The sequence below is a fragment of the Pseudopodoces humilis genome, chromosome 3 (assembly GCF_049639895.1).
Source record: "Pseudopodoces humilis isolate 2021_Gansu_Grassland_sample_001 chromosome 3, ASM4963989v1, whole genome shotgun sequence".
In the NCBI taxonomy this organism is placed as follows: Eukaryota; Metazoa; Chordata; class Aves; order Passeriformes; family Paridae; genus Pseudopodoces; species Pseudopodoces humilis.
This window is the reverse complement of record NC_142202.1, coordinates 57,750,626-57,816,230: the sequence shown is the minus strand read 5'-3', so window position 1 is coordinate 57,816,230 and position 65,605 is coordinate 57,750,626. Positions and strand designations below refer to the sequence as shown.

Here is a 65,605-nt window from a genome sequence, read left to right as displayed (position 1 = left end):
TACTGTTAGTCATCTGTCCTAATTCAGGCACCTATTTAGGTGATACTTCTGGCAAGATTTAGTGCATTTTCCAGTCTTTGATGTGCCTAAATAATAAATCTTTTTTCATATTTACAGTTGAATACTAGGACTGTGTCATTACTACTAGGACTGTGTAAATACATTGTAAATATATATAGGAACTTGGACACTGATTCTGATGGTAACAGAAGCACTTTGTCATGGGATACGATTCTGCATCCTTGGCACACAGGTACCATCCTTCTCATTTCATCTGTCTGGGTCTGCTTTGGTGATCTGTATGTCTTTATTCTGTCATGTTTTCAAATGTAGTACCACTGGATATTTTTTATTTTCCTCTATCTTAACTTTGTAGACAAGTGCAATACTCCAAAGCTTTCTGAGTGCTAGAAAAGAATTCTTTTTTTTCAAGAAGGTATCTTACACAAGATGTCAGAAGACTGTTGGGTAATTTGTGACTAGGAAAGGTGTTGCAGTGTTTGAAAAACAAGTTCTGAAAAAGTTATTAAGATAATTCCAGTTGCTGACAGCATCATCTGTTTAAATTTTTACCCCACTTCCATTGACTTTGCACCCCACTGTTTGTGGTGACTCATATTTCTGCATTTTCTATGCCAAAAATACAGTCTTTGGGACACACAGCACATGTAAATGGCATATCTTATAGAAATTTACTTTGAATTAAAATATAATAGGAGCAAATGATAAAGCCGATCAGCAAATTTTGCATGATTTCTAATGCAAAATTTCCTGGTCTCAACTTTGGAGCTTACATAAGAGTCAGAAAAAAAGAACCAAGCAATTTTTCCAATGTTGTCTTCAGCAAATGCAAGCTGTGGAATATAATGACAAGATCTTTTTGCATAGGGACATAAAAATTATTAAAGAATGGAGGAACTTTGTACAACATCTATTGAACTGTCAAAAACACTTTTATTAACTGCTTGTAAAAAAAGATGTTATAGTAGGTTGTATTCACACACAAACACTCACACATATGTATGCCCACACACACATGCAATTTGTTAAAATATTAAGCTAAACCTGAAGGTAATATTCTCACTTTGCTGACATATTGTTGAAAATCTGACTCAAGTGTCTTGATCTGATCCCATTCCAAACAACCCTGAATGGAATATTAACATCATCCTTATCCTTTTAAGACTTACTTTTGATAAGATTAAACTGGTTAGAACATCCCTCTTTTATGCAAGTTAATGAGCCAAGAATGTGCATGGAAATAAACCTACATGTAAGCGACAAGCAGAAAATGCACTTGGAAATTTCAATATACACTTTGTATAAAAATGTAGACTACTTTTTTTGTACTTTTATACAAAGTGTACTGAATGTACACTTTGTATAAAAAGTGTAGAAAATGGAGGTGACTTGTCCCTCTTTTCTGAAACTGTCATAGATGTAAGGAACTATAAACATTTATCTTAATTCAATGACATTTCTAGACAGTTGATTTCATCACTAGCTGGAACCATCAGTTAGGAAAACACTTCAGCACTGATCATTATACAAAACTGCCTAAGTGTGTAGAAAAAGACCAGAATAGCACCTTACAAATAGCAGGCATTTGCAGGGGTCTTTGGAAACACTTGGACAGCTGTTTGGTAAAATGAAAAATTTCTCCACACAGTCTCTCCTCTGCTTTTCTAACCAGAAGTGGAATAATCGTTACACTTCTTTTCTTCATTTTCTCATCTACATTCTGCTGCCAAATTGCCCTTACCCTCATCCAAGGACTTCCCAGTAACTCTAAACATTTTGAAGAGGTGGTCAAAGGGTTAAGTTGCACCATGAGGTGTCAGAGGAAGGACTGATAAGAGTTCAACAACCCTCCCTCTGCATGGGCTCCAGAAGACAGCTCACAGCTGAGTCCTGTGACTTGGAACAGCAGAGACAGGAACTGCTCGCCTCCTAAACACGAAGAAGTGCAGAAATGACCTGGCATGCACCAGTCTTTGAGGAGCCTGAATACAAAAAGATTCTCACTTTCTTGCAGACTCTTCCAAGAGGAACAGAACTAAAAAGAAAATCAGACATATGTGTTGCATTTCAGGCCCTATTATGTGCTGCTTCTCTGTGTTTTGCAGCCCCATATGTAAAGAGTGGGTAGCACTCTTTAGGTAGGGTCATGACAGCAGTACAGCAGGAGAACAGCAAACTCAAAGGACAAGTTTGGGTGCAGGACAGGTGCTCCCCCTGACAGAAACGTGGAGCAGGCTACAGCACATCACCACAGCAGTTTTGCTGAACCGCTTCCCAAAGCAGTGCTAGTGCTGGATGTTACATGCTGGGATACTCAAGCAGGACTCAAAGCTGCACAAACCCTCTGCTGTCCACAATTCCTTAGCTTAGCTGTGGTTTCTCTGATGTTCTCTATCTAGGAAATGAAGAATGATTTTACCCTCTTTTCTAGCAGCAACATGATGCAGTTGTCCCTCATGTGCAAAGACTTGTAGCACACTGTGTGCTAAGTGCTGGCTGTGCTAAGTGATGGCTTTGATGCTCTCCACAGCTCTGTTAAATGCAGTTGCACGGTCCCTGTATTTCCAGATTCTTTTTCAGCAGTGCAGAAACCTCACTAATTAATTCTTTAGTTCTTTCTGCTATAAAGGTAACATTCAGTTTGCTCACTTCTAGATTCTCGTTTGTCTGACTTTGTTCTGCTGGTTTCTTACATTTGGCAGCAGCCAGAACAAATGCACAATTCAGAGACGGAGGCTTTCACTACTGGAAAAACATCCTCTCTGTATCTCTTTACTGTAATTTTCCTTACCTTGGATCCATTAGAATCTGTGGCCAGAAATCACAGAGATAAGTTCATCTACCAGATCTTCTGCCCTCTGTGTTCTTTCATCTGCAGAGCAAGGACAGAATTTATTTTTAACTTGGCTACCTTTCCTCCTCCTGAAGTCCTCCTCCCTACCTTACATTCAGCAGCACCTGTTGTTAGAAGCCATCTACATTATCCATCTGGGGCTGCTGCCCAAAGTTCCCTCTGGCTCTGTGGATCAGGGCTATATACATCTTACTCTTATACTTTTTCTGGTGATGTTTGAAAAGAAAGTAAAAATACCTTCCTTGTTTCCCAGCTGCTCATGGCTCTTTGTCATGGCATTAGTCTTTGGAGCAATTGCATGAACTCCTTTACTTCATGCTCATCCCAGTCTTGTGGATGTGCAATGCCTTAGAGATGCCTTTTGAAATTTTCCCTTCCTTTGAAGATATTTAAAGACAACTAAGTCTTTCCTTTGGTTCTTTCCTCTTAGCAAGTAAGTGATATCTCAAGTGTCTGTTTTCTGACATTTTCTGATTCTGAAATTTAGAGAATTTATGTTTAAGGAAATTTATTTTTAAAAATTGTGCTCTGTGTTCTGAACATTTTTTGCAATTTCTTTTTTGGGGGTATTTTTCTGAACTTACAGTACACCCAATTTCAAGGGTCATCTTCTATTTAAAAAGCCTCCTACTGTTGTTTATATTTTAACCATTGTGCTAACTAATGTACCCTGACTCTGAAATAAGATCTGATAAACTTCCACCTATGGGTGGGCCTCACAATGATCAAATAAATGAGAACAAACACCACAAGACCAGAACTGGGGAGAGATTTAGATACTGTGTGCATCTGTGAGGGAAAAGAGGAAAGAAGGAAAGGCACAAAAGGATAAATCAACAGTTTACAAGAGATCCTCTCAAACACAATGCCTTGACAGGTCACATCCTTGTCACAAGACAACAGTGAGGAGTGCCAGTGTGGCAGATGAAAGACACCTTTGTTTTGTTGTTTTCTTGTGGAAAACTTACAGAATGACTGTTTTTGACAGTTGACAATGCTGACAATATTCTCAAGTCCAGTTTTCCAGGATCGGATCCATTTAGACAGAAATGAATAAGATTTCTTCAAATCTGCATTGCCATCTTTGAATGAAATGGCAATATGGGTGTTCTTTTCTTTCTTCAGAGCATTCACACCAATGTAGGTGCATTTTAATCAGATTTGAGACAATGAGACTGGGAGAAGAACCAGAACCTAACCCTAAAGTGGCAACAACTATAGACTATAAAGAAGGAGTTTAGATTATGAGGGAGTATATATGGATCTTTAACATGAGGAAAGCCTACGAAAGAGTTTGTTTACCTGATGCATGCGGATTTTCCCAGACTATCCTGGACATGTGTTAACAAACTTTTGGCCACCAGAATTAGCTTCTTTGGTTTTGAAAACCAGTAGGAAAAGCAAATCTGATTAAAATCTCTAACACATAGTATTTAATGATGAGTTTTACAAACTCACTTAAGACTCACAGCCTTTCAAACCTCTCTGTGCATCAGAAACAGCTGCACTCACCCATTTATGCAGCTTTATTTCTTAGGCTCTTACCACCAGATGTGCACCACAACAGTTAACCCAATGACTACCTCTGTGGAAATGTGGGATACAGAAAAAGAGGGAAGGTGCCAAAGATGCTGGAGAGGGTAGGGCTGAGCAGAAAACAAATTTTGCATTGGAGTAAGGAAAAGACCCACTGTCTAGTAATATCTGACTGGAAGAAGGCACAGAGATTGGTGAGCAGATGCTGTTTGTAGCCAGGGAGTCAGGGGCTATAGAGCAGGAAAGACAGAAACCAGGATCTGGAGCTAGAATTGAAAATGAGGTTAAGATTGTTAAAAATGTGGAACCAAACCAGACTTGAATAGCCTGCTTGCTAGTAAAGCCTGCTTGGTGTTCTGTTCTTTTGTTTTACCCTCCTTTCCCAATGAGTAACTGTTCCTAAAACCTGATAAGCCTGATCCCACATATAATTGCGTTATATGCAAGCCATTCTCCCTGTCACCCTTCAAACATTTCCCTGAGCTGAGTCCAGCTCCAATTGGCTCCTCTCCTTGGCCCATCTGCTTTGTTTCTCTGGACAAACATCAGTGATATCCCAAGCCTCTACAGATATCCCATGCTTTGTTGTTGTCCACAAGTTGCATTAAAACAGATTCAAGCACAGAAAACAGGAGAAAAATAGCACAGAACCACAAGCAGGATCAGCTTTAAATTTTTCACTTTATTTTTTTTTATTGATTTAATAATCAATAAAATAGAAACTAATCTTGTTCTCATGTTAGAATGCTTCTCACATATTTACTCCTGCACCCCTAGCTTTATCCCAAGCCCTCAGTACAGTGTAACTTCTCCTTAAAGCAGGCAGAATGACGTAGAATTGGACAGCCTCATGAGTTTTTAGAAGCAAGGCATGATTCTGTAAACTTTTGGCCTTCAGTTGCAGAAACTTGAATTGCATGATCCAGCAATGTCCATTCAAGTCTGTTCTCCCCATCCAGTATTCATCCTGCTCCTGCCTCTGGTGAGTCACTAGCACAGTTGATTCAATAAATTGTTTGGAAGCAACACCAGAGAGTTAACTTTTCCAAGGTAAAGGCTGCTTGGGAAATGCAAAGTGAGCTGATGTTGAAATCAGGATAACACACAGATGAACAAAGTCTGACACCCTTGCTAGATGAGTTTGTGCATATGCAGTGTGAGGTGAAATGTCTGGTAAGGAAGAGCATTAAATTGCTACCTATGATTCTTAAACATAATTTAAGGTTTATAGTTTACCTCTTAAATCTAAAGTTTAAATGAAATTAAAATTAAGTCCAACTCCCAAATAGAAGAAAAAAAATAAAGAAAAACATAAAGAAAACTCTGGGTCAAGGAGACAGCAGAAAATAAATTCTTTAATAAAGAAGTAAAGTTAAACTATTTTACTGAGATAATATTATCTGAATCTTATAATCATGCTTACCATGAGATTAAATAGAAGTTGCTCCTTATAAATCAATACAGATAGGCATGGCTGAAATTACTATTGGGACTCTAATGTCAAGAGAAATTCAGATCCTGCCTGGACACATGATTTCCCATGCTTTCCAGCAATATTATTCCTGCCTTTTCTCTAGTAGAGAAAGACCTAACCATTTGAGAACAGAATATATCCTGCAAAACAAGAAAGTGCCTTTTCATTTAACAGCATCCAGTAGAAATGATTGAATCTGATTTGGTAATCCATCCAATTCAAGGTTGTTTGAACGGCCACACCACGACAAGGGGGGAGCAGCATGGGAGAATGATTAACTTAATCCTCCTGCCTTGTTTGTTTGATGCTGCCTCACTCCAGTGCGAGTCAATAAAACTTTGAGCACCGACACACACAACTTCCAGCACCCTCCAAGCTGGCCCAAAATGGGGATTAGCAAAGCTGCCTTTCTCCTTCTGTTCTTTCTCGGCTCAGGTAAGAGTCCTTTGCCTTCTGCTTGCCTTCCCTGGATGATGATGGATTTGGGGCTTAGTGGCCAGCAAGAGCTGCTGCTGAGTAAAATGAGAGCTGTTGTTGCTCCAGGGTTGTGTTCATTAGAGACACCAAAAAAGGAGCAGCTTTGGTGTCTGCATGGGCAACTGAAGGCTCCCAGGAAACATTTCCTATGGCCAGAGACAGGGACACCCTTGGGAAGCAGCCTGGTAGAGGCTTGTACAAAGGCATGGCTCCCTCTGGTTTCATCAACCTTTGGTCTTAGGTTTGGGGATTTCTTTTTCTGTGTTATTGACAGCTTCTGTGATCCTTATTCTGATTGCTTTAAAGTTTGTTCATGCTTGTGCAAAACAGAATCACAAAGGAAAGGAAAGCTTGTTCTACACAGTGCAGTTTCAGTCTTTTTCATAACCACATTCTTAACAGTGAATTTTTCATTCCATGTGATAGGAAGATGAAATCTCATCAGCATTAGTTGCTGCAATATTTTTGGTATGAAAAGATGTTTTTGTGGGAGGTGATACAAAAATTTTGGAGCGCACAAGAACTGAATTGTGTTCTTTAGATATACATATTTTGCATGTTTCATATACATGCATATTCTCTGTCCTGAAAACCTTAAACTCCAATGAACTGTCAGATTATGACCATACATCTTCTTGCAGGCATTTGTATAACCTCACAATATGTTGTGATTGTAGTAAAAAATACTGTTATGAGTGTGCTAATGCATATATAAATCTGCAATAAAATAAACAAACATTTTACATGTGCAGTTTTAAAACATAAGAAATGGTAACAGCTAGGAAAATATATAGAATTAGCTGGAAATTAGCTGGAAATATTAGAGACATGCCCCAGCATAAAAAAAAAAAAATAAATCTGTTATTTAATGCTAAGAATTTTTCTCTCAGTTTAAATTTTAGTTTCTAAGCTTTGTTTTTGAAAAAGAACAGCCTCAGTAAAATCAAATACCATTCACAATTAAGTAAGAATTTTATATGGGGGAGAAAAATATACAGTTTGGGTTTTTATCCAGTAATACTATACTTTGTTTTGCAAATCTTTTATCAAATGGTATTAAACATCTACATTTCTGAATAAGATAGTAATACATCCTTCTGAGACTGTAAAACACCATAGATATAGGGAAAATGGTAGCATGAAAATTTACTTATTTTTTATTCAGATTGCATATTTTCCTTTTTTTTTTTTCAAAGTATTATGCCCTGACATGTAACTATAACAGAAAAGGGGAAAATATTTTTATGACCCAAATCAATTATGACCCTGTCAATATTTTTAAAATCAAATGTTATAATAATGATAATGCAAAATGTCAAAACAGAACAGAATTAAGTTTGCATGGAAGCTGTACCATACTAGGAATTCTTTACTTGTTTTTCTTTTCCTTATGGAGAGCATTGCAGCATCCCTGTGATATTGTCTTAACCTAGTTTAATGTTTTGTCTCAAAACTCATTTCTTCTCAATGTTTTTGTTATGAAATAGCTAGCGGAAGTTTCATTGGACTCTTTTTCACTTTTTCTTTTGTTTTCCAGCAGCTATCCTTTTCTTCCATACTGTTAAAGTAACTGTCAACCCTTAGGGATGAGCTCTTCCCTTTTCTAAGTGCAGAAAAACCCCTGCAGTAACTTCTATGCTTTTGCAAGTGTATGAGAGGAAGCATAATTTGGCTTTTATCCCTGTTTTACCTGCTTCAACTTGTAGATGCAAAATGATCTTTAAGAAAATACCCGATTGCAGGCTGAGCTATTTCTCAGGTGAATGAATTTAATAGTAGGACACGTATGATCCTGCTTCCCACCAAAGAGTGTTACTCAGGAAAGGGAGCAGCTGTTGCCTTTCCCAGCTGGAAAGACATCACTGAACAACCCAATGGAGCTCCCGCTGACAGGCCGTGGGTCTGAGTGGGACAAGGAGGTTTTTGTCCCTCCTGCTGGCATTGGGCCATGGCTGAGACAGACAGGGGTCAGAGAAAGTGAAGAAGTTCCTCTCTGCAGCACGGCTGTTATTCCTGAGATTCCAGTCATGGTCTGGTTCATCCCTTGTCTGCCTTTTATTCAGCAATTTCGTAAGGCCAGGCACAAAAACACAGAGCAGGACTGAGATGTCCTGCAGTGACCAGGGGCCAGGGTGTCTGTTTGGGGTTGAAACCCTACATAACAGGTTCCTCACAGAGCCAAATGTTCGTCAGAAGAGTCATATGCTCCACTGATAAAGAAACTGTAAAAATCATAGGACTCATGCAAATCCATGACCCTGCAGCTGGAAGTCATGGAAGTCACTGTGCTATGCACTAATTCTGCGATTGCAGAGCCATAACAGGAAAATACTGAATGCCAAAGTCCTTTACAAGGAGAACTGTTCTTGAGCACTCTTTGAGTTTACCATTAAACATAGCTGTACATTTTGGTATTCTATGTATTTGACATGTAGCTGTAGCCAGGAGGTTGTTAGGTGAATTTATTTACCAGTTTAGTGTCTTGTGTTAATTCATTGCAATGAACTGCTACCTTGATTATTAAGTAAGTTCAGTACTGGGGTTATTACAAAAATGACAAAATGAACATCTGACAACCCCAGTGACTGAGGGCATTTTTTTTCTTTTAAGAGTAAGAGCCTTTGAAAGGAGGTGATTGATAAATTTGAAGTCATTCCATGTGACTAGATGGACAGCAATGGACAAATGTTTCACATCTTTCTTGAATACCATTTCTCTGCTTTGTCCAAAGTATGCATGGTCAATATTTTCTTTCTGAAACATCTCACTTTTTTTTTCTCCTTGGGTTGTCTTCTGTTTCTGTTTTTCTGTCTTCCATTGCTTTATATATGTATTTGTGTTATCACTGTTCAAGCCATTTCTCTGTCCTACCTGACACTGGGTTTTCAGTGATGCTACCTTTTAACATACCAGGGAGGCATTTTAGATTTACCTATATTTTGTCAACATTAACCCGATTATTCCAGCAATTAAATGGTGGTGTCACATGACTAGGTAACAAAGAATTTAACATGAGAGCTTGAAATAAATCAAATCATCCTTACCATTTTCACTCCTTTCTCTCTTTTTCCTTTTAGTGCAAGGAAGCATCCTAGATGGCTATGTGAGAACAGAGGGAGCTTGGTTGCTGAACCCAATGAAGCAAGTTTATAGAGCAAATAGTGAAGAAGAATGTGCAGAGAAATGTGAAAATGAAGATAAATTTGCTTGCAGGTAGTTTCCACTGGTTCCCACATATATATTTAATTTCAGGTGATGGAACAATATGCCTTTTTATCAGCAGTCTGAACTTTCAAGGGTTTCCTTTATGACTATGTGGGGGTTTGAGGTTTGCTGGAAAAACAATGTGTAGAAGCAGAATGCCTGGGACTTATAGATGAAGACAGAAGAAATAGAGAAATTAAGAATGTTATGTTGAATTTTTACTGAAAAACGTTATGATATCTTGATGCACAGCTTGACATGCTGCAAACCAACTTGACATGGTTTTACCAAGACTCTTGCACTCCTTCTGCAACAAGGAGTCATAATTAATTTCTTGGAAATTTAGGACAGCAATAATGGCATTGCTTTTTTCATTTCATTGGCTATCTTGCAGATAAATCCACTATCTGGAATTTTACTAGAATTTAGACTTAGGTAACTTCTATTTACTTTGAGAAAGAGATGGCCACCTAAACCTTACTGACTCTAAACTCTTCTTTCAGCCTTTCTTTCATTGCACTTTTCTTAACCAGGCTCGAGGGGCTAGAAAACATGAAAGGTGTTGATGAGCCTGTATCACTGTTCTTTGCTCAGCCTTCTGCCCCACTGGAGCCTGTTGCTCTGAGCCTAAGGCTTCTGGATCTCCTGTGCCAAAGCCTTGCAGCCCATTGAGCTCCAGCAGGAAAATGGGGCAGTGAGGAGGGATGTCCATTACTACAATGGGAGGCAGTCCACACTTGGGTTTTCTGTTCCAAACTACCACTTCTGCAGCACACCTTTTTGAACTCAACAGAGTGATTGTCTGCAGTGCTATTTCAAGCACTTGGTTCTCCTTACTGCATTTATTCAAGGCAGGGATTCACTGGAGCTTTTTAATTGTGTTTTGTAGCTTTGTGTTTTAACACAAAAGAGAAAATGAGACTTATTTTAAAAAGGTCTAACCCTGAAGGATGACAAGGGTCTGCTGACTGAATGAAATACCACCAATTTGTTTTGATCCAGCTTCACTCTGAAAAACACAAAGAGGGCAGAGCGGGAAAGTCTGTATATTCAGATTATATATTTACAGTTTGCAGGGAATTAATGCTCCCTTTTGAGGCATATTCAGACACAGTAACATTCCCTTGCTTCTGCCCCAGGGTCTAAGCCTGCCATCACTTGGAACTGGAATGACATCAGGTTAATGCCTCCTTAATTAATTATGTGAGATCTGTTACAATCAAGCAAGAACAGGTGCTATCTGGCAGGAAGTATTTGAGGAAAGAAAGATAAGTGTAAGTTACAGCTTAAGACCTGTCCACCACTGCAGCATCCTCACATTAATGCTTCAGACCAATCTGTTCAGATCAATACTTCAGACTTGCTATCCCACCTTAGAGGTGGATTGGGCCATGCTCCTTAGTTACTTCCCTTCTTAAATATTTAACATTTCTGACAGCTTTATTGGCTTAACTGGTATGGATCTACCCACTGAATGCCATGCTGCTATTGCTGTTTTTGGTTCAGAAAAGCCAGCTGTAGGAATTACTTAGCCTGTCAGAACGTTTCCTTAGATGCTGTCCTAAGGCTACACCATCTGCTTCAGTTTTGCAGTTTACAGCCTAGGCACTTGCTGAAAAGACAAAGGGCTATGACTTATAAGGTGTGTACTCTCAGAAGGGTTACCACCAGATAATTTAAGGTCCTGGACTGTGTTTTACCTGCTCCTCGGTAACTGCTGCTTGCTGTGGAATGTCTCACTCCTTGAATGACCGCTAATATTTTTGAAATAAGGTCAAGGTGTCTTGTGTATATATCCCCTTCAACATGGTCTCTTGAAGCTCTGGCAGGTTATAAACCTATCCCTTGTTATAATTTGTTCTTGTAGCTCCATTTCAACCTAAGTTTGGTATGAACACTTAGAAGTGAAAATCACCACTGAAAATGTGAGCTGCAATATTCAGTGATTTGAAAATATTTCTGTCTTAAGTATCACTGAACTGTAGTGTTTGATAAAATGACAACTGAATACTCAAAAGTGTTTTCAGGAAAATAAGCATATATTCACTATTGTTTCTTACATTGCTCTCTCCTTTTAATTTCAACAGGGCCTTCTTATTTACCAGTAAAGACCAACAGTGTTTAACATTGACTGAGAACACCAAAACAGCAATGATATTCAGAAGAGCTAATGCAGTCCTTTACGAAAAAAGAAGTATGTCTATATCTTTTTTTATTATTGGACTGTGGTTGAGATAAAAATTATATATTTTCATAGTATTTGTATATTGTTGTAAGATGTTCATACTCTTCAGTTAATTAATTTGGTGACATTTTTATCCTAATCTTATTTTTATAGTGTAATTCACTAACATGGTGAATTTTTGTGATCCCCTTTTGTACATATTTTATTTATGAATATTTTTGTTATAGGTGAGGACTATTTCACAGAAATAGTCTCTAATTCCTTCTGAAAATAGGAAGTGTGTCTCTGAGAAATGGCAGCTACCCAATGTTTTTATCCTGTCTCAAAAATTATCACTTTATGCCAGATGCAAGGAAACAATTGGGTTTTAAGACCATTTTTAAATTACATTATTGAGCATGGAGCTTTTGCTATATACAGGGAAGAAGGAATGTGGTTTATTTTTAATGAAGCATAAATTTCTTTGTGCTGTTCCCTGACTTTAGTAATACATAAGAGAGAAAAGATCTCCTAAGGATCATTCAGATATAAGATAATGTGGTAAACTCTGAATAGAATTATTTCTGTTCTGTATTAAATGACTTCATGAACATTGTATTTGACCATTTGCTTATTTGTAACTTTGAAAAAAATATTAATGCATTTGAAAATATTCAGAAATTGGAAGCTATATTATCTCAAGGCTTTGGTCTCCTCCAACAAAGAAAGGTTCAGCAAAAGCTAAAATGAACCAGGTTCTCAGCTGCTGAAAATCATAAAGTGGTTTTGATGGGCCAGTTTCTAAACAAAAGGCAATAATCTCAATGACTTGACAGTAAATACCTATGAGCTCCAGAGAACTGCATCTTCTCTGTTGAGCTGCCCTTATCCCTCTCTGTGGGATAAGACAATGCTGTTTGTATTGCAGCTACAGGGAGATTTTAGATAGTGGTTCAACAGTTTTAGCTGGATCGCAGCCAAACACCTAAATGAGATTTTGTTCAGGCACTGTGAATATAAGGAAATAATTTTTCACAGAAGGGTGAGTAAGTCCTGGGCCACATTGCCCAGAGAGGCTGTGGAGCCCTCACCCTTGAAGATATTGACTGGACACAATTCTGAGCAGCCTCACCCTCCTAAGAACCTGAATGTGCTGTTTCTGGGGCTATGGACCAAAGACAGCTGAGGGTCCTTTTCAACCTAATATTTTCTGAAGCTTTTGGCGAGCTGCATTTTTTCCATAGGTAATTCAATTTTTTAGAAGTTTGTCTCTTTCATTATAAACAGAAGCAGGTGGGAATTTCCATAAATCACAACTAAATAACGCTAAGAAACCTTCTGCAGTTCCTATTTAGAGGGAAAACTGAGTGGATCAATTAACAAGTAACAAAGCTTAATGACTGAATGAGTAAGTTATATATAAATAAACATATTGGTTTTGCTTACTGTGTTCATGAGCTAGATTGCGATTTTGGTTTATTTTTGAGACATCCCTTGGATTTACTGAGGTTAGAACCTGGTCCTGTAATACTCATTGGGGATTTGTTACTACATGTTTTGAGGCCATAGACATGTGTTTTAGTTTCTTGAAATAACAGAACCATACCACTAAAGGTGTAAAAATCTGTCATTTGACAAAACTAAAATTTCCAAAAATTTGCACTTCTGCCTGCAGAAACCAAAAGATGGACCTTGGTATCATAAATATCAAAAACACAACCTGCTGTGTATGTGTCAGATGGTGTCTGTGTTGCTCATCTTTTTATTTGCAGTATTTTTTTTAGTTGAAGCAATTACTTGATGAGACCTAGTTGCTATGTATCATTGTGTTCAATGCAAAGGATGACAATTACTATAAAACTGACACTTTCAGAAGTTGTTGTTTCTATAGTATGTGCTATAAAAGAGAAAGTTAATCTTCTCTGGCTTACAGTAAAAGTAACAAGAATTAGAGCTGCATTTGGGAATTGTTACCTACATATCTGTTTGTAAATAGTTAACCCAAGGGACATGGGTTGAGTTTGGGGATCAAAGTTAGTCATTTGTCATCAGAAAGGAAAAGCCCTAAAGGTTATATAAACGGTCAAAAGTTTACACAAACAAGAAGAGTCAGCATTTGACTGATTCAGTGTTCAGTAATTGAGGGGTTTAATGTTATTTTATTGCAAAATTGTTTGAGAGATCCAAAAGGCTTCCAGCTAAAGTTTCTAGAGTAAACTTACCTCTAACTATACATTGAAATAAAAGCATGACCAATGGTGCATCTATAAATTCAGGTCTAAACTATCAGCCCACTAAACTATCAGCCCTGAACCATACTTTGGATTCAAATATTAGTTCTTTTCACTTTGGGCAAGACAGGTCTGTGTAAAATGGCATTATTTCTCCAGATTTCTGTTAATCTTCTGCTTGTATGTCAGCTTTGTTACAACTTTGGTGCTGAGAAAAACTGTTGCAAAACTGGGTTTCTACAAATATTAGGTTTGGTCACTCACACTGAGACAAAAACAGGTCACAACCTAAAAGAGAGATTGCTTCCCTAGGGAAATGGTAAATTAGTTTCCTACTCAGTTTTCTGATCCAGAGGACATGTTTCTTGACAGTGACTCTCCCTACACTGCAGCTGTCTTGTCTTCAGCTGAATTCAGGTGATTGTCTTAAAAGATTTGATTTTAATTGCTGTGTTTCACTGTCATAATCTCATAGAATGTAAGAAAATGTGTGTCTATTTTGTTATAGTATCTATTTAAATAAAGCATATTTTGTTATTTAAATATACTAAGGCATGTTCTCAAAATACCTGGGTTGTTACACATTTCTCTGGAATTCTGGTATAGAACATTTTTTTGCTTTCACATACGTTTTTCAGTCTCAAGTCAACTTAGACATCAGCTGACTGGCAGGTTTTTACAATGTAAAATGTCTAGTTTAGAGAACATAATAAAGTCAAAATATGATCAAACATATTTAAGTGTGTTAGCTTGAAAATGGGTTTTGTATATGTTAGAATCGAATGGATATGTCATGATACTGATTAAACACATATCATTTCAGTTTATCTTCTAGAATGCAAGGAGGGAAAAGGAGTGAATTACAGAGGAACAGAAGCCAAAACTCAGAAGGGTGTGCGGTGCCAGAAGTGGGCTGATAATGCCCCACATAAACCAAAGTAAGGTCTTTTTGTATCTGTTTATATGTTATTCTGAAGTTTTGTCAAGCCATACATATATGCTAATTTGTCTTGTAAGCAATTTTTTTGGTGTTAGAAATTTCCTTATAAAATATTTTTCTATACCTATCAAGAATAATATAATTCTCTGAGTTGTTACTCAGAGACCTCTAAGTGGTGCTACATGATCAATACAGAGACACTGTCAGCTTTGGCAGTCCTGTTTAAGTTTTATGGTCTTTACATGAGCAAAACACTAGTCAGGGAAACATCTGGTTCTTCTGAAATCAGAATTTTTCAGTAATCTCACCAGAGCAAGAACTTCTTCTCTTGGCCAAAAGTAAAACATTTGGCAGATGAGATAGAGGTGCATCATTTTATCAGTGAATACACAATTAACAAGGCAGTAATTCTTGTATTTAATAAAAAAAAAAAATACCTAACTGAGTTTATTTAGTAGCCTTCTATTCAGAAGCTATAGCATTCAGGTTACAGAGGACCCTCACATTTCAGAAATACATTCTCATTGCATCTCCCAGGGAGCATAACCCAGAGGCAACAGTTCACTACATGCCACATGGTACCCTGACTGAACAATAATTGTTGGAAACCAATAGCTAAAGAAAATGAAAGTATTAAAGGCATAACTGGCCACAGAGGCACTGTATTTCCTAAAGTCTATCATTGTAGCACTTCTAATGCTTCAGCAGTGGCACACAGTAACAATTAGGGCTCTCTAAAGACCAACATCTACAAAATTGTCCTCAGTAACGATTTTATTTTTAGAGTCCTCAGCTGAATAATTGGGACACTGTGCTTATTCTATAACCCCATTTTATTCTGTTCCAGTTATACACCTGAAAAATATCCCAATGCAGGACTGGAGGAAAACTACTGCAGAAATCCAGATGAGGATGAAAAGGGACCCTGGTGTTATACAACAGATCCTGATACCAGATTTGACTACTGTAACATTCCCGAGTGTGAAGGTTAGGATACACATACTGACTTCTTTCCATTTTTTGCAAGATGTGTTCAAGAAAGTGAAGTTATTTAGATACTTTTATTTTCAATTGAGAATTTTTTTCAAACTTGAATTTAGTTCAACAGTAAGTTTTCCAAAACATTTTCAACATCAACAAGGAAGATATCAAAAGACCCTGAAAACAGCTATACAAAGTCTTTTTTCCCCCCTTAGATAAAAAAAGGCATATGGATGTATTCATATATCATAAAATTAGAATTTAACCAAATGACAGTTGCTAGTGCAAAACTCAATAAATGTGACAGTATCAAAGCACAGATTTTAAATTATATGTTAATAGATTCAATTTAATTATTTTAAAGCCTGTAGTCTGTAATGTCAGTTCGCAGGTTTTTTTTTTCATGGACTACTATAAATGTAATCAACTAGTTAAAGTCATCTTATCAAGCAAAATAAGCTTTTTTTTGGCAATTACTTTGCCAAAAAAATGACTGTACTTCAGCCTTGTGCTCTGGTCAGGCTCTTGTGCTTCGTGTGAGATGAGTGGGAATGTTTCTGGACCAGTTCAACCAGGGGCTTTCTGTCTCTCTTTGTCCTTATTCTGCCTTGTTCCTACAGTAGAGTGCATGCACTGCAGTGGAGAAAACTACCATGGAGTAGTTGCAACAACAGTGTCTGGGCTTGAGTGCCAGCGCTGGGACTCCCAGCAACCTCACTCTCATGGATACCTCCCGGAAAAGTGAGTCATCTTCTCTGATGGTCTTGTTATCATCAGTGGTGGGCTGAAGACCACCCTGCACCAGACAGGATAATTGTTACAGCTATTAGTGGCATATCTTAAAACCTAAAACTTAAAAATCTTATTTTTCTGGTTCAGTTTTCCAGAGAAGGATCTGAAGAACAATTATTGTCGTAATCCTGATGGAGAACCTCGGCCCTGGTGTTTCACTACCAGTCCAACTAAGCGCTGGGAATATTGTGACATTCCTCGTTGCAGTGAGTCTGACTTCTAGACTTCTTCCAGTCAGAGTGGTGCTAGGATCTAGAACAAGCAGAAGAGGTCCCAAAGATAAAGAAAAGTATAAAAGAGAGCTGAATTTTTTCTCCAAGGAAAAATTAATCATTTTAAAATGAACCTCTGATAGCTTTATTCAGGCTAGACATTTCTGTCCTAGGCATTTCTAGTGGTTTTGTCTGGAGCACATCTCCCTTCCTTGATGTGTTTTTCTATGACCAGGCATTTCTGGTGTTTCTTCTGATGCTCCTCTTTTGATACCAAGAAGTTTCACTCTTTCTGAAAATACTTTGCCTTTTGTTTTGCTCTTCCAAATCAATTCTCAACCTTTTCAGTTTTCACTAAAGGCCTGTCCTTGCCATTATACTTTTCCTTGGGGCTTCTCACTAGACCTCATCCTTGCTGTCAGAGTATTGTCTATTTTACATGTGCATCTGTCTGCATCACTGATGGGCCTGACACTTTCACCCCAGTTTTCTTCACAGTATTACCACTTGCTCACTTTCCAGCTCTGTTCTGACGAGGCTGCTAGTATTTTCATATCCTGACTTTTGTATCCTGGCTGCTGTAAAGGGGCAGATGCAAATGCCCTTCTGGTAGCCTGTCTGCTTGTGAAGAACTCAAAATGGGAGAAAGACAAGTTAAGAAAGATATCTTTAGTTCTTTTCTCTGCCTTTCAGATTTTTCAAGTATTTTAATATTTAGAACTTACCTGCAAAGAAATCTAAAAAGCCCACTTAATTATAAAGTTCAGAGAGTTTGTTGGTTTTTTACTATATCTAGAAGGCACTGATTAATTTAATTTCCTTTTTCTGTAACAGCAACACCCCCACCACCTCCTGCACCAGGACGTCAGTGTCTCTCAGGGAGAGGAGAAGACTATCGAGGCACAGTATCTGTTACTGAATATGGAAATACCTGTCAGCACTGGAGTTCTCAATCTCCCCACAGACACGCTCGCACTCCTGAAAACTATCCCTGCCAGTAAGTGAAACCCCTCTGTTATTTGGTGTCCTTGAGAAACACCAAGTCTCAAAATTACTTCCATTTTCTTCCTCTGTGTTGCAAAGTTCTTCAGTTACATGAGCATTCATCACCTGCTGGACTTCATATTTACAATTTTTCCATACATTCCTTTTTATTGACTTCTTTGTTCTTGAATACTGCTGTCTCCTCATCTGACTTTCAAGCTCTGCTTGTCTGACTTTCTCCCTCCTCATTTCATCCTTTTACGGTATGGTTGCTCAGATGAAACCATGCGGAGTAAGAGTGGTACAGTTATGATATTTGCTTGGGGCTAGATTCTTTCACCCTAGATTCTTTCTGCTGTGCTACTCTTGACCTCAAAGTACTACAGTCTCTTAATTCATCCAACAGTCAAGCAGGTGTCTGGTTTAGCACATCCAAAACACCAGTGAATTGCAAATATTCATGTAACAGACAGCATCAGTAAATGAGAGCAGCAGTTACACACCAGTAAATATAGCAGTAAACTAGGCAGCAAGAGATTCTACTTTTGTTCATAACCTTTAAAAGATTTCCATGAGATACTTTATCAGTCAAGTTTTCTGTTTTAGGAGCCTAGATGAAAACTACTGCCGAAATCCCGATGGTGAGCAGAGGCCATGGTGTTACACCACCAACACAACTGCCCGGTGGGAATATTGCAACATCCCCTCCTGTGACAGTGCCAAGCCAGAGGACCCTGGTAAGAGCAGGAGACAAGTGGAAATGAAGGGTCATCATGCTGTATTTTCAAAAATCCTGTGTGACTCTGCTCAGTGGTATTGTTGCTGTCACTGTTGGCCTTGCCATGACTAGTTGAACTCCTGTGTCTGATGTGGAGCCCAGGCTGGTGTGTTCAGTCTGGCCACTAAGTGCAGAAGGTTTGAAGTCAGCTACTGATTGGGATCAGGAAATATTGTTGTAACAGAAGTTTTTTCACTTTGTCCAGTGGTGGTTACTGATATATTTTTAAATGTTCCATGGAAAAGTTAGTTAGCTTTACATGCAAGTTCCTTAAAATCTGAACCTGAATCTGTAGCAAAACCTAAGATAATTTAGGAGCAGTGAACCAAGACTCCATAGAAAATTTATAGAAAATATTGAGAAGGAAACTCTTGTTACACAAGGTAGTCTTATTCCACACACACGTCTATGGCAAATACACAGACAACCTCCATCCTGAAAAAGAATTTGATCCATATGTTAACTATTTGGCTTATCTGAAATAAATCCCCATGTGTGACAGTAAAATTGTGTACAAGTGCTTTTAATCTAGCATATCATGAAAGTTTTGCAAACATCTTTTGAAATCTTCCTTTTGATCTACTGTCTGAGAAGGATTCTGTTACAGAGAGCATGCTGTGGTGGTCAATGAAACACTCTGGCTTGTTTTCTGCTGTCTTTCTGTGCTCAAGTATAAATGTCAAAGTATTAAGATGCAAGAGATTGGTTTCTGTTGTTCACTACAGCTGTTGATGAGCCTGAGCAGGCTGAAGTTACTGAGGAGTGCTATCAGGGCAATGGAGTGACTTACCGTGGTACAGCTTCTTTCACTGTCACGGGGAAGAAATGTCAAGCCTGGAGCTCAATGTCGCCTCACCGGCACAACAAAACTGCAGAGAACTTCCCAAATGCGTATGTGGATTTCCCATTTCCAGGTTTCATTGGACAGTGGTTATTCATTAATGTTTTTTGATTTGCATCATCATTGCATGACAATGATTATAAAGGGAAGGGAGTGTACTTGATAAAAATGATCCCTTCCTTTTCTTCTTTTTTTATCATGGAAACATTGTTTATTAACCTCATCTTGAAAGAAACCACAATTGCCACTATTATACTTTAGACTAATTAACTGTGTTTCTACATTGCTTCTAAGGTGATTAATAGTTATTATAAATTTTCCCTTATGCTGAAATGAACAGTTTCTATGCATTAATTTATTCATGAATTAAAGTCTTTTCTTCCCAGTCTGCAAGTCATTAAAACTCTGAGGAAGGGATAGATTGTTTCCTTATTCCTAATATTTATCACTTATTTTTTTCCAAAATGCAAAAAACTATTCCTTTTTAGAAGCTATTTTTTTGAAAAAAAATTTAAAAATTATATCCTTGCTATACATGTATGCATTTACTTATCTGGATTTTTAAATTATATTCTACTATAAGTGTTAGCCAGTGAATAACTATTTGGCATATTTAAATGTTCCATATATGTGTCCTGATTTCTTTCTGCTGCAAAAACAATTTCAAGTGGCCATGAATGTACATGATAAATGACATGTGCTAACTCTGTAATAGATCTGCTTTCTAAAATATATTTTTGAGCCCTCCCCAGGGCAGTGGCATGGATAGGAATATAATATATATATAATATAATATGTTTGCATTTGTAGGGGCCTGAGCCAAAATTACTGCAGAAACCCAGACGCCGACAGCCGTCCATGGTGCTACACCACCGACCCCAGTGTGAGGTGGGAGTATTGTGACCTGAAGAAGTGTGATGGCCAAGGGCTACAGACTGTGCCTAAGCCTCCTCAGACAACACTGGAAACAAACCCTGGTGAGAATACTTTCAGCTTCCCCAGAAATGATCATAGCTAGGAAGCTGTTTTTTATGGAAGCATCTTCAAGAATTTAATGAGGATGAAATACAGGGAACTAATTAAATACAGAATTTAATATAGTATTATATCAACTCTCTTAATTTTCTGAGCATTTTTGTAGAATTTTATAGCAGGGTTTCTGCATTAAATTTTAGACTAACATCACATCTTTTACCTGCTACATCTGGCAATATTGGAAACATGAGGAAGCAGATGGCTACTAGTCTCCACACTACTGTGAAAGGGCAACTAACAATGACAGAAAATGGAGCAGTGATGGGATTTTGCTGGCACCTGCTCCAAAAAGTCTTTTCCTGTGCCATGCTTTCACATTTCTATGGTTCCATTTACCATCAGAGGATAGCTGGCTTTGTTTTTAATTCAGTTCAGATGCAACTCTGTTATGCAGTAGATGGTTAGAGTGCTGCAGCTTTCTTTTTTAATTTTTTTTTTTTTTTTTTGCTATGACACGTTTCACTGGTTAGAAGGTTAATAATTTTGGCTGAATATGTGTTACTTCATTTTACCTGCTGTAAAATGTGGCATTGGACAGATACCAGTGTCTGCAAGAAAAATACTTTATGAGTGCATGGCCTTTGTAGTCCTGATTTATGGGGTCATGAAGGGTTGACTGAGTGTAAGTTTCTTTGACTTACGACTTTTGTGATCATGAAGAAAACTTTTGAGATGCAAGGAAATTAAAATATCGATGTTAGTCATTCTTGACACTATGTAGCACTTCTTTCCTCATCTACATAATATGTAGGATGTGTAAATTTTAGTAGTATTTCCTCAAATTTATCTCTGCTTCACCATAATCAAGTATGGCTGTGGCCCAAAAGCTCAGATCTAACAACTATTTCCTTTTTTTCCATTTTTCACAGACTGCATTATTGAAAATGGTGTAGACTACCGTGGCACAGTGGCAAAAACTGCAAGAGGCAGGACTTGTCAAGAGTGGAGTTCTCAGAAACCTCATAGCCATGACTATTTCACTCCCAGAACTCATCCAAGAGCGGGCCTGGAAAAAAATGTAAACAACTGTTCATTTAATTTTTGTTGTCACTGAGCTTTGCCTGACTTTTTCACGGTCCCACAGCAAGCATTTGGTGACAGGTCTTTGTTAATTTCTTTTCCTCAGTTCAATCCAAAATATGATCGTGATAATGATCATGATAATTCTTGCTGACATGACCAGTGTGGTCATTGTGGGGCACAGAGATGCCCAGAAGCTCTACTGAATGCTTCTGCAGCACATCCAAGGGGCTTCAGGTGGGCACTTGCCTTCTCCTCACTGCTGAGGACTAACCAGAGTTGGTCTGTGGGCAGTGCCTCTGACTCCTCTGACAGAAAGAACACCTGGAGTCATAGATTTCAGTAGTACCAGGGGCAGGTAAGATGGTGATGAATCCAGTGTTCAGTGCAAGTTCCTTGAGATATATAGCTGATGGATTGTAGCCCCCCCATGCCCCAGTAATTCCCCTTCAGCCCTCCAGCTTCTGTCACAGCCCATTATTCAGGGCTATACGTGCACCTGACCATCCTGGAAGGCAATCTCCCTTTCTAACATTCATCTCCCTAGTCCTGACAAATGTACTCATCACCAGTTCTTTAGACTTGTAACATCCCATTTACAGTACTTGCCTAATTTGTGACAAGCTCTGCATCTGATATAAAGAGCTTGCTTGATGCTGACAGCTTGAACTATTTTTTTACCAGGTAGATGACTTTAGAACTTGCTTTAGTCAATTCTTTGATGGCATCACATACCCTGTGTTGAATTCCAGCTTGGACTGGGGAAACTGCTTCTGAAAAGCTGCCTGTCACAAATTCTTGGTTCTTGCATTTGTCAGGGGCTTTTATTAGCAAATATTTTCTCCTTTTTTCTAAGACATGGAATATATTTCCCATAGACATGGGATAGGGAAGGGAACTAGAAAAGATGCCTGGTATCATGCAGTTGTGTGAGGTGGCTGTGCTGAGCAGAGATCAGTCAGTATGCCCAGGAAAAACTTAGAGAGTGATTCAGCTAACCAGCACCTGCATAAGGGTGAGCACTGCAGCCCTGCATCACCACAGGCATCATCAGGTTGAGCAAGAACAGCTTACACAACACTCACTTGTCCCTGATGCAGCCAGAGTGGATGTGAAAAGACCTCAGGAATGATCCTACTGCTCCTATTAACTGCAGGGAAAGAAGGAGTAGATATTTTCTGTGATTTGGAAAGTTTCATCCAAAGTCAAGATCTCCTCATTTTTGAGGTCTCAGAGATCTGAGGTTGCCCTAGTGAGGCTTACTGTCTGAAGACAGTTGAAGAAGTCTGATTTTTATTATCCTTTTCCAAGCTCACAGAGCAAATGGAAAAAATGAAAGAAATTTTGACAAATTGAATTGGAAATCACTTATAAGAATGGAAATAAAAAAAATATTTCTCAAATTTTATTTTATTTTATTTTGAAACCTTAATTGGTTGGCCTTTTTATTCCCTGGTTAATAGCTGGTGCCTTTTTCCTTTGTTACAGTATTGCAGGAATCCTGATGGAGATGTGAATGGACCTTGGTGCTACACAACAGACCCGAGAAAAGCCTGGGAGTACTGTGACATTCCCAAGTGCCGTAATTATTCCTTTAAAGACTAGTGTCTCCCTTTCCTGTACCTTTTTATAACAGCTGGAGAATACTCAGTGATTAGTCTGAAAGACTGATCTAAGTGCAATAGATTTAGATTAGAAATGAAGGCTCATGGGAAGTGATGTTCAAGGTCTGTGACTGAAGACTTAAGATTGGTTTTCCTTGAAAGCCCCAAATGCACCACAAGATTTGGAGGCCACTGAAGACCACATGGGGTTTTTCCATGTGTTTTAAAATGGGCTATTCCAGCAGAAATTTTCCCTACCCCAGCCTAAACTCCTGGAATAACTCTGTGTTTGGCCTTGCTGAACAAGGCATGCTCTTAGACCAGCAAAATTTTTGCACTCCCTACTCATGTGGCTCTGTTTCTGTTCTGAATGACAACCAGATTGTCCCTTCTCTGATATTGTGCCATATCTGATGTCTGCAAAATGCAGATCCTAAATATTTAACCAAATGCCCTTTGTCTTTGTCAGTGGTAATCAAGCTCTGAATGAGGTAGTGCAAAAAAAGTGTACAATGGTAAAGTTTTATAACATTTTGGTTTCCAGTCCTTTCATGTCTCTCAACAACAAAAACTATGCTAGGAAGAGACGTAGCTCTCAAAAGAAGAGTGACTTTCTTGCTACTTTATCCTCTCAGCAGTGAACAGAAGAAAATGTGCTCAGATCAAAACCCAAAAATGGAGCAAACAAGAGAAAGAAAGTTGTATACACACTGGTGCTGTGAAAGTAGTACTGCAGTGAACATGTTGGGCTGGGACTCTTAAGGAAAAACATCACATTTTCACATGACTGTTGTATTCTATTCTGATGATCCCTTTCTTCTTTAAATTAATACTGTCTTTTTGTTGAGATGGTAATCTAAAGAACAGAAGAAACATGGCTCTAGCCTTTAATTTAATTTGTTAGCTCTTTTTGCTGATAAAATTCTAAATTCCATGTTGATGAGTCAGTTCACCAAGGCCAAATAAGAACTATTTTTTTTAATAACTCAGAGACATCTGAAGTGCCAAATAATCCTAAGATAAGAGTTGACAAAATTTTGTTCCTCAGAGACAGCATTAGAATTTCACATGCTCTGCCACCAAGATTAGTTTAAAACATCTGTCAGTGCAACTTCTGCACTGCTGACATCCATGAGAGTCCATTTAAGAATGTTGGGAGAATTTATTTCTTCTTTCTCTCGCTTTTCTTCTCCTTCCCCCTCTGTTTTTGTTTGGGGTTTGGGTTTTTTTTCTATCAGACTGTAGATCTACTCATGTGTAATTTGCTGGCCACTGAAAACTGATGTGAAAAAAAAAAATTACCTGACATTTTAGGTGTTCCAGATGAAGGTAACAAAATATATGTGATGTATAGTATAGAATTACTTGAGGAGAATCGGAAGCTGAAGTGACAAATGTAACAGGTTCACCTTCTAGTTTACTGAGTTCATAGTGAATGCATAGCAAATTGCTAAAGTTCCTTATGGTGATGTTTTTTCCTTATTCTGAAGCTCCTCCTCAGTATGAATGTGGAAAATCCAAGTTCAGACCAAAACTGTGTGCTCAAAGGATTGTCGCAGGCTGTGTTTCACATCCACACTCCTGGCCCTGGCAGATCAGTCTCCGTACCAGGTATGGTTGTTCCCCATTGCTTTAGACTCTCCCACATGCAAAGAAACTTTGCCTCTCATACAGTGTTACAGTAAGTGGTTTAAGCATTGTAAACTTGATTTTAATTTAAAAATAGCTCAAGGCTAAACACTGTGTGTGCTATTCTTAAAGAAGGTCATGTAGACAACCAAGAATGCTCCATTCTGTGACAAATAGCAAGACAGTCAATTGTTAATTGTTAATTTCAAAATCATTTTCAGTAGAAGGCAGAATGACTTTAAATCTGTCGCTATATTCAACAATAGAATCAGTTTCCAATGAATACAGGCAACAGTATGACTAGTACACCTCTTGATCAGTCCTTCCATGTAAGTATTTGATCCTACTGGCAAAATTATTAATAAAACTGTGAGTCAAGGCCAGTTGCAGAGCTTTATGACTGAGATTAGAGCTAGAAAAAGTCAGTCTCTAAAATGGTGAACCTCACTGCACACAGGGTTTTCCAGTAATAGCAATGTTGACTAAGAATGAAGATCTAAGTGTTTTCATACAAGGCCTCCTAAAAATGTCCACAGAACCCTACTGTCATTGTAAGAAACATTATTCAAGGAAACCAAAACATATTTTAATGAAATTGTGGAATAAAGTCTTCCGTTTGTAAAGGCACATGTTAGAAATATTACCTGAAAAATTACAGTAGGATTAACTTCCCCATCTTAAACCACTCTTTTCATGACTTTTTGCTCTATTACAGTTATGGCATGCATTTCTGTGGGGGAACTCTGATAGATCCTCAATGGGTTCTTACTGCTGCTCACTGCTTAGAAAAGTAAGTATCTGTTATAGTCTGCACCAGCAACTTCTTACACGAGATAGAAAATAACAGGAAAACAAGAGACCCGGTAACCAACCCAAGCTGGTTGCAAACAGCTTGCCAGCTGTTGAGAATTGAGCCAAGTCGGTTTGTCATTCATTAAAGCTGAATTTTGACTGTGAAACAGTGACAGTGATAACTTCTGCCAAGTTTGGTTTCATGTGCCATTATAAGGGATCAAGTTTACTCCAAAGCTGGCTATCTGGCTTTGCTAGAGCAAGGTGCTCAATAACATTCTAAGAGGTCTCTGTTCTGGGTGTGAATTCATCAGCTCACCATGTTCAATTCTTTCCAACAGGTCCTCACGACCAGCTGCATATAAAGTATACCTTGGATTACACAAAGAGGTAGCAACAGAGCCATCAGTACAAATACGTGACGTAGAGAGGTTGATCAAGGAGCCGCGCAGAGCAGATATTGCTCTGCTCAAACTGAGCAGGTACCTTTTTACCTGAAGCACTCCTTTGTTCTGACGGGACAAGATGACTAAAATGCGGTTGCTGGTGTTGTAGAAATGAGTGTTTCTGTCAACACTGTCTTCAATTAGCGATTTGAGACCCCCTCTTTCTTCCCTTTCTGCAGAAGCTCCAGGGTTTCAGAAAGGGAAAGGCTGCCTTTCAGATACCTGTACCTTGATAAGATAATGATGATTGAAACCTACAATGTTAGCAGGATACCACTCTATGCTGTTTCCATACTGTGGTGGGGAGATTTCCTCTTCCAGCAGGGCTGGCCAGTGGTCAGGCAAAGGGTTTGATGGAATGCCCAGTATGGCCCTTCTTGCATCTGCCTTCATTCATTGGAAATGCTCTCTGGAACTGTGCAATCAAAAAGAATTTGTCCATGCAGCTGCAAGCAGATGTGAACGTGTAGTGCTTGGGCTTTCATTGCTGTGGCTGCAGTGCATGTCCAAAACAGATGCAGGGACAACTTAAAAAGGTGGTCTTCTAAATGAGCTTTAGCTGTACCCAAGGCAAGTCAGATGGACTTAGGTTTTGCTGTGTGCTAAGTATCCCGATAGAAAGCAATTTAAAATCAGACTGGATGCAGAAAAAGCAAGCTAACACCTAGGTTTTAAATGCCACTATATTATACCCTTTGTAATAGTTTTTTGTTTAGGTTCTGTTGGCTATGCATTAGCCCAAGTGAAAGCATTCTCCTGGACTACTGTTGGTTATTTTTATGTCATTCTCCATTTCAGACTTTTCTCTTTTGTGTATCACTTTCTGTGGGTTTAGAGCCTAAAAAGCAATTTTGCATGTCAGAAAAAATCCTTGACTGAATCTAAGGATTTAAATGATAAAAGGCTAAATATATATATAATCTTTTTAGAAACCTGAAGGTAGTATTAAGTATAATTGTGCTAATGATTGTTCCTCTTCATTTCAGACCAGCAGTCATTAATAATCATGTAATCCCAGTTTGTTTACCAAAAGAAAACTCTGTGTTAGGAGGAAGAGAGGAGTGCTATGTGACAGGCTGGGGGGATACAAGAGGTGAGACAGCATTAACACGTTTAAAAGCTCCATATTTGCAGACTGGTACATACTTGTACCCAAAGTGTGCCCTCTCTTGTGCTCCACACAAGCTATTGATAAAAAAGTTATTTCATCAAAATTCATCAGGTGCTGCCAAACTTTCCACTTTCTCTCTCTGACACTGATTCTCCTAAATCATTCAATGCCAAGTAAACTGAAAGCCTCTAAATAGAAGAGGAGAAGCAGAGATAAGGAGTCAATTCTCTCTCAGTCCATGTGCTTTTCCCCAAAGTGGGCTTTTACCCGATGGGATGGAGAGTTTTTCTAGATTTAGGTTATTTCTGAATCACATAAATGTGAGTTTGCTCATTCTCTTGAGTGATTCTTCCTGTCAAGCAAGCCAGTTTGCTTCTCACACAAATAAAACCTTCATTTTCAACACTTCCCGCTCTGTCTTAGTTGAGAAGTGCATTGGTACCTTCTCTGTCTCCTTGCCCATCATGCCATTTTCAACTGTTTGCTTCCTACTTAATTTCTTCCACAGAAAATTCAGATATAGAGAAATAAAATGGCTTGGAAATTACTCCCACAAGTGTCTGTGGGTACTGAATCCACAGGGATGTACTGTGAGAACAGGAAGGTCAGTGGCGGGTGGTAGAGGTAATTATGATAATTGCCTTTGTCATTCATTCTTTTTTGGTTTCATTTCTATTTACAAAGGTACTCGTGGTGATGGCTACTTAAAGGAAACTGGCTTTCCTGTAATCGAGAATAAAATATGCAACCGCCCTGAATTTTTGAACGGTAGAGTTAAAAACCACGAGCTCTGTGCTGGGAATATTCATGGTGGCACAGATACCTGCCAGGTAAGAAAGTCTTTGAGCATCAGAGTCAGTTGTAAGCACATTCAAATCAAACAGGGCATTGTTTTTTGGGCTTTAGAGGCCCAGTATTATCCTGGGGATGTTACCACACCACGTGGTATCTGAGCTGAAAAATGCCCATGTATTCTGTTTTTTCCTTGCTCCTTTGTCTGCTGCTGGGAAGTGGGGCAATTTTCCAGATAAGCCTGAACTCCAGAGCACATGGTAACACACAGTTGCACAAGTCAGGTGTATAGAAGCCAACTTAGGATGACAAAAGGTCATCTTTCTTTCCCCAGACCCCCTTGCTAGCCCCAAAGAGATTACCTCCAATGTCCAAGCTAGCTCAGTTAACAGCATCTCAGTTAACAGTCAAGGAAGGATGCAGTGGAGCCTGCCATGCAGGCAAAACAAGGGCCAAAGGAGCTATGAATTTCCAAGTATCAGTTCCACTGGATGATCTACTAACAACAGGAACCCATGAAGACCTCAGAAAAGAGGCTGAGGGAGGAAGCACAGTCTAAGTTAGCAAGAGCAAAGAGCTTCTTTCTCAATAAAACCCCTTCAAAAATAAATGTAATGCCTGGGTGACATGTAGACAACACTTTACAAAAGTGTTCAACAACATGCATAGAGAACTCTTGCCTTGTTAGAATTCCAGTGTTTCTTATAATTACTGTGTCCTTCACATGTAGAAGGTACTTCTATTTTGGTGCCTCCTGGGGGAAGGCCATGTGGGTCTGTCCAAGAAGGAATCATCCTGTTCTTTTGCTGTTTAGGGGGACAGTGGAGGACCTCTAGTCTGTCTGGACCAAGATAAATTTGTCCAACATGGAGTCACCTCTTGGGGCCTTGGCTGTGCTCAACCCATGAAACCTGGTGTTTATGTTCGAGTCTCCAACTATATTCCTTGGATTAAAAGTGTGATGGAAAGCAACTGATCCTGGGTATGGACTGCCCTCTCCTGGAAAGCAGCAGGCACGCCAGAAATACAAGATTCCAAGTGCAATATTAAAGCTACAATCATTCATAAGAAAGCAAAATAAATATGATCATCCATTTTAAATTGCTATAAATTAATAGTCATTGCCAAGAAGCCCAGCTGACAGTCCCTCTTTCTATATTTTCTATGGTTTGTTTGCTATGTCTGACAATAGACTTACCCACCTCTGAAATATGTGTTGAAAATCCCAGCCTTAACTGTAACTGGACACCTTCATTTTAATTTTTTATTAGCTCTACAATGACATTTTCTTTTAAGTTTATCATTTTACAGATGTTGTGCTTCTAACATATGAAGAAATGAGAATACTTTTTATTTTCTAAGAGTTGTCTGAACCTATTGCCAATTTGATGCTACAAAACAGAAGAATCTCACAGTACATGTCTTACATGCCTGTGAAGTTTTATTAGATATATTTAATAGCATTAAATACATGGGATGGGGAAAAAAAGAAGCAAACACATTTGGTTTGTGTTTTTGTATTTTTTATCATCATCAAAATACATGTGTCAGCAAAAGTATAAATGCTGCATCAATGATATAAAACAGTGATTAAAAAAACCAGCCTCACCCTGAAGTTAGTCTCTAGTAAAGACAAGAAAATAGCTATCAACAGCTACCACAAATAGTGACAAGGCATCTATACATCTACATATTATAAAATTGTGTTGTCCATAGTCCCATTTATTTCTTTGTATAACATTATCTGACTACATAATTGTTAAATGTACATTTTTCTCCTCTAAAAGAAGGTTGTGTACATAGGTGGTTATAAGGAGTGCAAGCTTAAACTTTTTGAAATATTTCCCAGGGAAAGCTTGACTCATGCTTGCCGAAGTGAAACAATTGCTGACTATAAACTCCTGCTCACATCCTGCTTCTCTGGCATATAAGCCAGGAAGCTCCCCACAGGCGTCTGGAGACCCCCAGCTCTGCATGGGGTCCTTCTGGCATCCCCAGGGTGTGCTGACTCTATTCCAAGTAACTCAGCTACTTCCTGGGATTTGTCTTGTCCATTTTCCTCACTCCCAGACAAGCCAAGCTGCACGACATTTTAAAATTGTCTTTAATTTTTTTGTATGCTTGCACATGCAGAAAGGATGTGTTGCATCCTAGGAATTCTGGTTTGTTTTTTTTCTCCCATTGCCTTAAAGAGAGATGAGAACTAGTAAGCATAGTTAGGTGGCAGGGTGATCTCTGAAGCTTCTACATCTGGAGTCTGATTCTGGGAGATGAAATAATCTCAGGGCATTGCTTTCCTGGGCAGGAGCAGCTCTGATAAAGCAAACATCACCCATCTGGTCAGAGGGATTCACTGAGCACAAATACCCTCCTGCATATTTTCTTTATATATCACCTTTGATCATTTAGCCAGCCAAGAGATTTGTACAATGCTTCCCTGACAACAGGAATTCTGTGCCGCAGCTTGAACTTCGATTTGCTAAGCTCTTCTGATGTGACCTCCTGAAGTCATGATTAATACCTGGCTTGGAGCTAGAGAAACCATTGGCCCTGCTCTCCTTGCCAAACTGGCTAGAAATGCCTGGATATGCCTGAGTGGCCACAAAAGTCCCACCTCATAACCCTTCAAACAGTGCCAGTTGTGATCTTTTCCTTCTGCAAGACTGTCAGTGGCAATAAAAATTGCCACTTTTTGTGGTAACCATTTGCACACACTGGATAAAGTAACCTAGCCCATGTGGTGCCAGTGGCACATTTGACCCAAAATAGCATTTTCATCTGTTTGTTGGTCCAAGAAACCTCTTTGCCAGCAGCAAAAAACACAGCTGGGTTTCTGAGGTCACATTGTTCATGTGCCTTTGGTGATGGTACAGTGACCCTTTGTCTCTTGTGTACCTCACATTTCTTACTGTGCCTCTGGAGGATGCACGTGCAGGAAAATAGTAGCTGACAGAGTTCAGACCCTCACTGAAGAGGTGCCTCTCACCGAGTGGGCTGGTGTCAACACATGCATCTTAAGAGAACACTGCTGTGGCTCCTGAGAAGCTTGTGGGATGTCCCTGTAAGTATTAAGGGGTTTGAGGCACATACGAATTTAGAATAACTCTTTTTTAAAACAAACAGCCTGTCCTGTGGCCTGCATGCCCAGGTGCATCCCTCTCCATGCAGATGGTCTAGCCTGGGGTTCTCCCTCGCTGAAGCTCTTCGTCTGGTACCACCACCTCATCTGTCCCACAAGTGTGTAACCCCACCATTGCCAAAATGCTGGTCAGACACTGCACTACACACCCACCACACCTCCAGGAGGCAACACAAAGTCTCACAGAGACAGAAGAATTTATCAACTTACAAAGTCCCTGTTAGGGATAAGAGTTGGCACAGGAGCAATTACCAAATACAAACTCCACCTGAAGCTGCTAAGCACTTCTAGATTAGAAGTCAAAACACATGCATAGGCTTTTTTCTGCTGTCCTTTATAAAACAAATGTTTAAGAATTAATATATTCAAACTTCTGACACTGCCCCAAGCCATTTTACCTACCAAAATTTATCACTTACATTGTCTTTTGAGCAACACATAATGCTATGCAAATCAAAGCATAATCTAAAAGGAGGAGACAAGTCTTTGCATCTCTCATTTCTCAACATGTTTTAGTTGTCCACAAACTGAGGAAGCTGTAAAAAGTTAGTCACATTTATTTGGAAAGCCGTAGCTTTAAAATATCTCTGCAGTCTTTCTCAAGCTGCTAAAGTGTTTAAGACACCAATTAAAAAAAAAAATCAAACAAAGAAGAAACACTAAATGGAAGAGGGTGGTTCAGCTCATCCAGCATTACATGAGATCACCCTGGTTCTCCAAGGTGCCTTCAGAAGGGGCTGGCTGGGCTGAGTTTTGTGGCTGGGGGCCTGCGCTTTCCACCCTGCAGTGACACACATCTGGCCAGTGCAAGCCCAGAGCTCCCAGTTCAGGGCTGGTCTCTGCCAGCCAGCCTTGCACTATCACATTCAGCTATCCACAGAAAATTGTATTGGTCTAGGAGTTTTCTCCTTGTAGCAGTAGCTCCAGTTTTGTGTGGTGTCTTCTAGTTTAGCTGTCTATATTGTGAGATGTTCATTTAGATTCGTATCTCTAAGTCATTACTGACTTTTGCTAAGCATACCTTTGACCTTTACCATGCCTCAGAGTAAGTTAGAAATAGCCTTGAAAGACAGGCCTTTATCACTAACTGCCTACAGTGTGCAAACATTAGGCTGGGATTATTGTTAAAGGTCCAGTTTTCCTCCAGAAGGGCTGCTGATAAGAGCAGTTGCTGGGAAAAGGCAGGGAAATTTGGGAATTGTTGGAAAGCACAGTATATTCGTCACCATAGGAAATCTTCCTGTGCTCATAGGGTGGTGAGACTGGAGTGGTCATTCATTTTCACTGACTGTACTATAGTGCTACTGATTTGTGGTATGAACCTTCCAAACTCAGTCCTGTATTTGCTGGTGTCAAACACGTCTTTTTTGTGACCTTATAAGGCCCTTTACAACATCTCACTGACTTTCTTTTATGTATTTCTCTGTTGGTAACAGGATACCTTTTGAATGCCACATCTTCTCAGAAGTGTATTGTTCACCAGTCAGTGGCCAGGACACAATTCTTCACAAGGGTCATACAGGAGAAAGGAAAGGCACTCTGTCCTTGGAAGCTGCTTGCAGAGCCAGAGAGTTATTCTGTTATGTGTCAGCTTCAAAGGACCAACTAACACTTCCCTCCATAACCAAAGCCCCTGGCTCATCCCTGCCCAAGACATCTTGGCATCTCTGTCAACAACCCCCAGAAAATATCCCCAAGACAGAAAGATGACAGTGATAACGAACAGAAGACAGAAAGTGAAGATCATCTTGGAAGTGGTGAGGGTGAAGGAATTCTGCTCATATGGGTGGGCAAAGAGCATGGCTTACAAAGGAAAAAATCAGTATGCTCCTGAAAGAGGTGTTTGGAAAAGCATTCAGGAGAGGAGAGCAGGCAGAAGCCCTTCCCTTGGAGATATGAGGGGTCACATGAACCCCAGCTGTGTCTGGGGAAAGGCACTACAGGGCAGCAGGACAACCTGTCCTGCAGAGCTAATGCCCTGTGCAGGCTATGACACCTACATAAAGCCCTGGAAAGGTGAGGAAGACTGCTTCCACATTTCAGAAAGCCATTGAACAAGGAGGGAACAGGGCTTTTTTGAAAAGGGTCCCCGTGGATGACAATCAGACCAGAGAGAGGTTCTCCTGATGCACACTGCTGATTTCCATTCCTCTCAACCAGGGAAAGAGTCACCTGATCAGTACCCAACTTCTTTAGCCATCATAACTTCTGCTGGTCCAGATACTCCAGGGGCAAAGGAGGACAGGTTAAAATAGTCATCCTCTCCCCCTCAAGGTCATCTAAATCTTAAAAAAGTACTACCATTGAAATCCTTCCCACACAAATGTAAATCCTAACAAAACAATAAACAAATGTCTCAAATAGATACAGAAATAAATACAAGGTCACTGGACTGGACATTCCATACTTTTAAAGCTGTTCTGTTCTCTATGAAGAATCATAGTCTCTTCTTGCAAACAGTGTACTCAGAAAAAAAAGTATTTATTCCACATTCATAGAAAAATACACTACTTGTATTAAATGTCCTTGTGCTTAGAAGAAGGAGAACATGAAGTTTAATCCATATTCTGCAGCAAATTTTGGAATGGTGGCAGGTAGAGAACAAATTCCCAGTATGGGAACAAAGCTGTTAGCTCAGTGCTGTCCTTCAAAAGTCAAATATAAGAGTTGGTGTCCCGGTGTTTCCCTTTCTTGCCACATTTCCCAAAATGACTGTTAAAACAGAAGAGGAGTATAAGTGTGAAAAAACAGGAAAATACATAGTTCAAGTTGTAGACCAAGCTGCAGTACTGAAACATTATTTTTTTTAATAGAAAATTTCCTTTCTTTAGTTTTTACATTGAATCAGGCAAAAGTTGCTAATGTAACATCCAAAGCCTCCCTTTGAAACATTAATGTGTAGCACTAGATCCTCAAATTATTTTGCCAAGGTGTAAATATTCCCCACATATCTGCAGGGCAATGAAGAGTCTGGTTTGCTGTGTGTCAGGAGTGGGAAAGCTGTGCCTATAACTCTTCAGCTATAAATCCATCTCATATGTGACTTTTAAATGACTTCACAAATTGTGGGATTGCATCCATGATAAGGGGCCCTTCTTCACAGGATGCCTTGGCTGAGATAATGACTGATTTCCTCGAGCAGAGAGTCGCAGGCTATGCTTTGCAGCACCTCTTGTCCACTATCGCTTTCTGCTCCCAGATATGCATAGGAAAACTTTGTGTGTCTATGAGAAAAATACACACTTTATCCCCATACATTTTTTTTTAATAGCCTTCCATAGTGATACTGCAAAGTTCAGGTTTCTATTGAGGAAAAGACCACCTGCTCATAGCATCAGGCTAATTGGGAATTTACTTGGACACTGGAAAACGTCAATACTTTATGACAGTTGGTAAAGTGGGAGGAAAATATCCCCAGGAAACCTCACCCAAGTATAAGTAAGAAAATGTATCTCATACCTTGGAAGCTGCTCCACATCCTCCACTGTCTCTGGTAATGAGATTCCCTTTGTCTCTGGTAAAAGCAATACTAGGAGGCCACAGACAGCTGCAAGAATACCTACGAAAGATATTGAGGAAATACAAAATAAATAAGAGCATTGTTTATTTATTTTCAGCATTTATCCACTGAGCAAAGTTTATTCAGATTGAGTTTTAAGTGAGATGTTTTAAGTGCATCAGCTAGCTCTGATTAACTTACTCGAATCAAACACCTCTGTGTTACATTAATTTAGCCTGTTACAAAATCACTTGGGGGCTAGGACCTCATTTGCAGCCTGATCTCCCCAAAGGGAGATCTCAGAAGTCAAAAACCTGAGATAAGTTCACATGGGCAAATATATAAAGAACAGCACAGGAACCAGGGTGGTATTTCTTATGTAGAACAAATCTGCCTTTTCTCAAAAGGCTTCATCATGTAGATGCATTTGTATTTCCTGAAACTACTGAGATTTTCCTGAAATACTTTCTTCCTTTATCCATGGCCAAATTAAATTATGTGATTCAGGATAAAAACTCCTCCTTGAGGAACAGCATTCAGATACAATCTGAATTAGGAATGGATATTTTGGAATAATTTCCTGCGTAGGTATAATTTACATAATGTATTAAGTCAAAAGTAGAAGGGCTGGAGCAAAAAAATCAGATGTTCCCTGACTGTTGCACAGTTCACTCTGATCCTCTCTGATTTTGTAGCTGTTTACTTAAGACAAAGGGAATTCATATGTCCCTCAGAAGCAGCAGAATTTAATAATTAGATAATGTGAACACTAATTCTATCTATATCTTTTCTTGAAATAATTCTAATCTTTTAAGATGTCTTTTGTCTTTCCAGTTTTGTTGTCAGCTAAAGTTGTCATGGGTGCAAATTTCCCTTCTTATTCTATCCTTTTCATTTTGATTTTTTTCCAGTCATGTCTACCTCCTAGAAGTCTGGCATAGCCACAGACTCACATGCAATTACAGAACCTAGCTGTAAGGTTTCTTAGTCTTAAAGCACCTCACATAGTTTCTTTTCTGCTCCTTCAGCAGTTACCTAAGCAGACCTGAGCATTTCCACATTGCACAGAGAAATCACATTTCACCATTTGCCATTCAGCCTCTTGCTCTGGGCATAAAGGTGGAAAAGCGCTGGTCTGAGGGGGAGATAAGGCCACATACTACTTTTACCCCAAAAGAAAACTCTGTTACGATATTTAAACCAAAAGTATATTGTAAATTAAATCTTACTGAAAATAATTAGAGGTAGCTCCAACCAAATGGCTGCTAGTCGGAAAAGCAGGAATGGGGCTATGATCCCACCAAGATCACACAGACTTGAACACAGGGAAACACCAAAATTCCTGCAAAAGACAAAAAGTACCAGATATTAGAGAGGTGCTACCAAACAGAACAACCAGCAGTTTAAGGAGTAGAATGTAGACATAGCTCCAAAATTATCTCTTCAGTATGTGGCACCCACATTAAGCAGTGGCTATTCAGCTGGGGAACTCTGGAAAAACCAAGTTTAACTAAAGGACAGTGAAAGAGGAAATGGGGGAAAGCACAGGGATCAGCAGGAAGATCCCTGGGAGCTTTTGACATACCTGAGTGTTGTAGGATACAATTCACTGTTCACTAGGTAGACAACTTCAAAAGCTATTGTGATGCTCAGTCTCCCCAGCGTGGCGACTGTTGTTTTGAGCCATGGGATATCTGTTCATGCAAAAAGAAACACTTCTGTGTGAAGTGCTGCCACACCTGCAGAGTATTTCTGAGTGCCCCAGGCCCTGCCAGCAGAAACTGTACCACAGGAACACTGCAAATCAGACTGAAAGACCACTGCTGTAGGTATCAATCTATGCTGGCATTTATTGCTTATGAACATCATGTGAGGCTGCTTTGGAGAATTAGAAATCACTAGAGTTGATTGATTCAAGATGCTGGTAGGGCATAACAGCATGGATGGGAGAATAACCATCATAAGCTTCCATGACCACATCCAAACTGTGCTCCAGAAAGGAGTATTTTTCTATACAGGAGAGTTATGCTGTAAGAAAGTGTTGAGTCACCTCCAAAAGCCTTCTGACCACAAGGAAGGTACCTCTAAAGCTCCATAGAATCATAGAATCACTTAGGTTTTTAAACCACTGAATCCAACTGTTAACCCAACCCTGCTACTCCACCACTAAGCCACATCCTTAAGTGCCACATTTACACATCTCATCCAAACCTCCAGAAGGCTGTAGTAAAATAATTCTCCCTAGAGCAGTCCACCCACCCTTTGTAATTTTTCTAGCCACTGCACATTAAACACCCTCGTAATTATGCTACTCCTCATCATCCTCCCCTCCCTTTCCATCACACCTGGCACAACTGGCACAGGCTGTACCTGACCCTGCCCCACTGGCTCTGCCCAGCTCTCCCAGCTCCACTCAAGCCCTGGTGAGCAGCCACTGCCCTGAATCCATCATTGGGAAGCCCTGGTACATCAGCAGGGGTGTGGTGCTCACCCACACACAGCAGGACAGAGCTGCCCCTGTGGTTGTGAGCAGCCCCTCTCTGGAGAGCTGGTGCTCTCTGGAAGTGCATCACAAGGAAGGTGACAAGCACTGTCATGCTCTTGGGAGCGGACAGTCTCCTGCATGGTCTAACCATGACCAGGCACACAGGGAGGCAAGTGAAACAACAAGCCTGAACTTGGCACCAAGGGGAGCTCTGCCACTGGAGAGGGCCCTGGCAGTGATTGTGTGTTTTCAAATCTTCAGTGGAAGAACAAGAAAACATTTCAGTTTTCTCTGAACCGAAAATGAGACACTTGGGTTTATTTCTCTTCCAAAACAACCAAACAAACCGCCATCAAACTTCATCCCATGTTGCAAGACACTGCTTTTGCCCTGCAGAGTTCTGTTTTCAAAAACATATAAGAAAAACAAAGACTGGAAAGAACAAAACAAATCCACATCATCTCCATGGCACCCCTTCAGTCCATCAGACTCCCAAGGTGATGGTGACGTCCATGTGGATCCTCCCTCTGCCAGGGGACTCAAACTGTGAGCAACACAGTGTGATGGGGCTCACAGCTGAGAGCTGCCGTTTTTTCCATCTGTATAAACAGATTTCTTTAAAGCAGGACTTGGACCTCAAGTGTCCAATCTGCAAGTATCTTAATCCCAAGGCTGTCCTCTCCTACTGAGAGAAGGCTGTTGGCAGCCCCTGATATACCTTGAGAAACTAAAACCTATTTGGATGGCCAGGACTGTCCCTCCCTTTGGTAGGAACAGTTCTGGGGAGGAATAAGCCTTTCTCATGTCCACTGAACTGCTGGTCCCCAGCTATGGTAAGGCAAAGCATAATCTTATGGTTATATACAATTCAAAGCACCTCCAAATGCCCCCTTAGGGATAAAAAAACCCAAAACACAAACTCAAACCCAAACCAAAAAACAATAAAAAACCAACAAAACAATCCCAAAAACACATGGTAGGGAAAACAATTTAAAGAAAGGAGAGAAGTGCTGGGAAGCCTTTGCACAATATGAGACCTTTTAGCTGTCCTTGAAACCAGATAAGAATGGCTTAATCAAAAGACGTATCTTTCTCCCAGCCTCTTAGCATTGTCCAAATCCCTGGAAGAGAGAGCAAGGCAACAATCTCTGTGATGCCTACCACAGCCCCTACATTGTGTTGTGGTTTGCATTGTTTTATTTGTAAAGGAAAAGACTACCAAGATGACTTGCCAAAATCACTGATTTCTTAAATCACTAAGAGTGTTCCATGTCAGGGAATGCATATTCCCGTTATGTTTGTGTATTCTTCCCTTGCATTTGCCTTTAAAGAGAGTGCAGGGCCTTCATATACCTTTTCTCTAAGACTACTCCCAGTAGTTATGTTGTTCATAACCTATTACAGATATGGCTATTCCACGTCCCAGGGCCATCTATGTGCAAATAAGGTGTGTTGTTCCATGACACTTGGGTGCTGCTTGTATCACCAGATGCTTTCACTTTTATCTGCAATTCTGTGTGTCTGGCTATCCTTGCTCAGGGGGTGTCAGGGGGAAGCCATTGACCTGCAGAGCCTGACACAGGGAAGGGAATCACCTTCTGGCAGGAAGGCAGTGATGAGACATGTGATGCTGGCCACGATGTTGCTCATGGCGAAAGGCAGGCGCCGGCCAATGCGATCAATTGTCACTATGATTAGGAAAGCAGCGGGCAGCTCCACAGCTCCTGAGATGAAGAAGTCTAGGTAGAGGTTTCCTCCAATAATTCCCAGGCGCATGACAAGCCCTTGGTAGATAAGGGCACTTGTGAACCTAAACAGCAAAGGGGGAAAAGTGTTGAGAGGCAAACAAATGATTGCAAGCAGCTGGAGAGTCACAAGGGAATCTTTCCTCAAAACCCACCTCCCAGGTAGCAAGTTGGACTGACATGGGCACTCACCAGGCATACATCAGGATGAGTGTGCTCCTCCTCATCTGGGGAGTCCTCACCAGGTCGAGAAAGGAGGGGTTGCTGACCTCTTCATTGCTGATAGAGATCTGAGGAGACAAGTGAGCAGTAGTCAGCTGCCAGGAGTCAGACACACACTGGGACAGAGTTTCTGGGTAAATACAGTGATCAGCAATATTCCAGTCCAGTGAGCAGAGGTGCTGACAAGCCAGTTTGCTGCTCACAGCAGTCCGGAGCAGTGCACAGGTGTTGGAACAGCAAATAACTGGATATGGCTGTGAGCTTTCCTTAATGTTGATTGAGAAAAAGTCGATTAAAAAATCCCCAATCTTAACTTGTGAATGGAAAATTTTTTTTCCTCCTTGCTGGCTTGGATTTTCTTGGAAGATAATAAGCAGTCGTTGTCACATCAGGGCCACTGGGCAGAATTGTCTTCTGCCAGGGGTGGCAGAGAGGAAGAGACAGGGCAAAGCAGTGGGCTGAGGGGAGCAGGGACAGAGGGGCTGAGCAGCAAGCAGTGGGCTTGGGAACATCACTGGTGGCACAGCTGGGCAGCAGGAAGGAAAGGGGAGTAGAAGAAAGAGCAGATATGTGACAGTGCTTGGGTGCTACAAAATATTCAACCAATGAAATTCAGAGGGTCCTAAAATACACATGCACTGTGCTGAACATGGCTTTCACTCTGAAAAAAATTAACCTGCCAAGTATGAGTTAATGATCCCCATACTGCCTACAAAGTATAAAAAAATCTGTTCTCAGCTGCCTCCAAAACAATCACAATGAGACATTCAATGAAATTACTGGCTAGACTAACAGAAAAGAGCAGAATTTCACACAGTTCTGTGTTTACCCACTGAAGTTCATTGCTGTAGATATTAGAGAGCCAGAATACTAGCAGGGCCAAAAAGGGATTAGTTACATTGAACATTAGGCTGTTTTTAACTCTGGCCAGCAGTTTTTAACCATGCTGTCCAAGCCAGGTGGAAACCCTGTGTTCATGTGGTCATTTGGCAAACAAAGAAGACACAAGGAAGATAATGCAGAGGCAGTTTTAGGCAGGGACCAACCATGATACTGCCCAAGAACTGGCAGCCACATCTGGGATTGCTATGAGCTCTCAAAGCAGCTGTGGGGAACATGGGGTTAAACATGCTGTGCCATTTTTAGGAGGATTTTAGGCAGCCTTGCTGCTTTAACTCTCCATTATTGACCCCTCCTGAGAGGGGAGGCCTAAAAGGGCAAAGAGGGGAGCAAACCCCTCTTTATTACCCCAGCACCTTCTGCTCACACAGGTGCAGGGGCCCAGGCCAGAGGGGAGACAGGAGTGAAAAGACAGAGAAGCTCGAGGTAACATGCAGATCCATGATGAGAACACAGGTAAAGCCAAAGGCATTGCCTGAGGGTCTCATCAGCTCAGCCAGGGCTGAGCCCAAAGCTTTCATCCTCCATTTGTTTTATCATATCATAAGGCAGCACGGCTGCTTTTAGGTGAGATTTCGCTGGATGTATTTACACATGACTTTTTCATATCTGACTGACACAAAGTCAGTCTTACTTACTTTGTAAGACAGAGAAGCCCCACAATTGTTTGAACTCCTTTATACTCCCTCTCCCTTTTCTTCTGTAACCAATGCCAAAGGTTTTCTTCAAAGCACTGCCACTTGTGCTGCGTGCCAGAGTCCTGAGCGAGGCAGGCTGAGGTTGCTGGGTTTCTGCACTGCTCTTGGACTCTCTCATAGTATGGTTATAAAGCTGCCATGTCTGTTGTTTATAAGAACAGGCTGCCAGCCATCAGTTGTGACTTTGTGCAAATATGGTTTTAGATTTCCAGAGGACTAAAGATAAATTCAGCACAACTGCCACTTGTATTTTTATGTCTTAATAAAGTCAAAATAACCCCAAGCATTGCTGAGCACCTTTTTATAGATGGAGAAAAAAAGCACTATGGAGAGTCAACACTTTGCAGGGCAAAAAAATCCTCTTTTTGTCTTTTGAAGTCAAGGAGAGCTTTGCTATTCACACCAGTGCAGTCAGGAATTCAATGACAGGGCCCATGTTTCCAAAGATACACTAATTGAAAACCCTGGATGAAGTTTTATAACTTCTCCCATATTTTCATGTTCCAGAAAAATTCCATATGTTTTCCCACAATTATTTTTATGTATTTAGTCCTATGCATGCTAATTCTCCATGGACCATGCAGGTTTATACCTACATGGATGTATATAACATTTGCATATGTAAGTTAATGTATGCAAGAAATACATATGTCTAGATAAGTTTTATAGGGTAGGAAAAAATCTGTAGATAAAGGGACAGGTTTTGATCCAAAATTCTCTTAAGAAGCAGCTCCTAATCAGAGAGTTGCAGTTCATTCTGGACAGAGACTAAAAATTAGAAAATTAGTTTGAAAAAACTCCATGATAGGATAAATATGAGCAACTGGAAAAAAAAAAAGGTTTATAATTTACAATTAATTTAATGAGTTCTGGTTTGGGTTGACCTATGCCAGTGTTGTAATTCACAAAGCATAAGCAGCAAATGTTTATCCTTTTTCATATAAAGGTCATCTATCGTTTCTGCATGCCAGCAAAAACCCAAAGCTGCAACATCCAGAGCTGTATAAGGGACTTGGCCAGTGAAATTGATGCAGACATACTGGAAAATCTGAGCCCAAGTGCATTGAGGGATAATGCCTCTCACGTCTCCCTGAGCCTCCACACCTACAGCACTTAGCCTGAAATTCTGGAGCTGCTTCATGAAAGAGAAGTTTGATATCAGTTAATGTGAGAAATACCCTTGATCCATTACCCATGCACTTCCTGGAGATGCTCTCTTTCCTATGTGTGTAACACAGCACAAAGGATGACAGAGATTTTATATTAGAAAGGTCCTGGGAACAGATCCAGCACAAATCTGGATGTGTGGAGGTTAATCTGTTGCAGCTGTGAGTGGCTTAAGGTCATGAGCATGGATACTTTTGGAAAAAATAAAAATACAACTCAAAATAAAAAGCAAGGAAAGACACATCTTTCTGACATGATGCTTTGAAAATGCCGATGTCTGGAGAGAAAGTGGGTGTAGGAATGCAGGGCTGAATGTGGATGGGAAACTGCAGCAGCACAAACTTCCTGCTACATGACTTGGGGAGCAGTGGGCACTGCATAATTCTGACCTGGATGTGGGAATCACGCTGGAGTAAATGCCTCAGCAAAAGACAATAATTCATAGAATCCTAGAAGGTTTGGGCTGGAAGGGGCAATAAAATTCCTCTAGTTCCAGCTCCCTTGCCATGGCCAGGGACACTGTCTACTAGGCCAGGTTGCTCTAAGCCTTGTCCAGCCTGGCCTTGAACACTGTCCAGGATGGGGCATTTACAGCTTCTCTGGGAAATGTGTTCCAGTGCCTCATCACTCTCACAGTGAAGATTTTCTTCTTAATATCTAATCTAAAACTGCCCTCTTTCAGTTTGAAGCTATTCCTTCTTCTGCTCCTTCACACCCCTGACCGAAGTACCTCTCCAGCTCTCTTGTAACTCCCCTTTAGGTACTGGAAGGCAGCTCTAAGGTCTCCCTGGAAACTTCATTTCTCTGGGCTGAGTGAGCCCAGCTCTCTCAGCCTTTCCTCATATGAGAGGTGCTCCTGCCCTCTGGTCATTTCACAGCCCTCCTCTGGACTTACTCCAGCAGCTCCATGTCCTTTTGTAATCTCATGAGGTTTAACAAGAGGTTTAACAGCGTCCTGCACCTGGATCCAGGCAACCCCTGGTATCAACACAGGCTGGGAACGCACACACCAAGAGCAGCCGTGCCCAGAAGGACTGGGAGGTTCTGGTGGATGAGAGATGGACATGGCCCAGCAATGTGCACTTGGATCCCAGAGAGCAAATTTTATCCTGGGCTGCATCCAAAGCAGTGTGGGCAGACGGGTGAGGGAGGGGATTCTGCACCTCTGCTTTGTCCTGTGAGACCCCACCTGGAGTGCTGCCTCCAGCTCTGGGGTCCCAGCACAGGAATCATGGAATGTTTTGGGTTGAAAAGGATCTTAATTATCACTCCAGTTAACCACAGCTGTTCTCACTGAACCGTAAGTCCAATGCTGCAGTAATCATGGTCTGAGAGCCAGACACTTGCTACCAGCACAGAACAAGCCAAACGCTGCAATGTCACAACAGCACTATTTGAAATGCATCAGTCCTTTCAAGTTCTGTCACGACCACTGGCCAAAGGACTGTAACACATATCATCCTACTTTGTAAATAGTGATCTCAGACAGACCTTCATCAGTTGTGAACTTTGCAGTGCATTTTCTCCCTGTTGGGATGAAAGCAAATTCGTACTCAAAATCCAATTCCTTTTTCTCTTAGAGTTGTGAAAGGAACTTGTAGAAGAGCCAGGAAAGTGGATCCTGCTATCTCCACTCGCTCTGTCAGATAAAATGGCAACTTCTATGAAATACCATTGCCCCTCAGGTCAGTTTCCGATATTTCCCACAAGTTTTTCAAGTTACAGTGTTACAAAAGGAAGACCTAATTCCTTATTTCAGCCCCTATATTTCCAGCCAGTTCACTTTTCCCATCTTGCAATTAACAAAGTAGTGGTGTGTCTTGACAACAAACTGTTCTGCTATGACTCTTCAAGTGTGCCATCCATTCCTTAAAGAGAAGATATTTTAACACCACTGAACCTTCCAAAGCCCAAGAAAGCTTAGAAAAAGCTTCTAGCTCAAACATATGACTGTACCTCTGAGTAATGTGGTGAGAGAAATTTCCCATTGTGTTTTGCAATATTGCGCATGATTTTTAATGCCTTCTCTCCCTTTTTGCGTGTCAGGAGCCAACGTGGAGATTCAGGAACCACCCTGTAAGAGCAGAAGTTTTAAATAAGGCTTTTACCTTGTAACATCAGAAGTCAACCTAAGTTTTTTGTCTTTTACCCTGTGTTAACACAAAGCAGAGATCTTTCAGACTTTGGGCTACAAAAACTCTTTGAGGACTGCTTTTCCAGTCAGCCTTCTGTAAATTATTTGATTGTAGTGGGCAAGAAAGAAGAAAATAGACTACATCAATACCCTCCAAAGTTGAAAAATCAGAAATCTAACTGTTGTATCTGCACAATGGTTATCAAAAGCATGACCAACAAGCAAAGAAGGTTCCTGTAGAACAGCAGCAATTAAAGCCAACACTAAACACGTAGATTAACACATACAGGCAGATCAGGGAGCTTCTGGCTGCATCACTGTAAGATACACACACATAAATGTATACCTCTTTTATAAACTGAACACAAAGCACTGATGGGTGTTTCAGTTTCTGCTAGCCTAGAGTTAAGATCATTCACTATTTTAAGGCTCACAGCAGACAGTGTTTAAGGAAACAATGTTCAGGAGGAGGCTCTGTAGGTTTGTCTCTTTGGATCCATTCTGCAGGACGGCTGCACTGAGACAGGTATTTACCATGGCTTGGAGCTCTGCTTTCTCATCAGCTGTACTGCCCAGCTCAGGGGGCCTGAGGGCAAGGTCAGACTTTAACTAAGTACATAATGGGAGGCAGAAGTGGGGTCTCATGGCTGATGGGAAAAACAAACCTCGGTCAAGTTAACCTTATAAACAGAGCAGAGTTCTGTGAAGGGCCAGTTGTGGCTGATCAGAGAGGCAAACTGTGGGCAGAAAAACTGAAGTAATGTATGTTTGTGATTCACTAAAAGGGAATTACAAATTACAAAGTCGACAATATGCAAATATCTTCTCCCTAACCTACAACTGGAGACTTGGAGCCACAGCAGGACTCTCAAGGTGCTCAAATAGCAGTAGCAATAATGACAATGACTGCAACATTACCAATAGTAGAGCAGGAAGAGGAAGTTGGGCAGTGAAATGGCCAGCTGGATCCCCTGCCATGTGGGAATCAAGTATGCAATTCCAGGGAGAATTATAATTCCCAGGGTAAAGAATATCTGAATCACAATTCCAACAATCCGCTGATCGGAACCAACGATCTCCGTCACTGAGCAGAAACAAAGCCAAAATAAATAACACAGAAAGAAGCCAAATTTGAAAAAAAACTATTAGAGGCGAAATGTAAGGAAGGCTATGATGTATCAGGCCACAGGTCTGTCTAGCTCAGCATGCTGTCTTCAGCAGTGCAGGCATGTAAGTGAGGCTGTCCAGGGCAAACACAAGTGGCACCTCCTCATCAACTCACCCACCCTTCTTCAGCCAGGGGGGTTTCTGACCGCAGAACTCAGTTTGCTACTGAGTCCCACAGGGCCACAAGAGGGGCTTGAGACTGCATCATGATCATGCTTGGTGGGAAATCCTTAGCACTCTCCCTGGTGCAGTTTTGGCACATGCCCCAGCCAAGGGGATCCTTCAGGCAGAGGCTTCTCCCAGCAGATAATATGGACAAGGTATCTGCGGGGAAGAGAGTTTAACCATATCATGCTGGTTGCTCTGTATGCTTGTAAGGTATGATCCAGTCTGGTTTGTTTGTTTATTTATTAGGAAAGTCTTAGCTTTTGTTGTTTGGGTTTTTTTTAATCATTTGGTGGATTTTTTTTTATTTTGTGAATGTGTCCAATAGCTCTGAAACCTATGCTCGTTTTTCAGGCAATATCCCATGGCCATGACATCCACAACTGAGGTGATCAATGCATGAAAAAGTGTCTCCTGTTTGTTCCAAAACTGTCTCCACTACAACACCTTCAGAGTAAAAGCAGAGAGTTTTAACCTGCTTTTTGCAACACACAGAAAACATTTTATTTTAAATTTATTTATTTATTTATTTATTTTGCTAAAGCAGGCACAAATTTACAAATAACAATAGTTTCTTTTGGCTGGCAATGCAGAGAGATATGATAATATGACCATTTTTATTGACTATCCATCATGTCTGGATAGCTCAGGGGAAACCCTGTTGCCTGAAGATAGCTGATTAGCACTGCCCTCAAAAGAGCTGGATTGTATGTAGAAGCAAAGGGAGGTTATTGGGGCAGCCTGAAGCACACATCAAGAGCTTTGGAAATGTATTAATAGCAACCAACCTCCTGGTGCAAGCAAGCCTTTGATCTGTACATGTTTCTCAAAAGATGTTAGGCTGGAAAATACTCTGGGCGATTTCAGGAGATAAGAGTCAATCCCTGAAGAGATTTGAAAGGAATCACTCTTCCCAAGAGTTAGGCACCTTGCTTAGGTCTGCAGTAATACAGTGTACCTGAGGATCTCTGAATCTTTTCCCAAAGTCAGGCAGCCTGATCTGAGCATTGAAAAGCATTCCTTTCTGTTAAAGCTTGGACATTTTAAGCAAGCCATGGGTCTGTCATAAAACATTGCTAGTTAGAGCACTTGCCAAAGTTTCAAGGTAAGATCTCAGTTTAAAATTAAGCCGTGTGCATGGAAGTAAGAGGAAAAGCAGCTTCTGGTCCTTTCACTGGATCTTGGACAGGAGCTGCTCAGCAGTGTAACAACCCAGAAAAACAAGGTTCTTCTTGGCTTTAGATGCTAAGAGGGCTAGACTGGTGTGTTTGCACATTCATCACCACAGTACTCCCGGGTCCCCTTGTAAGTGTTGTATGTAAGTGTTGTAAGTGTTTATGTCTGGTTGCAATTCACTCCCATTCATCTAAATTCCACTAGGAATTTTAAACACTTGTCACAGGCCTCATAGACAACAGCAGTGATACAAGCTTTTGCCCTATATAACGATATTATCACTATGTTTTGGTTTATAACAGTAGATCACCAAATGGCTGGTTTTATTTTTAAGTAAATCTGACATCTCGTCTCTTGCAGGATGCCTTCCTCAATGTATGGCCTTTTCATTTTTTATTACTGCCTTACTGAACCTGGCAGTCATTCAAGACACCACAACAATATCCCCTCCTTGTCAGGAGGAAGCTTGCTATGCAGGGAGCTTCATTGCTATAGACTATAGACTGATAAATTATAATCTACCAAAGATTCTGTATCCCTGCTGTTTTGATGCTATTTATAACAAAGCTTGCCTTTCTTTTCCCTTTTCAGGAAAATATTAATCCTAATATGGACCCTGGTGCCCAGCCTGACACTATGTAAAGTGTCCCAGCTAAAGAATGAAAGCAGCCAGCCAAGCTGTCCTCCCAGTGGTGAGAAGCAGCTAACTCCTCTGAGCATCTGTGGAAGACATTCAGACTCTGCCAAAATAAACCACCTCCCTGTTTCTGTATCCAGTTTATTTGGGGCTTGCTCTGTAGATTTTTATCATCCTGGTGATCTTCTACGTAATAACAAAGCCTTTATATATGAATGATCCATTCCTTCACCTCTTAGTCATTGGAACACAAATGCATTAACTAGGATGGACTTGGGTTTTCTTTGTTTGCTGACTCCAGTGCTTTGTTCCCAAGAAAAAATTTTATGACAAGTAGATGCAGCCAGAGCCTTTGTCCTCCAAAAATCCCTCACTTTCCCTAACCAAGAAAAAAAGAAGGTAACAGCTCTCACCAATCACGTAGCATGTCATCCAGGTTCCCTTGCCAAACATGCCTTGGAGAAAACGGAAGATCAAAAATACAGTAAAATTTGGTGAAAATGCCACTATGACACCACATATCCCAACCCCAAGGCAGGAGAGCAGGTAGATGAGGATTCTGCCATATCTGTTGAAAAAGGAAAAGAAAGTGGAAATCATGAAAAGACACAAAGACTTTTCTTTTTCCCCCAACATTTCATTTTAATGCTAGATCTGACAGTGCCTTTTTGAGATCAGCTTTTTTTCAAAAGGTGGCTCTCTGAAACTTTGTAGTATTGGCCCTTGGGATGCAGAACTCTTTTCCTTGTGGTAGGTATCACTGTCTTTACATCACTAATTTAAAAACTTGTGATATACTCACCAACCCCCATTTTGTTTTGTACCTAAACTATGGCCCATATGTTCCAGCTCAGGTCTTTAATTTGATCAGGTTTTTGATAAGGGTAATTTTTGCTGGGAATTTCTGTTTCCACAAATTAGTGTTTTAATAATAATTTCAGCCAGTTCTGTGAAAGTAATTTCTGCTTGAATTACTCTATGTGTTTTTATTATTTATTATAGGCTTGCTTTAAGTTTAAATCTCTTCTTTTCAAAATGTGCCTAATGTATTCAGGAGTTTCACTTTCCAACAAGAAACATAATTATGTGCCCAAGGTAAGCTATAATTTTAAAAAAAAAATATGTTCCTGTAGTTTTATGGCATTGTGTCTTTGGAGCACAACTAGATATTTTCTCTGTTCTTGTTGTTTTAAGAAGAAACTGTGAAAAATGATGTGGCTCTTTATATTACTATATAGTATTTGCAACAATTTGTTTGTTCATTTTATTCAAAGGGTTAAATGAAAAGAATTAATGCAGGACAAAACCCAAGCAATTTTCGGTCAGACCCATTCTTTTGAGTGCTGTCAAGGAGACAAGAGTGAAATGATCTGGTTGCAGCACATTCCCCCGATTCTGTCAAAACATTCACAGCTGCACAGTAGTTTCATTAGGCTTACTACACAAGCACTCCTAGACATATTGTTTTATTTTAATAATTGGCTGTAATATCTCTGCTCTTTCACAGTTTTGTGGTGCTAGTATCACAATTGTCTGGCCAGACACTGAGCAGAGATATCTTAAGTTAGTCTGTGCAATGGCCTTTTTTTTCCTTCCTTTTTCCCTTATTATATCCCTTGGAAAGATGAGGTTTACCTTGGAATTACTTTTGTTTGCTAATTCAAAATTTTCTATCTGAGATGCCATTACAGATAAGTTTGCCTATGAAGAAATCATACTCTAAGTTACTATTATATAGTAACTATATATATATATATTATATAGTAATTAAATAGTAACTTATAACATCTAGTATATAGATAGGAAAGAAAATATAAACCAGGCAGAAAGTAATTTACAAACTGAATAAAAATGGTCTGTCATTGAAACCATCAGTTGTGCTCTCAGCCAATGGACAGGTTGACTATTGTTAAATAGCAGCACAAAGCACAAACTAGGCTCTCTTCTTTACTTTCAGAGCAAGGTAGAGCTTGTGGGAGCTCCCCACTCTAGAGCAGGTTAGCTACTCAAGCCTGAATATCACCCACACCTTTTCACAGAATCACAGAATGGGTGAGGTTGAGAGGGACCTTCCCTTGGCTTCATCCAGCTCACACAGGGCTGAGGACTGGTTGGCAGGAGCTATGACCTCGGAGGTAAGCATGAGTGCAGCCTGTGAATGGAGAGTTATCACACTGAGCGCCCTCCTTCTTTCCTCAGGTAACAGCTTTCTTCATCAATGGTGCCTGTTGAACATCCTTCAGTAAACATCAGTCAGAAAGCTCCTCTGAATGCTTTCCTTTTTGTTTCAGTGTCCTTCTGCCCTTCCTGGATCCAGATGTGCACAGAAAACTTTGGAAACCACAAGAAAAGCTCATTTCATGGCATTTTAAGGTCCAAACAGGACCAGTAAATACAGTCGCATAAAGTTTCCAGCCCAAATAAAAGTAAAAATTACATTGGCTGGGTTTTGCTAACTCATTCTGGGGATATTTGCCCAAAGAGAATAAAACCTGGAGGATCTTGACACATGGCTATTGCAGGTGATACTGAGGGTGGTTTCACCTCCTAACAAAGGACGGCAGAGCTCATACTGTACCTGTCAGCAGCATAGCCCAAGAGAAATGCTCCAGCCAGGAACCCCAGATTGAGGATGGCTTGTGAGAGATCCAGCATCCAGCCATTGCCACACACGAGATCATACTGTGGGAACAAGGGAGAGGCATAAGCACCCAGCTGGGTCATTTGTCACCCTCAGGGCAAAACATGTCAGAACTGCAAAGGTCCACATGGGAAGGGGAAAAGGAAGGGGAAGGAGAAGCTCAAATATGATTGCTCAATAACAAGCATCAGTGGGCTCATAGTAAGCACTCTTAAAGTGGTCATGAACACAGAGAGCTCCTCCTTGCCAAGAGGATGCTGCCTTTCACTTGTCCAGATTTGGAAAGCAAATTGCTCTTCTGCAAACAACGCTGTTAAATGTGGTGCCAAGGCAAAGTCCTGACTTTGTTTGGTGCAGAATAAGGGTCTCTTCCAGCTATTGCCAGTGAAAACAGCATCTTACAGAAAGGGTTTAGTTATTCCTCTTGGGGCCTTCTAGATAAAAGCAAAAACATGTAGTCTCTGAGGAAACTGAAAGCAGATTTCAGGTCAATTTCAGGCACACTAAATATGTATTTTCTTGGTGTAGCTTTCCCAGACTTTTCTATTCCTTATACTGCAGCATCTGTAACTCCCTAGCACTACTAGCAGGGATGGGAGTGGGGATGAGTGGAGGCAAAGAGAAGGGGAAAGTGGCTGAGAGAAAGGAAGGGACTAGGAATTAAATCTAGAATGAAACTAAAACAGAAGTAATTCTATATTCAGCATGGCATGGGAAATTACTTCAGAGGTTCCTGGAGAATAAAGAGATTTAACCACTGCAGACCACAAGGGATTTGGGAAGTTTCAATCCATACCTGGGGTAATCTTTTCTGCAATGAGGCCTCAGGACCAAAGGAAGACACGGACAACAGCAGCTGCCACCATTTACCTAGAGAGACCCTTTTGCTTTCACATGTGAGCTATAAGAAATCTTTTAAGTCAACAAGGTGCTGGTTGCTGAGGCACACACAATGTGCCACATTTGTGCTCACCAGCACATGACAACACCAATGCTCGAGCATTCTGCTTGATCGGAGTAAGCACAGGGTGGGCTAGAGAGACAGCAGCCTCTTCAGCCATTCACAGCTCTCCAGACCCTAAATTTTTGTGCTGTGTGCCTGAGCTCCATCCCAGCCCATCTGCTTGCTGTAGTGCCCAGAATATTATCTGGGCCTGAGATCTCAGAGGTGCCTACACAGGACATACAAGGGGCACCTCACAGGTCTCCAACCCGGTAGATATCCCACCTCCACTGACTTTAATTCATGGTTTTGATGTCAATCCCATTACTCCCGGGAGCCTGACTGCCCACCTTTCAGCCAAGTCAAGCTATGAGCACCTGGCTTCCACTTCTGTAAATCTTGAACAAGAGCTGCAGAAACCTCTGAGAGGGATAAAACCTTCTCTCAGCTGTCATGCTCAAGGGCAATTGCAATGCTTTCCTAAAACAGATTGAACTTGGAGCAGCACTTTCAGATTTTAAATGCTGCTTAACCTCTTGCTTTTTGAAGCTATGACAATGCTAGCAAATAGTATCAAAAGATGTATCTTTGGAAAACAGTGGGGATTTATGAGAATGACCATTGAAAGAAGATTTTTTAAATTACAATGCAATTGCCTATGCTGATGCCAGAGGATGGGACTCTCCTTGACCCCTTTTCAAAAACTGTATTTTTAAATTATTTGATCTCTCTTTACTGCAAAGAAGCAAGGAATAAACTATAATGAAAGAAGGAGAACAAATGCATGCCAGAAAGGAAGGGGAAAGTTTAACAGAGAAGATTCTTTCATCTGTACAGCAATTTCCTATGATTTATGCAGCAGCTAAAACTATCTCTACACTAACAATATAGTCAAATATTGTATATATTCTGGGAAATAGTAACATACAGGAAACTTCTAAGGAGCTATGGGCTCTTTCTGAAGATTACTGACTATACACTAACTGTTCTCTAAGTTAGGGCTGCACTTTGTCATTTCCTAAGTATTTAAATAAATTCTGATATAGATAAGCACTTCTGTTTGCTTGACGTAGCACCTAGCATTGAAGTCATCACCCTGCTAATGTCTGGTTTTTCACTTGCAAACATAACCTTTAGAGGGGAATGTAACCTTTGAAAGAGAATTGAACACCCTGCAGAGACCTTTTCTTTATCCAAGCCGCCTGCCAGACCCACTTCACTGCTTCAGCTGTGACCCGGGGTGGCTGTGCATGAAAGTTCTCCCTACATTCATCCCTTGGAATAAAATCATCTGCAACAGTTTACCCACGTTTTCAGACTGCCTCCAGTTAGTCCTTGGTCCTCCCGTATGGCACTCCTCCCAAACACCTCCCATGTTCCTTCCTAGCAGCCTCCACAAAGGGTAGTGGCACGGTGCCTCCTCTCTGTCTCTGAACATTCACACACCCCTCCGTGCACCGGCTGATGTTCACACTTCTAAAAATGCTAAAGAATTTCTTGCAGCGCCAGAGGGCAGGGGGAGAAGGATATGAAAAAGTAAAATAAAGCCTTAGGGTTTTCTTCTCCTCATCTTAAGCCTGTTTGTTGTTCTGCACAGCTCTGGCTACACCCTATCAGACCCTGCTGGAGCCCAGCGAGCTGGCTCCTCTCTGTACTCACCAAGCAGGTGACCTAGCTCAGCTGGCCAGCTCCAGCTAAGGACACAGCCTCTTCCAGGCTTGGCCGTGCTCTCAGCCAAGTCCCTCAGTGCACTACTGCAGGCACCCAGCACAGCCCTGTAACTCACCTCTGCTTTCAGCCCTGACCCCACCTGCAGGATTTCTATCCACTGCAGGACACAAACCACAGTGCACCTGAGCACAGACCCTTTCTGTTTAGGGAGCTGACTAAAAAGCTGCCCAAACTGGGAAACAATCCACTTCCTCACTGCTTTTCTCTTAACCTTGCCAACGAGCTGTCACTGTAAGCAGAAATGAGATGCTGCCATCACAGACAGGCTGCAGGGACCAGCTCCTTCCAGACATTCCTCTCTAGTGTCCTTTACAGATGGGGAAAACAGTTCTGTCCTCCCTGCCAGCCTTGCAGTCCATGCAGCCATCCACTGCTGGTTGCAAATACATCCCTATCATGAGCACCTGCATATGTGCTGAGGCTTGGACACAAAGGGGATGCTCAGATTTACAGGAGCAGTGGTGTGACTGGAAGGAACGGTGCTGGCTGCTTCACTGATCTATAAAGGAGAAGCAAACCACCTAAGTGAGATCTCTCTGGGAGAAGGAAGAGGCTCCCTGTAGCTCATCAGTGGTGTAATCACTGTAAGAAGGAGTGGCAACTGGATGAGCTTGTACATGACTAGTGACTGGGAAATATGGGACTGTGGCAACTTCTCACTTCTTCATGGCTTTGGAACAAGGCAAGCATTTTCCATTTCACTTTCCATTTCATTTGACCTACTAACCACAAACTTGTAATTCCTGGTACTTGAGAGATCTTTATTCACTTCAGCATTCCCTGTAGAAATATATTGTTTTAAATCACAGCATACCATTAAAAGCTCCTCAAAATGTAGCAGCCTTGGGGAGGAGTTTTGAAGAGCTTTACTGCCTGTTACAATTAAATTACAAAACAATGGATTAAACTCTATAGTCAGTAAAGAATTTTACAGTGATTCTCCAGCCCAGTAGCAGCAGCATGTCCAGAGTCCAGACACACTTTTTAAATGGCATTCATACAAGTGACCAAAAAGAGTTTGGTTTACCCTTTCACTCCCAGTGACAAATGGTTCAGTGAGATAGTCATAGTTTCAGGAAACCTGGGGAGATGCTGACTGTTGCTGCATGTTCCTTATTTGTTGCTGAGCAGTTCTCCTCTTCTCTTGTCCACTGCCCTTTCAAACTGCTATCTTTCCCACACTCTTACTGCAACAAACCCCTCTGCAAGTGCCTGTAGTGGAAAGGGAGAAATTATCTTCTTTTTCACTTTCTGCCAATGCTTCTGGCAGAATGCCAAGGGATGAAGCAGCTGTCCTTCTCCTTGTCTTGTTTCAAGCACTTACCAGGACAAGAGGAGTCAGTCACTACCCTGTGGGCAGGGCACTGGGGCTCAGGGCCTGAAGGACAGGTTAGTTTTGAAAGCTTTGTAAAGTTTCCCTCCTGTACATGACTGAAGACCCATGAACTTGGTGTCCTTGCCACTGGGATCACCTCATTTATTGAGTGTCCTAGCACAAAAGGCCAGTTCTGTACTTCTCCTTTTTCTCTGTCTCTTCAGGGCCAAAGCAAGAGGGAGGTAGAGAAACTCATCTCATAATAGGGGAAAACAGCAGCGGTCCTCAAAATAATAAGAAAAAAATTGAACCCTTGACTAGTACAAGTGGGTTTGATGAGAGTGGAAGAAACACAACCCCACTGGCATAACCCCTGCAAGCAGCTGCTCCAGCCCCTCTCATACAGAGAAATCTTAGAGTCTCAAGAAATTCAGCAGTTGCTGCTCCCTCTGCTCTCTGTGTGCCCTTTTCCCTCCCCTAATTAATATTAATCCCACCACGACAGTGAAAATAAGACAGGATATGCTGCCATGCCAATAACAACAGTCACACTAGATCAACAACTTGAGGGTAAATTGGGTTGTTTATTCCCTTGGAGGAAGATAGCAGCAGGATCAGCTGTGTTTTTTCCACCCTAAGTTTGACTGACATGTTGTCTCCTTCTCTGAGGGACTGTAAAAACCATGAGACAAACATTATTTGTTTCCTTCCAGGTTTCTCTGCAAAGGTTGACTGATGTTTTCTGAGATGGCTGGCGAGCAGAGAATTAAGATCAATTCCCAGCAGGAGCAATAAGCTATATTCAGATGATCATTTGTCCACCTCAGACCTCACACTTCGGCAACAAAGTATTGTTAGGTCTCAAAATGGTATACTCTGCACAGATTTGCTGCAGAAAACACATAATGAAATCTGTCCCTTCTGCTCAACTCCTGCTGACAAAAGCTGAAATATATGCTGTCTAAAATATGCCCATCTGTGCTGTAGTGCTGATGACCACATAGACCTCCCTCTTCCTTTCCTCCACCACCTCACACCATTTCACTGCAGTAGCTATTGTAACTCATGGCCATGCCTGAAGGAGTCACCAATAACAAAAATGTCTGAAGAAAATGGTTCTCTGCACACTCTCTCCAGCTGCCCTGTCACAAAGTGCTGGGTTTGTCTCTCAGGGATAATAGTACATAGTGCCAAAGCCCAGCAGTCTCAAAGATCAGTGACCCCATCTTCAGCACAGTTTCCTGGAAAAGTTAGGTTTATTGACTTCAATACATCCTGGATACATGGGTCCAGGGCCACAGGGCTCACCCAGCAGGATGTGGCAGGCAAAATACTTTCTGTTTCAAGTGCTGCAGAGCTCATGGGGTGACCTGGGCTCCCTTCCAGACCCCTGGGCCAAAGCATGAGGCTGTGGCCCCTCAGTCCACTGCAGCCTCCCAGCACACCTCTTGTTTCTCCATCTCCATCTGCTGTCCAGAAACATAGTCCTTCCCTTCCCTCTTCCCTCTGAGAAACTGCTGTTGTCACCAGCCCTCCCTCCTGAGCTGTGCCAGCCACCTGCTGGAACCGGCATCATTTCAGATGACACCAGCTGTCTTGAGTTTTGATTTGAGAATTGATTTACCTTGATAATTTACCCTGTCAGCTTCCCTCTCCAAGAAAAATCTGAGAGGCCACTGCATTCCCATCCTGCTGCTGATGCAGATTCACAGGGAGATATGTAAGATATGCTCAATTAAACTGGAGCTGATTGCACTGTGCCAAGGCCCTCTGCACAGCTCCACCACCTCAACACAGCTGTGTCTCAAAATGATGGCTCAAAACATTTATGTCAACCCAGGTCTTGTTTGCTCAACTCCAACTCAGTGCAGGTTTGTATGTGCAGCACCACTTTCTCAAATCTGAATTGCCTTCAGAAAAGGCTGATCTAAAGCAATAGAGCACAGACACCCTTGGCCAAGTCACTGCAGAAGTAGGGACCTATTCTCAGAGCCCATTGGGAAGCAAAAGATCTTAAGAGGGAATCTTTAGCAATACTGTGGCGCCCATCAGTAGAACAAGGTCACTGGCTTTGCCAAGTGTTGCTTCTGTGATGATTTCTTAATACAATTTGCTCTTCTCCTCAAATGCTGAAGGAGGAAAGTCCTGTACATTCTCCCAGAGCCTCACTGTAACCCAGCACTGAGCCCTGTGAATCCTGCAGCAGCAGGTGATGCAGGGGCACCCCAAGTAATACTTACAAAGAAGTGTGTGCTTCGTATCAATCCACACTCCCCTTTTTCCTTCACTTCCTTCTGCTGATGTTACTGTGAGCACCTTTGCATAAGACAACTATCTAAGATGAGGGAATGGCCAGTGAGCAACGTGAGCAGTGAAGTCAGGTACCACAATGCCATTCATTTCACCACTCCTCACAAATCAGTCACATGATTTTTAGCTTCTGAAGGGTGGTCAGAACTTATTGCAATAGCCAGTGCTTTGGCTGACAGATCTCCTGTGTAATATGAAATCTATTCACAGACAACACTTTATATGCCTGCTTTTGCCCTCCAAATCCCCTGATACACTGCAAATCCACACTGGACCTGTGTTTACCATAGGCCTGGAAGAACTCCTTCAGTACATTGACTTTTTTTCTCCTTCCTCTCTCTTTCTCCCTGAACCCGCATCCTGGGGCTATTTTGTAGCTCATCCTTTTAACTTTGTCTCCCTGGTCACTTCCACTGCTGATTCAACAAGACATGCCAGAAGTCTTCAGCTGAAAGAAACATTTCAGCACACATGGACAAAATGAAGCATTTATAAGGAGATGGGTAAGAAAAGAAGTCTTTGGTGAGCTAATTAAACAGAGCCCAAATTGAGTCATGGTTTGTTAGAGACTCAGCTGGGTGAAAAGAAACTAAATTAAATCTGGGATATAAATTGTCTTTACTGCATATATAACTCATTAGCAAGACATTGAACCCCTTTTAGTAGCTGATCTCAGAGCAATTTAGTCAGGACATGCATGCCACAAGCCTCCTTTTTAGATGAAGAAATTGAGTCTCATGGGATATGATTTATCCAGAAAATGTTGCAAAACTGGGAAGATGTTCCAAGTGGCACAGGTCACAGCCCAGCAGCTTCCATGCGAGTTGGACCTGGCCAGCAAGAGTGCCTCTAGGAGTCACAGTGCAAGCACAAAATTAAAAAGCACAGCAGAAGGCTCATGAGACAGAGAGGGAGCAGAGCCCTCAGTTGTGCTTACACATTTTGCAGCGCACCTTGATTATTTCTTGAGCCAATCCCTCTAAGCACACTTCATATTTTTCATCACTGTGTGAGAGACAATTACGGTCAGAATGACCCTAAAATACACACTCCTAGTGTAGGGAACTGTATTTTGGAGCCAGATCACAGTACAATTACAGATTACATAAAGGACCTCCTAGGAAAGCATCTTCACTGGCCTTTTGCAGCCTCATTAAAAAAATCACTGCATTTGCCAGAACTTACCATTAGTGATAATAGCCTGCTGTTCTCTGACACTGATGTTCAGGAAAAGCTGAATGTTAGCTTTGGACAAAAATGTGTGTTTGTTTGTTTCATTTTTTTTCTTTAGTAAGCACAATCACTTTTGCTGACTTCTGCCAGATCTCAGATAGGCAGCCTGCCACCTGTTGTTTTTATTACTTGCAAACTTACATATTCAATACTGGAAATATAGAGAAGAGATAATCTACATTGATCCTGGTCATAGAGCACACTTGGAGTTTACTCCACCAAAGGTGCTGGCCCGACACTGAGCACCAGAAGCCTCAGCTGCAAAGACTTAAGTCTTTGTTTTAATCTTAAATTCCTCTGGAGACAGAGCAATATCTCTGCAGGGTATTTGACTCTGTGTGGGTACTTGGCTTTGAACAGCCGTCTTCCGTATCAGCTCACCTTTCCCTAAAAGTTTGGTGCCGGCACTTGATCATGCTCATTGTCTGGACTTGCTTGTGACTCAAAATTAAATAAATCTGGAGAGGAAAACCAGCCAGCAAAACAACAACCCTTACATTGGCAATCCCATTTTACTGCTGCAATCCCACACGGGGATAGACACCGCTGATTAGAGGGTGGGTGTTTTCCTTACCTCGCTGACAATGGATGAGTGGGGCTGTTCGTAGACCCAGTTACGGTGGCAAGGGACGAGCGGCAGGTTGCCCGCGCTGCGATTGCCAGAGCGGGCGAGCGGGCTGGCACAGCTGGCAGAGGTGTCCCAAGTGACATCCAGCCTCTGGCACTCCCCGCTGAAGGACTCGTTCCCCAGGTGCAGGGGAAGGACCGTGAAGTTTCGTTCCTCTTCCAGTGTCCAGCCACATCGTTCACTTAATTCAGCTGCCCCGGGGATCCTGCACCAGAAGTTGCCTGGTGCTCGCCCAAGGAAAACTACGCTGGCGAACAGGGAAGAAAAAGTTATGCCTGTCTGGCTAAGGAGGAAAAAGACCCTCTTTTGAAATCTTCCAAATTCCCCAGCCTCCTTCAAAACCTCATCAAAAGACGGCATTGTGCGGGGCGGTCTGTCGGCTTGCAGCAGCCCGAGAGACGGCGGAGCTTTCGTTCACACCTCGCATCGGCCGCCGGAGCTTCCTACAAACGGGACGGTCTCGCCTCCCCTCGCTCCGCTCCTCTCATGTGCGCACACGGACGGACGGACGGACGGACGGACAGACGGACAGCAGGCGGACGCGCGGTGCCGGCGGTGGCATGAGCGGGGCAGGGCGGACATGCGGGCGGACACCCGGGCACACACCCGGGCACACACCCGGGCACACACCCGGGCACACACCCGGGCACGGAGGTTCAGGGCACCGCCAGTGGCACCGGGCTTGCACCCAGCCGGGGAGGAGTGCGAGCTGAAGCCAAAGAACAGATTGTAGGAGAGGAGGGGCGCGCATTTCATCCCGAAAGTTAAAGAGCTTGTGTAATAAAGCCGGTTAACTCCTTCGGGACGGGAGAGCCGCAAAGGCCAGCTCCCGCAGAGGCTGCGATAAACTAAGAAGTGCCAGGGTAAAGCAGAGTTAAATGGGAAAGAGCACGGGAGGTGTGGCAAAAAGCATCAGTGAGCGATGCAGGCTCTCTGCAGGATGGCATGGGCAGAAAGAAAGTTGTTTCAAAAGACCGATAGTCTTTCCTTCCACAAATAGAAATTGATACTCTGGCAAAATGTAATTACTTCTCCAAGGCACTACTTCAGCATCGGTACACACCTAATTCACATGGGCCTTTTCTTTCTGTAGCATCCATAGAGTGAGGGTCACAAACTGCAAGAGACCAAAATCCAAGTTTTTTCTTAAAGTTTGATCTACCTGTTTAAGGAGGCTTTTATTTGACCTTGTTAAATTTAGTTCCACAAAATCTCTCAAGTATTTAAAAGAGAAATGACAGTGTTTCTTTCTCAAAAATGAATGGAAAACAAGTCATGTCACTTTTCTGCTCAGCTGTTTGAGGAATGGGGAGAAGGGGAGTCAGGGCTGGGGTGCATTTTGTGTGCATGTGAGTATATCTTGTGCAGAACACTGTGAATCAAACCAGAGATTCAATAGTGGGTTTTTTGAACCTCAGGATCATGAGGTCCATGGCAACTGTATTCTCTTGGGAGAAGGAGCATCTGTCAGAGACAGCATCTCTCAAAGATGTCTCCTGCAGCCCCTTGTCTTTGGTTACCTTTGGTTACAGCCTTGACTATGGGTGTCTATGGTTTTGAAACAAAATACAATTTTAAAAACAGGTGCAAGTCAAGGAAGTCTTTGATTACTATATAGGCTAGCTGGCATGAAAACTGATGTTGTGGTGTGAGCTCAGCAAAGATGTAGATTTCTAGGTGGGTGCACAGAATATGCTTTTGAGGGAATTTGGTTTGATGGCTGGTTATGCTATTTTGTAGTACTCAAGCTTAGAGGCCATGAATGTCTCACCTTTGGGTCCAGATGGAGATGAGGAACACTCTGGTGGCCGATTTCAAACAAGAGAAGTTCTTTTATCCCAGTGGGACTAACTGGAAAGTCAATTGTGCTGAGATGTAAAAGGCAATAATGTTTATTCCAACAGCTTCCAGTGGCTGGGAGGAGATTGTCTTGTAGGGAACACCATAAAGACAAGAAATAGGGACAGAGCCTGATAATCAGACTGTGTGCTGCTCTCACAGGTCCAACCAAGGGTTCCTCCCATTTCAGAAATCCCCTGGTGTAGTTACTGTGCTGCCTCTTTGCTAATCAGTGGAGCTAGACCAGATTCAGTTGAGGGAGAATTCAGTCCACTGTTGCAACCTTGCTTCTGGAGTTACTTTCTTCCCTAAAAGAAGAATGTTCTAGTAGCCCATTGTCAAAATTTCACCCATCCCTGTCCATTATGCTGTGGTCATGGACAGCACATGCACCTCAGTCTGTTGGAGCAGAAGCCAGAAAGCCTGAGAGAGACCAGTGCTAAGGTCAAGGCAGAGGACATCTGGGATTATCCCTAACATTCCCTGCAGCTACTCTGCTGGTCATAGAGGCAAGGATTCATTCATTAAAATAATTTCCACCACCTGGCATAGGTGATGTCATGGCAACCTTGGTTTCTCAGTGTTAACCTGTATTTTAAATTCTCTGACCAAGAGCAGTGTATCAGTATTTGCCACCATATCAGTGTACTGCAAGACTCCAGTTTGTCAAAGAAATCTAAAATATCAAGGGAACAGATGCATGAGAGTGTGCACTACTGCATTTATTCTACAGCAAGCAATTCCTGGCTTCTGCATTCTTTTTCTGGAATTTCAGCTTCATGTGCTGTGAGTGCTCAGCACATCTAAGGCCAGGAAGATGAGGGGTTTGTACACAAAGCCTGTAACTGTAACCTCATGAAAGAGTGCCTTTACATTTTTGAGAACAGATCTCTGGGTCATCATTTTAAACATTCTATCCTACGCATACAGTAAAATATTATACTCTTTGTTACTGGGAAAAGCCAATGAAGATGTTGACTGATGAGAAGAGCAGAAGCTGTAAAAATAGATGCAGAGAACAGAAAGAAGGAGGGGAAAGAGTGCAGAGGGAGCAGGGAAAGAACAGATGCAGAAGTGGTGATGAAAGGGAGCAGAGAAAAAAGAGATATAGAAGTACAACTAAATTACAGTCAGGCATCTTCATTTGGAACTCTGTTTAGCAGCCCAAATGTCACAGCTATTTTGGACATGGAATGAGAACCATGTAGTCCAGAGAGGAAGGCACATACACTCCCTGTACACATGTGGCACTAGACTACCATTTACACATGCTTGGATGACAGCATGAGACATTTTGATAATACCTACTCTGACTGAATCCTGGAAAGTTAAAACTTTACTGCAACACCCTGGATAACCTCTGCCAGTGCCTCAGATGATAAGTTTAAAAGCTCAAAGTCCTTCTTGGAACATTGTCAGGAGTGGGGCAGTGACATCACCCAGTTTGCAGGAACTTGAGGGCACCATCCTACATAACAGCAGTGATAAAATTATGCAGTTCCATGATAAACTTCTGCAGAAAACCACGACCCAGGCTTAAGGTCCATACAAACACATTCCTCTTTTTGAATAAAAAAGTACCTGTGAACAAGCTTGGGCAGAAATCATCCACCCTGCTTGTTGTCTCACTTGATGCTGCATCATATTGTACCAAATATTTGTCCCTCAGACAAAACTGCTAAGACTAGACAGCCCTAAGCAGCAAGTATGCAAACCAGTCAGCTTCACACCCAGGGCCAGGAGACTGCCTACACCAGGCTTTTCTTCCACTCTCCATGCCAGGAGAAGGGGTGGGGATCTCCACAGCCCTGCGTTTGGGGACTACTTGAGCCTCTGCTCACTGGAGACCCCACAGCAGAGACTGCAGCAGGGAACCAGGCAGTGGCAGCTCAAAGTGCATTGCACAGATGTTAATGCTAGGGCTTGGTGCACAACAGGAGATGGCAAGAATAAGAAAGGCTCAGTTTTGGGGAGCTCAGTTTTGGAAATTAAATAAATAGTGGGTTTTTTAAGATCAGAGTGAGACTGCTTTATGAGGCAATTAGAGATGCTGAGGCTCCCCTCTCCCACACGTGGTACAATTACATTCCAGGTCAGGACACTAAATTACATGTAGCTTTTTCTCTGACAGTTCCCCTATTTTGGCTTTTGTTGCTGTTGGCTTTTTTCCCTTCACTTTAATAATCTTTCTTCTTCCTCCCACATCCACTTTCATCTTCCTCTTTTATCTCCCTCTTCCTCTTCCAGATTTTCTTTTTCTTTCTAAAAGGTGGCAAATGTACTCACTGAAATATGTCCTTTCCCAGGCCTCCAGATCAACTTAGTGAGCTGTAGGCTGAATTTGAGACATGGGAAAAGTCAATTCCAATCAACAGGGTTTCCACCTTTTGGCAATTCATGAAAGCAATGCACAATACATTACACTCCCCTCCCTCAGCATTTCCATGGACTGTAAGCTATTTTTACCATCTTAATCCCAGGAACAAATATAAATAATGTAGTACTTGGAACTGTAGAATACACTAACCAGGGTAATCTGTACTCATTGCTAAGACAGCAGCTGAAACAGCAGAAGAAAATGAGACATGGGGAAAGAAGAGAAAATCGAAATGGGGAGGGTGGGGGGGGGGAAAGCGTGGAGAGTGAAAGGAAAAGCAAAATGGTAGCAAAGAGGTTCCTGTTTCTCTCCTCACAGGAGAGGAAAAATCAGACCAGTAGTGACCACTTTGAAGAGAGCCTTTATCTGTCATTTTGAGGAAGCCATCCTAACTCTTCAGTGCGTGCTTATTCTCACACCCTCACCTTCTCCTCCCACTGCCAAGGTGCAGAAGATGGGGGTCACACAAGGTTTAAGTGCCAACAGCCCCTGGGCTCCCCCAGGCTAATCCCCTCTGCAGCCACCAGGTCTCCCTCCCTGACACCCCACACCTTCCCTTTCACAGGCTCACTCTTGGGGTGAAGCAGTCTCTGCTCAAGGCAAATGGGATCCTGCTGGGCCTGTGCTTTATCACCCAGGCCCAGTGCTGTTTCACCCCCGTGGTGGTTGCAGATGACAGCCTGGCTCTCAGCAGACTGAGGAAAAGCAGCAGAAATGTCTCTCTGCACACTGGTGTGGGAACACCTGCTTGCCAGGATTTCAGCTCAGGATCTGAGACAGGCTCAGGAACTGAAAGGGTTCACCAGTTCCCTCAGGGCCAGCTGAAGGAAAGGCAGCCAGAGGAAAAAGGGATTCCTACATACCCATTTTCACAGTCTATGTGTGGCTTCCCTCATCATTTTTCTTTTCTCCCAGTCATCCTGGAGGCTAGTGAAGAGGTTACACCAGGCTCTACTTTCCTGTTCAGATAAATATGCAAAAATAACAGCATGTTTATCAGCATCCTTGCTAAGGACTCAGAAAAAGCAAGCATTTCAGCCATAAGACAAGACAAGTTCACCAGAGGATATTTTACACAACGGAACAAACAAGGTCTATCTCCAGAAATGGGTGTAAAGACTTAATAAAATGAAAATGTTTCCTCTCATGTTATCAGACAGGTGTAAGTCACAAGGTTTCTTCTTCTCTCAGTTGCACATGCTTCAAGTTCTGCTTGGAAAGTCAGAAAAAAATCACATCAGTTCTGTTCATGATTTCCTCATTGTTGCACATCTCTTCCCTATGATTCAGTTTCCATTAACCTTGGAAGCCAGTATTTCTAAATACTAATAAAAGGACTTTGCTTTAATGTTTTTAGATCCATTTTATGAGAATAAAGATGAAACTTCAAAGTCTTATCAAGGATGCTGTCAGTGCAATGGAGAGTTCTGAGTGTGCCCCTCTCTAGCTATATACTTCCCTAGATATTTCTGAAAGGAGAATTCCATTAAAAAAAAAAAAAGGAGAAAAAAAATCACATTAAACTGCTTGCAGAGTTTTTAACATTGGACTCTATTATCTACTTTCATACTGTTTCTCAGTCTTGCTTTCATATTCAGTATTACCAACAAGCTTATTTTTTTGGTATTTTTATTGCATTTGTTTTTCTGGGAGCTCTCAGGAATGTAAAAGACCACTCAGGTGTCCAGTGTAACAAAAATGCCAGAACTCATATATATGAGAAGAAAGTAACAGAGCAATTCCCCTAGACCACTACTGTCCATCTTATGGGCAGCTTTGGGTAGAAGCAGTGTGATCTGGTGTAGAAGAGAATTCAGGTTCAAAATACCCCATGAGCCCTAACATTTGGTTGATCAAAGTCCACATGGGAGAAAAAAAATATACATTTCATATTTATGTGAAAAATTATCTAATCTCAACAGATTTCTTGTTTCTGTCTTTCCAAGACAATAGCAAATTATTTTTAACACCACTGAAAAAGAACTGAGAAACGGCTCTGTAGAAACTAAAAAAGCTGCAGGACCAGGGTAGGTTCAGAGCAGCAGCAGAGACCCAGCACACTCCAAATGGACCAGCAAAAGTTCAGGTCATCCAAGAAGGATGGATGGGAACTGGTAATTTCTCAGTGCCTTTCTCCATCCTCCCTGTCGTTGTTTTTGGAAGGCCTTAGAGGTTACAATCTATTTATAGTCACTCTGTTTTTGTAGTTTATCTCTGCTATAACATCATGTCCTTTGTCCTGACTGCACAATACCAACCCAAAGGAAGTTTTCACCGCTGGGTTCTCACCTCTTGCTTTATTAGCATGCTTTATTAATAGGAAGAGGGACAGGACTACTCTTATCAGGCTGCTTAGCTGGATGAGCATGCTCTCTGTTAATGATCCAGCTCTCAGCACACTACTTAAAATGGACATTTTTGGGTATGTGGCCCTACCACAGGGTACTTAAGTTTTAATGTTTATTTGATTTTAAATGTCAGTGTATTTATTACACAGGATTTATTATATTTTCCCTTCCTTAGCAAATGTTCCTGGGTGTATTCAAGAAAAAAGCAAAAGATGTAAATATCTGCTGTGGAGACGCAAAGCAAGAATGGTTCAAAAAATTCAAAAATTAAGAAATTGTTTACATTGGTCTAAGATCCCCAAATCCTGGGTAAACAGGTGAACTGAAACAAAGGCCTCTCAAGCTGAGTGCATCTGAAAAGGGTGCAGAAGTTGTATCCATTTTCCCACGCAGTGATTGGAGGGAAAGTGTAACACCTGTATCAAGGGGAGCTGGCCCAGGTAAAATAATGTAGGTGGCAAAGGAAGCCCCTGAGATGAATTCTATATTTCTAGGCTGAGCTTTCAGTCACCAAACCCAGGCCTTGAGAGAGGACCCTGTGTAACAGGAGTGCAGGGACCAGGAAACTTGGAGAGCTGGTCCCTGGCAGTGTCACCACAGTGCAGCAGGCAGACAGCCCTGGGCACCGGGAACTGGAGGACATCATCTGCAAAATGAAGGGACTGCTCTTCATGCTGCAAGGGTGCAGCAGGTCTCAGCAGAAGGAGTGCAGCTCTTGACTCAGCCCTTGCAGACACGCAGTAGCCAAGAGCTGAGGCTGCTGGATGATGAAGGGACATTATCAACCACAGACACGGGATGGCACCGCTGCTCCCCCAGCTCCATGCTGGCCAGCTGCAGTGGAAAGGGAGGTCTTGTAAAGTCTGGGATGGTGCCATTTGCTGCAAGGGTGGGTAGCATTCCTTGGGTGCAGGCCCACCATCCATCCTTTAGGGGAGCCAGGGTTTCCAGTCCCACATATGTACTCCTCTGCACCGAGATGAGGAGATGGGGAACGGACCAATTTCAGTAAACAAGAAGTTCCTGGACTAACTGCCAGCTCCTTGGAACTTACATTTAGGAGACTGACTCAGAGATGAACTTTATGAAAATATTATTTAGAGGATTAGTTCATATCGTATTTTTAGCAAAATGATAGCTGAAGAAAAACGGAAAGGATTTACTTTGGGTTTGTTTAATAAATGAAAA

At 41.4% G+C, this 65,605-nt stretch overlaps 2 protein-coding genes across 3 annotated transcripts; one reads left to right on the top strand and one right to left on the bottom strand.

Moving 5' to 3' along the window:
* Positions 1 to 6,211: 6,211 nt before the first annotated feature.
* Positions 6,212 to 29,633, top strand: LOC102104141 (plasminogen-like). Of its 2 annotated transcripts, none has more exons than XM_088052774.1 (19): positions 6,212 to 6,320; positions 9,440 to 9,575; positions 11,654 to 11,760; positions 14,785 to 14,899; positions 15,749 to 15,888; positions 16,506 to 16,623; positions 16,762 to 16,880; positions 17,721 to 17,883; positions 18,477 to 18,607; positions 19,374 to 19,539; positions 20,300 to 20,466; positions 21,394 to 21,542; positions 23,033 to 23,126; positions 24,639 to 24,759; positions 25,493 to 25,567; positions 25,911 to 26,051; positions 27,002 to 27,108; positions 27,811 to 27,956; positions 28,733 to 29,633. In XM_088052774.1, exons 1-19 carry the CDS (start codon positions 6,272 to 6,274, stop codon positions 28,892 to 28,894), a joined length of 2,406 nt encoding a protein of 801 aa, XP_087908900.1. In that variant the 5' UTR covers positions 6,212 to 6,271; the 3' UTR covers positions 28,895 to 29,633. The 2 variants fall into 2 exon arrangements, with proteins under 2 accessions (XP_087908900.1, XP_005518436.1); XM_005518379.3 differs by having other exon boundaries at positions 16,503 to 16,623.
* A 3,899-nt stretch (positions 29,634 to 33,532) lies between these two features.
* SLC22A3 (solute carrier family 22 member 3) lies at positions 33,533 to 58,532 on the bottom strand. Its single transcript, XM_005518380.3, has 11 exons — positions 57,800 to 58,532; positions 49,631 to 49,734; positions 47,466 to 47,620; positions 44,826 to 44,991; positions 43,730 to 43,847; positions 38,979 to 39,076; positions 38,637 to 38,851; positions 36,142 to 36,250; positions 35,786 to 35,898; positions 34,517 to 34,616; positions 33,533 to 33,769 (listed from the first exon to the last, which is right to left on the bottom strand). The coding sequence occupies exons 1-11, from the start codon at positions 58,211 to 58,213 to the stop codon at positions 33,712 to 33,714; spliced, it is 1,650 nt and encodes a 549-aa protein (XP_005518437.2). The 5' UTR covers positions 58,214 to 58,532; the 3' UTR covers positions 33,533 to 33,711.
* Between the last annotated feature and the right edge of the window lie 7,073 nt (positions 58,533 to 65,605).

Coding starts and splice junctions, on each gene's coding strand:
- LOC102104141 (XM_005518379.3), top strand. CDS start 6,272: ATGGGGATTAGCAAAGCTGCCTTTCTCCTTCTGTTCTTTCTCGGCTCA. Junction 6,321..9,439: donor TCTGTTCTTTCTCGGCTCAG/GTAAGAGTCCTT, acceptor TTTTCCTTTTAG/TGCAAGGAAGCATCCTAGAT. Junction 26,052..27,001: donor GCTCTGCTCAAACTGAGCAG/GTACCTTTTTAC, acceptor TCTTCATTTCAG/ACCAGCAGTCATTAATAATC.
- SLC22A3 (XM_005518380.3), bottom strand. CDS start 58,213: ATGCCGTCTTTTGATGAGGTTTTGAAGGAGGCTGGGGAATTTGGAAGA. Junction 44,992..47,465: donor GATGACATGCTACGTGATTG/GTGAGAGCTGTT, acceptor GTTTCTGCTCAG/TGACGGAGATCGTTGGTTCC. Junction 33,770..34,516: donor GATGTGGAGCAGCTTCCAAG/GTATGAGATACA, acceptor CTGTTTTAACAG/TCATTTTGGGAAATGTGGCA.